Here is a 72,089-nt window from a genome sequence, read left to right on the forward strand (position 1 = left end):
ACTTAAAGGGACTTAGGTATACCCATCTTAGTGGTATTGGTGACAGCCAGACGATAGAAGTAGAAGAAGACACGACTAGGTTGGATGACATAATAGAAGAAGACAATAATGAAGGATATGTTAACCCAGGACCTAGGAGGAGCAATAGAATTAAGGGGTTTGCCAGAAATAAAGGGGGACCTGGTAATTTTCAACACGGATCAAACATTAACAACAAATCAAGTAACCAGAACATAGGTAACAATAATAATTTTTTAGGCCAACGCAGCAGCAAGCCTCATGTGAACAGGAGAAGGAATTAGATGTAATTTTTGATTCTAATAGGCCAAACAGAGTTGGTCTACCCTCTCCTTTACTGTTGCACACTGACCCACCCCACTTAACCTTAGAAACAGGCCATCCCGCCATTCTTACTAATAAGAATGGCGATTTTAAGATTTATAATTTTTCCGACATTATCCTAGATGACCAGCTGGTTGAATTACTAGCTTTTGGTAACACCTTTGTTCCGAGTAGGAATGGGAGTATTGCTAAGGAAATCATAGAACTTAAGTGTTTTGTGAGGAAACTGAATCTTAAATTGATGTTTAATCAATCAACCGACACTGTGAACTTAAATGAAGAAGGAAGAGTTGCTAGTACATGTACCTTGAAATTAGCTAGTGTGTTTAACCCTCCATTACACTCAACTTTACAATTGTTTGAGAATATTTGTGAAATGGACTTTAGATTTCTAGCTACTAACAGTAATGATAGAACTAGTGTTAAACACTCCAATATTACTAAAGAACAGATACTATTACTAGATGAGATAAGTCGGTTGCCTGTAATGGGTATTAAAACCTGATAAGGGTGGTGGGTTAGTGATATTTCATAATACAACATATAATGAGAAGATGACCTTGTTACTTGAGAGTGATGCTTACATAAAATCTTCAAAGAATGAAGTCAATGGTAGCACCCAGAGAATTAGGGGATATTTTAGGGACCTGTTCCTGACGGGAAAAATTGATATGAACTTGTACAACTATATTGATATCAATTGTTCAAAAATACCCGTCATGTTCGGAATCCCCAAAATTCATAAGAGTATTAATAATCCCCCTATGAGGGCGTTGATTGACGGTAGGTCGTCCATCACCTATCCTTGCTCGAAGCTTATTACAAATATACTGGATAAATATATCAAAGGGATTCCTAGCATATGTAAGGATTCGTGGTCGTTCCTTGATAGTATAAATTGTATCCCTTATAATAGTGGTAATAACTTTTTAACCATAGATGTCATAGACCTATACACTTCTATACCGCATCAAGAAGCGGTGGAGTGGATTGGGTCTATGCTTCAGGGCTTTGGGGCTTCTAAATTGGAAGTTGATCTGGCCACAGAATTACTGGAAATTGTTTTGACCAGTAATTATTTTACCTTCAACGGTGATTTTTTCCTACAGAAACGGGGTGTGGCAATGGGCTCCCCTTGTGGGGCTGGAGTAGCAAACTATGTTATGGGATATTGGGAGGCTAACATCTTAAAGAGGGTCCCTGGCCTTATGGAACCTGTTACATTTTACACCCGGTTCCTGGACGATATGTTTTTGTTGTTCAGGGGCTCGGAAGTAGAAGCTGCAGCTTTTGTGGAAACTATCAATTCAACAACTGAATTCTTGAAATTTACATTTAAATTTTCAACTAGTGAGATAGACTACCTCGACGTTAAACTAGTGAAGGACACTATGGATCAGGCATTGACGTCAACTGTATTTAGGAAATCCACATACTGCAACTCATTCCTGCACTTCACCAGCTTCCATCCGTATAAACAGAAAAGGTCCATTGTGAAAGGACAGCTGGTGAGGGCAGGAAGAATGTGCAGTACGTTGGTGGACTTTGCTAAGGAATGTTCTTTACTAAGAGAGATGTTCATTAATCGAGGTTACCCAGACAAAATGCTACAAGAACTTATAGGGGAAGTTGCTTTTAAAAGGAATAATGGTTTTTATAAACCTTTGTTATTTCAGCAAAATGTTGTACATACTGACCCTAGTATCAACACAGGTTCGGAAGTGTTTCCTCTTGGGAATGTAGTGAGTGTCACAAGAACACCAAGAGGTGTAGAATGTGATTTTTCCTTGAGTTTTATTACTACTTTCAGTAATAACTCTAAGGGTATTTTGGACATTATACGAAAGAATTGGCACCTTATTTCTTCCAATGCACTGCTGGTTGAAAAACTAGGTAGTGAGCCCAGATTTATATTTAAAAGATCAAATAACCCCAAGGAACTATTACAAAGGGATGTACCTCAAGGTACATTTCATAAAAGGAGAGGTATGTTTAGATGTGGGTTCTGCAAGTTTTGTAACAATGTCCGTATTGGTGAGACATTTCAGGTCAGGGACAAAAAGTATGACATTAGGTTCACCCTTAATTGTGAGAGTAAATCTATCATTTACATTGCTATGTGTAACTGTTGCCAAGGGTTCTACATTGGGAAAACGGACAGGCGTGTCCGGGACCGAATGTATGAACATTTGTATGCAATCAGGAACAGTAAAGATGACAACGCACTAGCAAAGCATATAGCCTTGAACCCAGGTCATAGTTTCCAATGCATGGCCATTGACCACGTACCATTAAAGGTTAGGGGTGGCCCTATTTCATTAATTTTGGAAAACCGGGAGCTGGAATGGCAGTTACGTTTAGACGCATTCAGTTACCCTGGGCTGAACAGCAACTGCAACATAGCCCCTGTCCTAAAATTAAAAAGTTATCTTAGATAGATTTTGTCCCATTTTGTTGGTAATTTTAGGTTTGTTATCCTTCAGCATAGATCAGTGATTAGTTGGTTTCCCACTGATTAGACATAGGGGTCAGTGGTCGTTCTATAATTGGGACATACACACACACTATAGGCTTTATATTCTTTTAGGTAATGTCCTAAATATACTTATTAGAGTTCATGTAATGAATTTTGCCTTACAGTCACCTGTATGTTTTGTGGCTATATATAATTTAATTATTTAGGCATAAGTTACAGTTGGTAGCAATTTGTTTTGTAGTTCTGCATATCTGTGTACACCTTGTAGGGGATGTCTTTCTCCTTGTTTGGTTTTTTAGTTTTAAGTTAACGTACATTGACCATCTGTACGGTAATTGTATTAGGCTTTATAAGCTGTAATAGACTTGAGTATGGTTAATTTTGAGTGCCTATCAGGCATTCTTTAAAACCTTTTAAAATGTTTACAAATTTTAAAAAATTTGCTGCCGTCTTCAGGAAATAGGAAGATGTCACTTCCTGGTATACCTGATTTAAATGGAGTGTTTTAATGTGTGTTTTTTATTACCTCTGAAGAAGCCACGGTGTTCTGTGGCGAAAACGCTCTGTTGGATATCTTAAATAAATGCGTTAAGGTTTTATCTGCGTGGTCTCTGCCAACAAGGATCCTCATATTTGTTTTGTTTGGTTTAGTTATTTTTTTCTTTCGCTCGTGGTTGGTGTTTGTGAGGATTCCTGTTTGTTTCGGCAGTTTCCTAGCAAGGTGCTTTATGGCGAGTGGCAGTGATAATGCTGATATGGATCTAGCTGGTCTAATAGCCGGGCTGTCCGCCAGGCTTGACCAGATGAATTCAAGGATGGATGATATGCAGGCTACGTTTCGGGCTTCGAGAGAAGGACTTTCTGGTGATGCTAGGAGGACGGGGCTGAGCCAAGGAAGCCTTGAAGACTGGATTCCAGCTGCACAGCCGGAACGGCGGAACATTATGGCTAACAATGTGGCTGGTTCAGGAAATAGCCGGGGAGGTATTTTTTCACTCTCCGGTGTTGGTTCTGTGAACGAAGAGGAGGCGGGACGCCCAGCCTCTTATGCAGTAGCGGTTTTAAATGATCGCCTAACCCTGATCAACGGACTGTTACAACAGGGTGGGATAACGCTGAAAACGGCCCCGCCGGAACCAGCTCTGGGTTACCCGACCTAGGGGCTGGCTGTTGGACACCACTAACCTCATGTTTGGCCAACAAGGTATGCTAACTGGTACTGTTGCATCTAATAATAACACATGTTTAGCGGATAAGCTTAAAATGTTTGACTCCAAACTGCTTAAGTTGAAAAAGTTGCAGTTGGAGTCGGCTTATTTTAAACAGTGTATTATTGAAAACTTGGTACCGAAAGGGTTACGAAACAACTTTACGCCATCAGGCTTAATAACTGACCAGGACTTCTCGGTGGACTTAGAAGTACTTTTTCAAAAACAAGGTGTTGAATTGTTAGAACTGATTATCAAGCATTATGCATTGCACATGGACTCTTTAATGAACGAAATTAACAACTTGGACAAAGACATTAAAATTGACCTGGACTTCAATAGATATAGATTCGATTATGGACGGATCTTATCTAGCATTGATACCTTGTTGATAAAGTTGAAGGGAAATAAAAATAAAAAACTGGTTAGAGATAGGGAAGCCTATTTGAAAAAATGTGCCTATCCTAACTTAAAGGGACTTAGGGATACCCGTCTTAGTGGTATTGGTGACAGCCAGACGATAGAAGTAGAAGAAGACACGACTAGGTTGGATGACATAATAGAAGAAGACAATAATGAAGGATATGTTAACCCAGGACCTAGGAGGAGCAATAGAATTAAGGGGTTTGCCAGAAATAAAGGGGGACCTGGTAATTTTCAACACGGATCAAACATTAACAACAAATCAAGTAACCAGAACATAGGTAACAATAATAATTTTTTAGGCCAACGCAGCAGCAAGCCTCATGTGAACAGGAGAAGGAATTAGATGTAATTTTTGATTCTAATAGGCCAAACAGAGTTGGTCCACCCTCTCCTTTACTGTTGCACACTGACCCACCCCACTTAACCTTAGAAACAGGCCATCCCGCCATTCTTACTAATAAGAATGGCGATTTTAAGATTTATAATTTTTCCGACATTATCCTAGATGACCAGCTGGTTGAATTACTAGCTTTTGGTAACACCTTTGTTCCGAGTAGGAATGGGAGTATTGCTAAGGAAATCATAGAACTTAAGTGTTTTGTGAGGAAACTGAATCTTAAATTGATGTTTAATCAATCAACCGACACTGTGAACTTAAATGAAGAAGGAAGAGTTGCTAGTACATGTACCTTGAAATTAGCTAGTGTGTTTAACCCTCCATTACACTCAACTTTACAATTGTTTGAGAATATTTGTGAAATGGACTTTAGATTTCTAGCTACTAACAGTAATGATAGAACTAGTGTTAAACACTCCAATATTACTAAAGAACAGATACTATTACTAGATGAGATAAGTCGGTTGCCTGTACGGGTATTAAAACCTGATAAGGGTGGTGGGTTAGTGATATTTCATAATACAACATATAATGAGAAGATGACCTTGTTACTTGAGAGTGATGCTTACATAAAATCTTCAAAGAATGAAGTCAATGGTAGCACCCAGAGAATTAGGGGATATTTTAGGGACCTGTTCCTGACGGGAAAAATTGATATGAACTTGTACAACTATATTGATATCAATTGTTCAAAAATACCCGTCATGTTCGGAATCCCCAAAATTCATAAGAGTATTAATAATCCCCCTATGAGGGCGTTGATTGACGGTAGGTCGTCCATCACCTATCCTTGCTCGAAGCTTATTACAAATATACTGGATAAATATATCAAAGGGATTCCTAGCATATGTAAGGATTCGTGGTCGTTCCTTGATAGTATAAATTGTATCCCTTATAATAGTGGTAATAACTTTTTAACCATAGATGTCATAGACCTATACACTTCTATACCGCATCAAGAAGCGGTGGAGTGGATTGGGTCTATGCTTCAGGGCTTTGGGGCTTCTAAATTGGAAGTTGATCTGGCCACAGAATTACTGGAAATTGTTTTGACCAGTAATTATTTTACCTTCAACGGTGATTTTTTCCTACAGAAACGGGGTGTGGCAATGGGCTCCCCTTGTGGGGCTGGAGTAGCAAACTATGTTATGGGATATTGGGAGGCTAACATCTTAAAGAGGGTCCCTGGCCTTATGGAACCTGTTACATTTTACACCCGGTTCCTGGACGATATGTTTTTGTTGTTCAGGGGCTCGGAAGTAGAAGCTGCAGCTTTTGTGGAAACTATCAATTCAACAACTGAATTCTTGAAATTTACATTTAAATTTTCAACTAGTGAGATAGACTACCTCGACGTTAAACTAGTGAAGGACACTATGGATCAGGCATTGACGTCAACTGTATTTAGGAAATCCACATACTGCAACTCATTCCTGCACTTCACCAGCTTCCATCCGTATAAACAGAAAAGGTCCATTGTGAAAGGACAGCTGGTGAGGGCAGGAAGAATGTGCAGTACGTTGGTGGACTTTGCTAAGGAATGTTCTTTACTAAGAGAGATGTTCATTAATCGAGGTTACCCAGACAAAATGCTACAAGAACTTATAGGGGAAGTTGCTTTTAAAAGGAATAATGGTTTTTATAAACCTTTGTTATTTCAGCAAAATGTTGTACATACTGACCCTAGTATCAACACACGTTCGTAAGTGTTTCCTCATGGGAATGTAGTGAGTGTCACAAGAACACCAAGAGGTGTAGAATGTGATTTTTCCTTGAGTTTTATTACTACTTTCAGTAATAACTCTAAGGGTATTTTGGACATTATACGAAAGAATTGGCACCTTATTTCTTCCAATGCACTGCTGGTTGAAAAACTAGGTAGTGAGCCCAGATTTATATTTAAAAGATCAAATAACCTCAAGGAACTATTACAAAGGGACGTACCTCAAGGTACATTTCATAAAAGGAGAGGTATGTTTAGATGTGGGTTCTGCAAGTTTTGTAACAATGTCCGTATTGGTGAGACATTTCAGGTCAGGGACAAAAAGTATGACATTAGGTTCACCCTTAATTGTGAGAGTAAATCTATCATTTACATTGCTATGTGTAACTGTTGCCAAGGGTTCTACATTGGGAAAACGGACAGGCGTGTCCGGGACCGAATGTATGAACATTTGTATGCAATCAGGAACAGTAAAGATGACAACGCACTAGCAAAGCATATAGCCTTGAACCCAGGTCATAGTTTCCAATTCATGGCCATTGACCACGTACCATTAAAGGTTAGGGGTGGCCCTATTTCATTAATTTTGGAAAACCGGGAGCTGGAATGGCAGTTACGTTTAGACACATTCAGTTACCCTGGGCTGAACAGCAACTGCAACATAGCCCCTGTCCTAAAATTAAAAAGTTATCTTAGATAGATTTTGTCCCATTTTGTTGGTAATTTTAGGTTTGTTATCCTTCAGCATAGATCAGTGATTAGTTGGTTTCCCACTGATTAGACATAGGGGTCAGTGGTCGTTCTATAATTGGGACATACACACACACTATAGGCTTTATATTCTTTTAGATAATGTCCTAAATATACTTATTAGAGTTCATGTAATGAATTTTGCCTTACAGTCACCTGTATGTTTTGTGGCTATATATAATTTAATTATTTAGGCATAAGTTACAGTTGGTAGCAATTTGTTTTGTAGTTCTGCATATCTGTGTACACATTGTAGGGGATGTCTTTCTCCTTGTTTGTTTTTTTAGTTTTAAGTTAACGTACATTGACCATCTGTACGGTAATTGTATTAGGCTTTATAAGCTGTAATAGTCTTGAGTATGGTTAATTTTGAGTGCCTATCAGGCATTCTTTAAAACTTTTTAAAATGTTTACAAATTTTAAAAAATTTGCTGCCGTTTTCAGGAAATAGGAAGATGTCACTTCCTGGTATACCTGATTTAAACGGAGTGTTTTAATGTGTGTTTTTTATTACCTCTGAAGAAGCCACGGTGTTCTGTGGCGAAAACGCTCTGTTGGATATCTTAAATAAATGCGTTAAGGTTTTATCTGCGTGGTCTCTGCCAACAAGGATCCTCATATTTGTTTTGTTTGGTTTAGTTATTTTTTTCTTTCGCTCGTGGTTGGTGTTCGTGAGGATTCCTGTTTGTTTCGGCAGTTTCCTAGCAAGGTGCTTTATGGCGAGTGGCAGTGATAATGCTGATATGGATCTAGCTGGTCTAATAGCCGGGCTGTCCGCCAGGCTTGACCAGATGAATTCAAGGATGGATGATATGCAGGCTACGTTTCGGGCTTCGAGAGAAGGACTTTCTGGTGATGCTAGGAGGACGGGGCTGAGCCAAGGAAGCCTTGACGACTGGATTCCAGCTGCACAGCCGGAACGGCGGAACATTATGGCTAACAATGTGGCTGGTTCAGGAAATAGCCGGGGAGGTATTTTTTCACTCTCCGGTGTTGGTTCTGTGAACGAAGAGGAGGCGGGACGCCCAGCCTCTTATGCAGTAGCGGTTTTAAATGATCGCTCTAACCCTGACCAACGGACTGTTACAACAGGATGGGATAACGCTGAAAACGGACCCGCCGGAACCAGCTCTGGGTTACCGGACCTAGGGGGCTGGCTGTTGGACACCACTAACCTCATGTTTGGCCAACAAGGTACGCTAACTGGTACTGTTGCATATAATAATAACACATGTTTAGCGGATAAGCTTAAAATGTTTGACTCCAAACTGCTTAAGTTGAAAAAGTTGCAGTTGGAGTCGGCTTATTTTAAACAGTGTATTATTGAAAACTTGGTACCGAAAGGGTTACGAAACAACTTTACGCCATCAGGCTTAATAACTGACCAGGACTTCTCGGTGGACTTAGAAGTACTTTTTCAAAAACAAGGTGTTGAATTGTTAGAACTGATTATCAAGCATTATGCATTGCACATGGACTCTTTAATGAACGAAATTAACAACTTGGACAAAGACATTAAAATTGACCTGGACTTCAATAGATATAGATTCGATTATGGACGGATCTTATCTAGCATTGATACCTTGTTGATAAAGTTGAAGGGAAATAAAAATAAAAAACTGGTTAGAGATAGGGAAGCCTATTTGAAAAAATGTGCCTATCCTAACTTAAAGGGACTTAGGGATACCCGTCTTAGTGGTATTGGTGACAGCCAGACGATAGAAGTAGAAGAAGACACGACTAGGTTGGATGACATAATAGAAGAAGACAATAATGAAGGATATGTTAACCCAGGACCTAGGAGGAGCAATAGAATTAAGGGGTTTGCCAGAAATAAAGGGGGACCTGGTAATTTTCAACACGGATCAAACATTAACAACAAATCAAGTAACCAGAACATAGGTAACAATAATAATTTTTTAGGCCAACGCAGCAGCAAGCCTCATGTGAACAGGAGAAGGAATTAGATGTAATTTTTGATTCTAATAGGCCAAACAGAGTTGGTCCACCTCTCCTTTACTGTTGCACACTGACCCACCCCACTTAACCTTAGAAACAGGCCATCCCGCCATTCTTACTAATAAGAATGGCGATTTTAAGATTTATAATTTTTCCGACATTATCCTAGATGACCAGCTGGTTGAATTACTAGCTTTTGGTAACACCTTTGTTCCAGTAGGAATGGGAGTATTGCTAAGGAAATCATAGAACTTAAGTGTTTTGTGAGGAAACTGAATCTTAAATTGATGTTTAATCAATCAACCGACACTGTGAACTTAAATGAAGAAGGAAGAGTTGCTAGTACATGTACCTTGAAATTAGCTAGTGTGTTTAACCCTCCATTACACTCAACTTTACAATTGTTTGAGAATATTTGTGAAATGGACTTTAGATTTCTAGCTACTAACAGTAATGATAGAACTAGTGTTAAACACTCCAATATTACTAAAGAACAGATACTATTACTAGATGAGATAAGTCGGTTGCCTGTACGGGTATTAAAACCTGATAAGGGTGGTGGGTTAGTGATATTTCATAATACAACATATAATGAGAAGATGACCTTGTTACTTGAAAGTGATGCTTACATAAAATCTTCAAAGAATGAAGTCAATGGTAGCACCCAGAGAATTAGGGGATATTTTAGGGACCTGTTCCTGACGGGAAAAATTGATATGAACTTGTACAACTATATTGATATCAATTGTTCAAAAATACCCGTCATGTTCGGAATCCCCAAAATTCATAAGAGTATTAATAATCCCCCTATGAGGGCGTTGATTGACGGTAGGTCGTCCATCACCTATCCTTGCTCGAAGCTTATTACAAATATACTGGATAAATATATCAAAGGGATTCCTAGCATATGTAAGGATTCGTGATCGTTCCTTGATTGTATAAATTGTATCCCTTATAATAGTGGTAATAACTTTTTAACCATAGATGTCATAGACCTATACACTTCTATACCGCATCAAGAAGCGGTGGAGTGGATTGGGTCTATGCTTCAGGGCTTTGGGGCTTCTAAATTGGAAGTTGATCTGGCCACAGAATTACTGGAAATTGTTTTGACCAGTAATTATTTTACCTTCAACGGTGATTTTTTCCTACAGAAACGGGGTGTGGCAATGGGCTCCCCTTGTGGGGCTGGAGTAGCAAACTATGTTATGGGATATTGGGAGGCTAACATCTTAAAGAGGGTCCCTGGCCTTATGGAACCTGTTACATTTTACACCCGGTTCCTGGACGATATGTTTTTGTTGTTCAGGGGCTCGGAAGTAGAAGCTGCAGCTTTTGTGGAAACTATCAATTCAACAACTGAATTCTTGAAATTTACATTTAAATTTTCAACTAGTGAGATAGACTACCTCGACGTTAAACTAGTGAAGGACACTATGGATCAGGCATTGACGTCAACTGTATTTAGGAAATCCACATACTGCAACTCATTCCTGCACTTCACCAGCTTCCATCCGTATAAACAGAAAAGGTCCATTGTGAAAGGACAGCTGGTGAGGGCAGGAAGAATGTGCAGTACGTTGGTGGACTTTGCTAAGGAATGTTCTTTACTAAGAGAGATGTTCATTAATCGAGGTTACCCAGACAAAATGCTACAAGAACTTATAGGGAAGTTGCTTTTAAAAGGAATAATGGTTTTTATAAACCTTTGTTATTTCAGCAAAATGTTGTACATACTGACCCTAGTATCAACACAGGTTCGGAAGTGTTTCCTCTTGGGAATGTAGTGAGTGTCACAAGAACACCAAGAGGTGTAGAATGTGATTTTTCCTTGAGTTTTATTACTACTTCCAGTAATAACTCTAAGGGTATTTTGGACATTATACGAAAGAATTGGCACCTTATTTCTTCCAATGCACTGCTGGTTGAAAAACTAGGTAGTGAGCCCAGATTTATATTTAAAAGATCAAATAACCTCAAGGAACTATTACAAAGGGACGTACCTCAAGGTACATTTCATAAAAGGAGAGGTATGTTTAGATGTGGGTTCTGCAAGTTTTGTAACAATGTCCGTATTGGTGAGACATTTCAGGTCAGGGACAAAAAGTATGACATTAGGTTCACCCTTAATTGTGAGAGTAAATCTATCATTTACATTGCTATGTGTAACTGTTGCCAAGGGTTCTACATTGGGAAAACGGACAGGCGTGTCCGGGACCGAATGTATGAACATTTGTATGCAATCAGGAACAGTAAAGATGACAACGCACTAGCAAAGCATATAGCCTTGAACCCAGGTCATAGTTTCCAATTCATGGCCATTGACCACGTACCATTAAAGGTTAGGTGGCCCTATTTCATTAATTTTGGAAAACCGGGAGCTGGAATGGCAGTTACGTTTAGACGCATTCAGTTACCCTGGGCTGAACAGCAACTGCAACATAGCCCCTGTCCTAAAATTAAAAAGTTATCTTAGATAGATTTTGTCCCATTTTGTTGGTAATTTTAGGTTTGTTATCCTTCAGCATAGATCAGTGATTAGTTGGTTTCCCACTGATTAGACATAGGGGTCAGTGGTCGTTCTATAATTGGGACATACACACACACTATAGGCTTTATATTCTTTTAGGTAATGTCCTAAATATACTTATTAGAGTTCATGTAATGAATTTTGCCTTACAGTCACCTGTATGTTTTGTGGCTATATATAATTTAATTATTTAGGCATAAGTTACAGTTGGTAGCAATTTGTTTTGTAGTTCTGCATATCTGTGTACACCTTGTAGGGGATGTCTTTCTCCTTGTTTGACTTTTTAGTTTTAAGTTAACGTACATTGACCATCTGTACGGTAATTGTATTAGGCTTTATAAGCTGTAATAGTCTTGAGTATGGTTAATTTTGAGTGCCTATTAGGCATTCTTTAAAACTTTTTAAAATGTTTATAAATTTTAAAACTTGCTGCCGTTGTCAGGAAATAGGAAGATGTCACTTCCTGGTATACCTGATTTAAACGGAGTGTTTTAATGTGTGTTTTTTATTACCTCTGAAGAAGCCACGGTGTTCTGTGGCGAAAACGCTCTGTTGGATATCTTAAATAAATGCGTTAAGGTTTTATCTGCGTGGTCTCTGCCAACAAGGATCCTCATATTTGTTTTGTTTTGTTTGCCACACACTACAACCTACATAGAAATATGCACATAACAACCTTCAACAACATATATATGTCCACCTTTCACAAACAGTTGCAGTATGTCCCTTGCTCTATGCACATGTACAGATGCTAATATATCTGACACAGACAGATCTCGCCGTATATGTGTGCCATACACATACAAGGACCACACTGTTGTAAGTCTGTGTACCTCACGGCTGACCCGTTGGGCCTTGCTGCAACATGAACAGGTGTCACATGTGAGCACACAGTAATATTAGAGGGTGTATATATAGCTGCAAATGCTAGATTAGCATACTAGCCTAGTACAGCTGTTGCCAGTGCTAAGCTACACGTTAATATGACTATCATGCATTTGTTACTCTGTCACATCCATGTTTATATAACATTATGCGCTACTCCCCAAAACAGATATTGTACACACTACTGTACAGAACACAGATAACATGGATCAGATGTTTGACATTTAATGCTGAACTACATATGTCACAGTCATATCCCACTGCACACAGCTACACACTGATTTCTCCATGGCAGTAGTTATGCAGGGCATCTGTGCATAGATACGTACTGCTGCCACATATGGATGATTCAAACTATGTAGAGTACTCTTCAAAAACATCTACTACATGCCAGTAAATACATATCTGTTACATACCTTTCCTTTGTATGTGTTTGTATTAGTCAGTTCCGTGTGTTTTGTCATTTTTTTTTATATCTTATTTTTTTTTCAATATATTTTTTATTTTTCAATATATTTTTTATCTTTTTTTTTCAATATATTATTTTTTTCAATATATTTTCTTTTATATCTTTTGTTTTTTTTTTCTGTTGCTGTGGTCTGTGGCTCTCTCTCTCCATACCTGCAATGAAATGATTGCATGTGTGGACAGCAAGTACAGCCTGCTTTTATAGGTATCTGCACATGTGCATGTGATGGCCTCTGCACCAATTGTTGGCCACCATTTGGCAATTGCATGCAGCCTGTTGTTTGGTACTTGCAGTACTCACTGACATAGCAACCCAATGCTATAAATTGCTAAGTCAGGTAGGTGTAGCCCTTTCAGCTTTCCAAAGTGGGGACCATGCCTGTTTGCTGTGGACACCGTTGTGTAAGTTAGAAGGTTGGTATACTTCTTGTATCAGATGCTAAGGGTGTAGCCAGTGATTTGAATGTTGCCACTTCCAGTATACAGTTGTCAGTGTAGAAATGGACTCACCCCTACAAATGCTAACACAAGATACATGGGAGTATGTAGTTTATTTTATACTTGTACAATTAGCTGCCACACATACGTAGTTATTGAGATGTTTTCATTTGGCACATGAACAGTTTGTGAACTGCTATACTGTGAATATTAATGTACTCACTTCTGCACAGTTTGTGGATGTTTTTTTGTTGACGTTAGCACAGGATGCTCATGAAAACTGGACAATTCCAGTACTGAGTACGCCTTGCTGGACCTTGAACACACAAGTATTTTGTACATTTGGGTGGGGATTGTCCTGCTATGATACTGTGTGGGGGTTGTAAAGTGCTGCTGTAACATTATTTACTGCTAAAATGGCTGGTTCTGTTATCACAGTCATGTAATGCAATTCCACAGCAACTGCTGGTAAAGTTCCACAGAACAGATTTTGTGTTATGGCATTCCTATCTTTCCTTTACATTCACTCATTCTGATGCATGATATATATAATTCAGCAGCAACCTGCAGTATATCTACTGTGGCTTAGTGGTACTTCATGCAGTCTAGTATGTACAAGGTCCGGGGTTTGAGACTGACAGTGGTGTTTTATTTTGCTGCTGAGCAGAACAAGGGCCCTCACATGCAGGGTGACTAAGGCACTTTTAAGCAGTTGTAAGTGGGTTTGCATGGGTTTGCGTGACGCTTAGCAATACTTAGCTAAGCGCACACAAGTGCACACTCGCGCAAACCTGCTAACTACTGCTTAAAAGTGCTTACTCCCGCTAACCCCCGTGTTCATTTCTTTGAAAGAAAAAAAATGGGGAGATAGGACAGTGGTGAAAAATGGACACAAAGAGGGAAAGACAGTAGAGAAAACAGCTAGGGATGTGCAGGACGGGTGTAGGGAAGGTCCATAGCTGCCCATTTCTTTAACAGCAACAGCTGTGCATATACTAGTAATTTGGAGGGAAATTTGAAACCTTCCACCCCTGAGAGAGGGGTGAGGACAATGAAGTATGTTATACTGCCAATTAAATTTCAGTTTATGTGTCCAGCGGACATGTGTGCAAAATGGGCACCCCAAAAGTACCTCACCAAGAGGATCATGGGCTACAAACAGATGTCCTATGTAGCTCGACTAAAGAAACTCCAGCTCTACTCAGTTGCTTACTGCCTACTCAGAGGCGATCTATGCCTGACATACAAAGCCATGTCAAACCCAGAATTAATGGACATGCTCCACCTCAAAAAATCCAAGTCCCTTAGAGCTACACGCTCCAGGGACCTAAACCTCAGCACAAAAATAAATAGGACATGCTGGAGGGACAGATTCATTTCCCAGAGGCTCCCCTCACTCTGGAGTAGAATCCCAATTCATGTTAGACATAGCCCCTCGCTGACCCTCTTCAAGCGAAATCTGGATGCGTGGATGGGAAATCGCAAATTCACCCCTGGGATCTCTTCTGTGTCCCTGCTAGACAGAGGCACAGTAAACTAATCTTAAAAGGGTACCTTCTGTGACCTACTTTACAAAGGCACAATAGGCTAATCTAATAGGGAGATGGAAGCCAAATACACTCTGGCTAGGCTTATAAATGCCCTAGGGCAGATAGCCTAGTATCTACCTATGAACCTATGTATGGGGTGTAATTTTTTTATGGGAGCAGATTGCCCATTTGTTTTTCAGGTGAGAGTGGAATGTGGGGTAGGGGAAGTAGGTATATTTGGGGAGGTAGGTTGGGGAGGTAAATAGACAAGACAAGCAAGACACACACAGAGGCAGAATATGACACATGGGGTGGGTGAACACCATTGACGGGGAAGGATGTTTGGAATTCGCAAGCCCATGAGCCCACAGATGGCAACAGTGGAACTGAGATCCCCACCCATGGGCAGTCACCACTGCATCTTCACAGCCCAGAGGGTGGCTGTGCTGGAGGCTGCATAGGAGGGGCAGGCTCACCCGTGAGTCACGCCACTCTTGCCTCGAGCTGGCATAGAGGATCAACGACTGAACACTCGATCTCCCTACGCACCACAGCCTGGACCATTTGGAGGGTGATAGGTGGCCCTCCTCTGGCCACGCTTGCACAGGGGGGATGAGCCCCATCCCCTGCAGAATTTCCACTCGAAGGTGGCACAGATCCAATGGAAGAGGAGGTCCCAGGCTGGGCACCGGACCTGCTGGTGCCAGGTGCCATTGCCAGATGAGGTGGGGCAGGGGGGTCCGCTGGGACCGGCCTTCCCATACGTTCTATGTTTAGGAGGATTTAATGACAATATGGGTTAGTAATAGTCAACAGCATTCCAAATTAGTTGTAACAGCATGCAGTAGTATTCCCATTAACCCAACACACCAGAGTTCCTACAGTTGAACAGCAAGCATAACACATGCATATGTAGAACAACAGTGGACATTCCAACAGCATGCAGGATTGATTGGTGGCAACAGGCCACCAAGATTGTGGTATGTGAACAGGGCACATGCATCAAAGTAAATGCAGATATTTATAAACCAATAAGACATATGTCCCAACAAATATTATGAGATTAGACATACCCATTGAGGTGTGGAATTGCACTGTTTATGCACATACAGCAGGGTGTAAAAAGATAACTCCATTAACAACTTATATATACTTATAGTTTACACTACATTCCTATTGACTGCAGTTATATATCCCCTACATGTATTATTACACTAGGCAATGTCCGTTAAATTGTGAAATGGGTTTTGCTAGTTCTTTATATACCTGACCTGTATCTGACATACAAACTGTCCAGGATGCAGATGTTACTGCTACGCATTTATATATTTCATTTATATTTATATATCTACATATCTGGATGTGTTCAGGTGACATTATCAGGTATATTTTAACAGCCCCAAACATTTCTAGCAGCACACTGACATTTCTAGGGAACACAATAACAAGCTACTCATGTGCCAGATTAACCTGTACATGCCGGCCATGAACCAACAGTTGAGGACTGTATATATGCTTAACAGCTACTGGCACTCCCTTCATCCACTTTATATGGGCCTACCCATGTGTGGGTTGACTGCGCTTAATACAACAGTACTATTTCTATAATGCAAGGATACAACAACATATCGAAGAAAGTGACACGGACACACTCCAGAAAGTATACCTTTATTAATTACATTACACACTTTTCTAGTGGCTCTCTCATTTATTTGATATATCAGTGCATGCAGAGGACTTTTATTCAAGACGTATTATACCTTTATTAATGGGTTACAACACCTTTTCACGCTGTCTCACTTATTTTATATAACAGTACATGCAGAGAAGTTATTCAAGATTATTATACCTTTATTAATGGGTTACAACACTCTTTTTCAGACTCTCTTACTTCTTTTATATAACAAAACATGCAGAATAATTACTAACCTGCCTGGTGGCGCAGCCTTAGCAGCCTATCTGCATAGGCTTGCTGATTCGCAGCACGGACACCTGCAGCTTGTGAAGTAAATGCAGGGATATTGAGACATACCTATCCATAATATAGACTACAATAGCAATTCTTGCATACTTCATTCCATGGCTACATACACAGCAGTGGGGCATTTTCCATTTCACAGGCCTCCTGTATCCATTGGTTCAGTCGGTCCTCCTTGCGTCTCTTCAGGTCTGAGTAGTGGTGTCTGACCTGCTCACCAGTCCGAGGGATGCCAGTGGCACTGATGAGATCATGTGCTAGACGGTTCCAGGCTTCCGCTTTGTACTCAGTGCCTTCAAACTGGCCCTGCAGGAGTCTTGCATCATGATGATGGACGAGGAGCCAAACCATTACTTTTGACTCCTCAATGCCCCACTGTTGCGCTCGAAAATGAGAGCCCTCTCCAACACCGGCCATGCTGACAGCAGATGGGATCTACAACCAGTTATGGCAATTATTCCTGCCTATGGAGCTCAAATATGCCTCATTTCCCGCACTTATTTGTGATTGGCCGGTTTTGAAAAATCTCAGCTAAAAGCAAACCTGCTTAGCAATGGGTAAACTTCCATTGATATATATGAGTGTGTTGGAAGTGCATCCATACGAAAAGCTGTCATGGCTTAGTGGTTTAGTACTGTGATTACAGTGCATAGTATCCCGGGTTTGAGGCCTGTCATTGCTTTTTATTTTACCACTGGCCAGACCGGCTAGGAGGTGTGGCTGTGTTTAGCCAACTTTGCTCAACTTTGCCCAATGTTTCTCGACATTGCTCTATGTTGATCTATGTTTCCCGACATTGCCTGACGTTGCCTGACATTGCCCGACATTGCACTAGTTAGCGCAGTGCGCAGCTCCGCACAAACATGTTTTGTTTGCGCTAGTTGGCACGTTGCACAGCTCCGCGCAAAGCCATTGTGCTAGTTAAAGCAGTGCTAAACTATGAGCAATTATACTTAACTGTACTTAATACTAGTAAACTTTGCATAGCAGTGCTTCACATTGCTTAAGATACGTTACTTATGCATTTATCAGTATGCATGACCATTTCACCTTCTTATATATATATAAAATATCGTTCACTACTACATAGGCCATTTCAATGCATTTTACTAAAATTTAAAAGGTAAATGTCAGGAATTATTTTTATGCACAGATTTCCTACAGAAAATGGGAAGGGGAGTGGTGGGACTCAAACCAGGAATGCCTCCTTTTTGTGCGAAGGCTCTACTACTACACTATTGCTATTTGGCTTAATTTGCATATAAGTAATTTATTATCCTCTTCAATGTCTAAACTGCTAACTGTAGCTAAGCAATGGGCTAACCCGCGCACACACGTGCAAATACAGGCAGTTATATTGGGAATAATAAAACAAAAAAAGTTTTACATTTTATTATATTTGTACAGGGGTTTAGAATGTGGGGGAGTGTAGTGTTGGGGATATACACATTTGAGTGGACGCGCTCATGTCTGGTGACATTTGCAGTTTAGGCACTTGCAGGGGCATGGATATTTGGACTGCTCGGCAGTCTGACATGCCCCCTGCACTCATCCACGCTCCGTGTTAGCCTTAGAGTTGTGTCAGTGCACCATCATGAATTTGCATGATGCGCTGACGTTATACTCTTTAGGCTGCAGTTTCCGTATAAGACTTATTTAGTCTTACACGGAGGATTTCTGAATCCCGGCCATAGTCTTTGTATTTATCCCATACTGTATCTTCTGTCCTTGTTGTTACCTTGATTCATCATTTTATTATTTATTTATTTATTTATTTTACATTTGTTAACCGGGAAAGTCCAACTGGATACAAGTCCATTTTCAGTGGAGGACCGGGGAGAAAAGCTTCATGAACAATATTACAGTAAAAGATAAAACAATACAAGTTGCATTAACGACATACATGTAATTCATTTAGACATATCTGACAATCCAGGCATTTGATTTATACATAGACATAGTTAATTATTCATAATACAGTTTTTATAGATAGTAAATGGCTATAACCATACATTTAGTAACAAAATGTCCAGCTATCCTGGGGTATTACAGGAGCATAGTCTGTTATTGGAGAAATATGTTTTGAGCAGTTTCTTAAATTGGGTTAGTGAGTTTGTAGCTGTAATTTGGGCAGGGAGAGAGTTCCAGGATTTGGAGATGTAATGACTATAGATGGATTTTCCTGCCTCATTGTTAATCCTGGTTACCTTAAGGAGGTGTTGGGTACTTGGCCTTAAGGATCTGGTGGGGTTATAGGACTGAATAAGTTGTTGAAGGGATGGTTTTTTTTCTGAGTGGTAAAGCAATTTATGGGTGAGTGTTAGCTGATTTTACTGGAGTAGTAGTGGGAATTCTAGCCGTTGTAGTTTAATAAGGCTGTCACAATGGTGTGTTCTTGGGGAGGATTCTGTTGCAAATCTAGTTATCTTGTTATAACAGTTGACAAGTTTGTTTAGGTCTGTTTTGCAGAGGTTGGTCAGCATGGGGGATGCATAAAGTAATGTGGATAATAGATGTGTCCTGGCTATAGTGATTTTGGAGTGGTTAAAGAGGAATTGTTTGTTCCAATAGAGTAGCCCTATTTTTTTATGTACTTTTTTATGGTTTGGGAGATGTGTATGTCCAATATTAGGTGATTGCCCATTTCCACACCTAATAGTTTGGCTTGATTGGTGGTGGAGATGGCAGTGTTGTTTTGTGAAGATCTTGTGAGGTTATACGAGGGCGGTGCATTTCTGTGGGGGCTAAAGATTAGTAGTTCAGTTTTAGCGGTATTGAGAATGAGGTTGTGGTTAGCGATCCAGGCTTCAGCTAAAGAGGAACATTCTTGTGTTTGGAAGTGGAGAAGGTTAAGGTCGTTGGCTGCACATATTATGGTGATATCGTCTGCGTATTGGACTACTGATGCGGTGGAAATATTGGCTGGGAGTTGGTTAGTAAATAGGGTAAAGAGCAAAGGCCCAAGGATGGAGCCTTGGGGGACCCCTAAGGTTACAGGTAGTGGGGGAGAGAGTTGGTTTTGCCATTTTACTGCTTGCTGTCTGCCATCTAGATAGCTCTTGAACCATGAGATAGCTGGGGGGGGGGGGTTGAGGTTTAGGGTGGTCAGAGAATTAATCAATTTTTGGTGATTAACCATGTCAAAGGCTTTAGAAAGATCTAACAGTGTAGCAGACATGAGTAATCCATTGTTTATATGGTTATTAACGGTGTTAGTGAATGAAGTAAGGGCGGTGGATGTGCTGTGGAAGGGTCTAAAACCATGTTGCTGTGGGCCTTTGTAGGATTTTTGCTAAGGGTGGTAGTATGGCTATTGGTCGGTAGTTATTGAGTTCGAGTGAGCTACCCCCTTTGTGTAATGGTGTTACATGTGATATTTTCCAAAGCTGGGGTACTTTTCTCTCAGAGATAGATCTCTTTATTAAGATGTACACTGGGTAGGCTATAGCTTCAGCAGCTAGTTGAAGATATTCAGACAGTAAGTAGTCAGCTGCTGTGGATATTGGTTTCAGTTTTGAGAGTAGTTTTTCTATTACTTTGGTTGGGACTGGGTTAAAGCTAAAGTTGTGGGTTTTGCTATTTGTTTTAATTGGAAAAGGTAATGTTGTTCGAGTGGGGATACTGTGGTTTGGTTGGTTGCTAGCTAAGGTTTGTATAGTTTCTGTGAAAAATTTGTTGAACGGTGTGGGTATATTGTCTTGGCTATTACCTGTTTTGGGAGTGGGGGTGGTTGTCTTCCCTGGTTTTAAGACAGAGTTGATTGCAGCACAGAATTTCTTTGGGTTGTTTATATGTTTATTCTGGATCTTTTGGTAGTAGGAGATTTTGTCAGTTTTAATACGCTGCTTGGCTTTGTTCTGTAGGTTTAGGTACTTTTGTTTGTCTAATTGGCTTCTGGTTTTGTGATAGTTTGTCCAAGCTTTGTGTCTATTTTTGAGTAGTGTTTTAGTTTCTATGGTTAGTCATGGGGCATGTTTGGTCTTGATTCTAGTGGTTCTGGAGGGGCGGTGTTGGTTTAGTATATTTATAAAGGTGGTATTAAAGTGATGAACTGCTTCGTCGAGGGGTAATGTTTTTAGGGGGAACCAGTTGCATTTCTTTAGATCAGTGTTAAATTTAGTTGAGTTAAACTGTTTTTTGTTCCTAATGTCTTGGACAGTTACTTGGGACAGCTGGGCAGTTTTGCTTCTAAGTAAGAATGTTGCTTGGTGGTTACTGAGGGCATCTGGCAGACATCCTGATTATTAACGTGTTTATCATATTTTAACTTCCCTTTGTATACTGCAGCTTTATAACCCTATCACATCTGTGTTAACATGTCTGTTTTTATGTGTATAAAACCAGTATTGTCACTGACATTTTAATTATTAGTACATCAGTAAAAATGTTAAATAAACAAATGTTAAATATATAAATTATTAAATGAATAAATCAGTATGGCAGGATTTATGTTAGGAAAATTTCTTTGACATTTTATCACATATGACTGCACTTATATAGTGCAGGCAAATGTGTTTCTTTAACATTTCAGCACATTTGCCTGTGCTATTTAAGTACACTTTACCTATTTCTCCTTCTCTATTAATTATTGTGCAGTACAATCCATTTATTCTTTGTCTACAGTTCCTGTATTTCACCTCCCCTCCTTCAGAATTCTTTTGTTGTACTTGCCCTTAACATTTCAGGGCTCCATCACGTGCTCATACATTAGCTTTGCCTGTGAGCAAGACGTTTTGTTTACATTCTGTGATTGTGCACACAAGCACTTTCCATGACCATGAACACTATTGCTGGCTCTAAAAAGGTGCTTGCAACATGTAGGCATGACAAGCAGCATGCATTTTCAATTAGCCCTGCTGCTCATCGCACTAACACGCTTGCATTGCGTAAGCTTAGTGTGATGCTTACATAATTGTTAATGATTCCCAGGGTTAGTTTAGCTAAAATGTATAAATGCTCAAATAACAGAGAATGAAGACTGCCCAATATCAGAGAAAATTACTTGACCTGACTATTTGCAAAGTGTATTACTCACACTAACTTTATAGACTTTTACCTCTCTGGTGTACATGGCAAATACAGTCGTAGAATTTAGGTGTACTTACTTAAACTAACACTACACATTTCCGAGGGTACAAAGCAAATACAGCAAAATAATCTAAATCTGGATTAATTACCATAATCTATACATAGTCCGCATGGGTACACTGTAAGTAAAGTAATAGCATTTAAATGCAGATTACTTACACTAACTCTGTAAACATTTACTCTACAGGGGATCACATAAGTAAATTAAGGAAATTTAAAGGTTGGTTACTTACACTAATTCAACATAGTTAGTCTTCTTGGGCACACTGTAAATAAAGTAATAGTATTTTAATGTGCACTGCTTATGCTAACTATGTAGACTCTTACTTCATAGGGATTCATTGTAATTAAATTAAAAGTAGATTAATTCCACTAACCCTACTCATTTTTTCTGGTGTGCATAGTAAATACAATAATAGAATTTAAATGTGTATTGCTTATACTAACTCTACACACTTATTCTCATTTGTACACAGAAAATTCAGGAATGGATTGTAATGATGGATCACGTACACATAATTCTATAAACACTTGCATCTCATGTACACTCAGTAAACACTGTATTGGAATTTGCCATGTGTGAAACCATCTGTGGCCAAAAGAGCTGCTTCCCACACACATGCAAATGCACACAGACATTGCAATACCTCTTACTTCCCTCTGAATTTACAGAACATCCCAGATAGTGCTTTGTTTTCCCATTTCTCATAAATGATGGATGGCTGCAGTCAGTAATGCCAGACATTAGAGCTTTAGTGTTATTTTTCAGAAGATGGATTGTGATACAAGATCTGCTGCTATATTAACATTTGAAGTGGCTAAGGTGACCAGGTCAGTTTGCGCTCTGATTAAGTTTTTGATTTACCTTGGGTTTACTGATTGTTGCTGTGATAAACTAAGAGGGTGCCAGACCAGCTAGATAGAATTTTGTAAATAATTCTATGTCATTGTATATATTAATATGCTCCACAGGCTGGTTTCACAAATGTAAGAAAACTGTGTTATGTGCTGAGCTTCAAAAATGTTACCACAGTGCACCCTGCTGGAAGAAAGCTGATAAGTAAAGAATTTTATGAATGTGTGTGATCTCAAACTAGGAGACAGGATATCTGCAGCTGGAAATTCTTTTTATTGTCTTAAGACAGAGAGAATTACTAGGTTTCACATGTAAAGTGTCTTTTATTGCTGTGACTTCCTGGCAGCTGCAGATCACAAAAAAATGTTAAATTTTGAGTTCTGTTAGCCTGGAAACTAAATCAGAAGTGACAAAAATAATGTAATCTGAAATGACTCAGCAGTAATGTGTATTATCAATTTAAGGACTATCTCAGAAAGAAAGAAGTGCATTTTGCATTTTGTTCTGAAGCTGACAACTCACCAGCACTTGCGTTGGTCTGTAAGTAGGATTTAGATCTTAGTATTTCTCTTAGGGATGGATAGGAATATAGCAAGATTAGTATTTCTCTTAGGGATGGATAGGAATATAGCAAGATTAGTCTAACTGGTTTCTATATTTATGTCAGACTGTCCTACAATGTTGTTTTAAAGTATTTCCTGTGATTTCTGAACTCTCTATTGTCACTGTGTTGAATTGAGTATTGTCTTGTGTTTTTATTATTTATTATTAAATATATTTAGACCTTTTAACTGTGGCTGTTTTATGTAGAAATAATTTAAGCTCTTAGCATACTTGCATGTATTTGGTGATACTGTACAAGCCACTCCAATAGCCATAGTCCTGGGTCACACTTACTATTTGGATAACAGTAACATTGCACAGTAGAATTGGACACCCTTTGGTAAGGGCCTTTAGAGTAGCTGGTAAGAGTAGTTGGTGGTAGTGATTACTACCTTATAGCCTGGGCATAAGGGGGCATAGCTAGTGAACCTGTGCCAGCCTTCCCCAGGAGTGTCTGTGTGTTTGTATATAAATCAAATCTCAAAGTGTGTGTGTGTGTGTGTGTGTGTGTGTGTGTGTGTGTGTGTGTGTGTGTGTGTGTGTGTGTGTGTGTGTGTGTGTGTGTGTGTGTTAGCTACGAGGGCAGGGACACGAAGCACTGGTTGGACAGAGAGGGGACTGGAGGTTTTGGCTTGACTGCTCAGCTGAGATCTGAACACTATAGCTGTGCCAGTGGGGAGTCTTATTGGGGATCTGGAAAGAAAGGGAGAAACCAGCCCCAGAGTGACTGTGATCTCTGTGTGCTCTTAAGGGAAATTGTACTTTACTGTGTGTGTACCTGTTATCCTCCTAATGTGGACGCCCCTAACTGGTGTTATTGGTGAGGACTGAGGCTCCTTGATTACTGGGCCAGTGCACGTGCATTACATATTAATTGTTTGGTAGTGGTGGGATATCCACATCAGATATTAATTGGTTGATAGTGGTGAGTTAGCCACATCACATATCAATTGTCTTGTAGTGGTGTGAATAGTGAATTCCTGTAGATTGTGTACAGTGATCACTGAAGGTGTTTTTGTACTCTAAATCAGCCATTCAGTGAACATTCAGAGTTCAGATCACAATTGTTTTATTTCTTTTGTTAGCTTAGTTAGTCAGGGAGAGCAGGCAAGCATGTTGGCAGAGGAGTATGGCAAGCTGACATGGAGCCATTTGGCTGAGATGTGCCAGGCTAAAGGACTGATGCATAGAAACCTGACTAAGGCAGACAAGATTGCAGCTTTGGTCACAGAATAGCAACCAGGAAGATGATCAGAGTGGCCATGTAGATGTACAACACTCAGAGAATGGACAGCTCAACCTTTCTACAGAGGACTTAAAAATTTATCTGGAGCTAAAAATACTTGAGTTGGAGGCCAAGCGTTTGGAAATAGAAGCAGCAGAGAGACTGAGGCATCTAGAGACTGAGGAAAATGAAAAACTGCTATGCCTGAAAGCTGAGGAGGAGAGGCAGCGATAACATGAAAAGGAGATGCTGACTCTTTGCCAGAGTCATCGAGGTAATGGGGAAGGGAGAAACTGAACCCCAGAAGCAAAAAAAGGTCAGTAAATTTCTTCCGCAGTTTACAGAGGGAGATAATTTTAATAGTTTAATTCATATGTTTGAGAGGGCATGTATAAAGTATAATGTTGACCAAGGGCTCTGGGTATGATTCCTGACCCCCTTATTCCTTGGTAAAGCTTTAACTGTTTTGTCCAAACTGTCTGACAATGACTTTTTAAATTATAATGCTGTAAAGAATTGTTTGCTAGAATTTTTTAAGCTAACACCTGAAGCTTATAGGAAAAAGCTTTGTGAACATAGACGCAAGACAGATGAAAGTGTGTGTGAATACGTTGCTGAACTAAGCACTTATTTTCATAGGTGGGTGAGTGGATGTCAGGTCACCACTTTTGAATGGCTGGCAGACTTTTTGGTGGGGGAACAAGCCCTTAGCACATTGCCTGAGGACATGAGGATCTGGTTAGCTGATAGACAATGCTGTACAGCAGATGAGTTGAGGAAGAAGGGAGACCTATACCTAGCAAACAGTGCATCCCTGCACAGGAAAGGGTCCCCCAGTGCTGCTCATGGGTCTAAGGAAATCCATGGTGGGCATCCCAGAATGCTCCAACAGGATCTGCCAGTAGCAGGTGAAGCCACTAGTCCAGGTACATGTCCAGGACCTAGGGTTAAATGTTTGGAATACAACCAGTGGGCCGTATAGCATATAGATGTCCATGGAGACAAGGTGGGGAACAAAATATGAGGGAGCCAGTAAGTGGGAATGACAAAATGCCAACAGTAGGTTGTCTTGAGACAACAATGGTACCAAACTACCACAAGAGGTTATATTCTCTCTTAATGAATTGCAAAGAGACCAGTGCTAAGAGAGACACATCCTCTGACATAACAATTGTGAAGCCTGCAATGGTTACAGAGGAGCACTACTTGCCTCTCCAGTCTACTCCAGTCAGAGCTTTAGGAGAGACCCCATTCCAAATACCTTTGGCTAGGTTTCAACTTGCCTGGGAGGGTGGACAAGGAAACCAGCAAGTAGATGTGTTTGAGGATATCCCTGCAGATGTCCTGATAGGGAATGATTTTGATAATGCAGTACCATGTGTTCATGCAGTTACATGCAGTCAGGCTTGGAGACAAGCATGTGGGACTGGTAGCCTGAAAGGAGACCCAAACAGACTGCACACTTGTAGACAGGACTGGTGAGGTTACTTCAAGGAGGAAGCTACCCTGTAGCAGTGAGAGTGGAGTTGAATCAACAGCTGCTTGTTGGTACTGATGTTCCCTTGGACAGAGTGACTGAAAGGGCAGAGGTGAGTAGTAATACCTAGGCTGACAGTGAGGCACCACTGTCAGAGGATACCAGACTTCCTGTGGAAGGGGAGCTGGAAAGGCTTACAAAGAGAGAGTTGAGACAGGCTCAGCTCTCAGACCCTACATTGCAAGACCTGAGAGAGCTAACTAGTGAGGCACCTGATTTTCAAGGGAAAGGGGGATCTGTATACTGGGACAAAGGGTTACTGTATAGAGAGTGGACCCCTGTGGAATGGCATGAGGATGGGAGAATACAGCAGTTGGTAGTGCCTAGAGCCTACCATCTGCACTTCTAGCCACAGCCCATGATATTCCCTTTGCAGGTCATATGGACATAAAACATACAAAGAGACGTATTATGCAGAACTTTTATTGGCCTTGGATTTCCAGAGATGTAACAGAGTACTGCAGGACCTGTGAGCAGTGCCAAAAGGTACGAAAGGCAGGAGACAAGGTGAAAGCTCCTTTGATGCCTTTGCCTGTGATTGAGGAGCCATTTCAGAGGGTAGCTATGTATATTGTGGGGCCTCTGAGAACGCCATGTTCCACAGGGAAAAAGTATATCCTAGTGGTAGTAGATTATGTTACAAAATACACTGAGGCAGTGGCTTTGCCCTCCATTGAGGCAGAAAAGGTGGCAAATGCTTTGTTAGAGATTTTCAGCAGGGTAGGTTTTCCAAAAGAAATACTGACTGACAGAGGTGCCAATTTCATGTCAGACTTGCTGACTTGTCTGTGGAAGTACTGTGGGGTGAAGCACCTAAAGACCACCATCTACCATCCCCAGACTAATGGTCTTATTAAGAGGTTAAACTCTACACTCATGTCCAAGCTACGGGCATTTGCAGACCAGTTTAGGAGGGAGTGGGATGAATATTTGCCCCATTTGTTATTTACTTACAGAGAGGTTCCCCAGGAATCCACAGGTTTTTCAACCTTTGAGTTGTTGTATGGGCATAGGATGAGAGGGCCTCTAGACTTAATTCAAGATGAGTGGGAGGGTGAGTGTGAATCTCATGAGTCTGTTGTGGCATATGTCCTAAACCTCAGGATAAGGCTCAGCGAACACATGGGCTTGGCCCTGGAGAACCTGACAGAAGCCTAACAACAGAAAAGGGTCTGGTATGACAGGAATGTTCGAGCTAGAGAGTATGCTGTAGGGCAGCAGGTAATGGTTATCATTCCTGTCAGACACAACAAGCTGCAGGCAGTTTCTGAGGGACCCTACAAGGTAGTAAGGAAAGTCAGTGATGTTAACTACATGTTGGAACTGCTAGGCAGAAGGCAGGGGCAGAAATTGCACCATGTTAACATGTTAACATTTGTAGTTATTAGGAAAATACTGCACCACACTGACCTGGAATTAACTTAGCTTGGTTTTTCTGTTTTCTTTTTAGCAGCTGTCTTAGTCCAGTTTTTTTGACTCACAACCTTGCATTACTTTGTGTCTACCCCCTCCCTCACCTTGATCCAGTGCACCTCCCCTCCCACTCCTGCTTAATTACAGAGGTATCAAAAAACCTGATGTAGAAAGGCACCATCTTTTGAGTGAGCTTTTCTGCCTTTCTTCCTAGGAATCCCAAGTAGTGTGCTTGCATTTAAGTAGCCCACTGCCCTCTAGGTGGCTCCATACTATTAGCTTTAGGGTCTCCAAATCCCTTTAGTTACTCTTCATCGAATCCCCCTAACACAGTTCTTAGTCATCTCTTTATTATTGTTCTCTCTCACACTGTGGTCCCAGTATAACCATATAAATATTTCCTTATATCACTCTGCTATAATCCCACTTCTATCTTTTTAAGCCTCTTACCTTCTTATATATCTCACCACACTTACCTTTAGACTTCAGCACTCCACTGATTGATTGTGCTCCTCGAGCTTCTTCTCTTTTGGCTCTACCTGCTCCGTTCGCCCTGTGAGCTCAGTCCGCTCCCCTACCCTGCCCCCAATTCTCACCCACCCTCAGTTGTCCTACACTTATTATCACCTTGCCACTCCCCCTCATCTGACACCACTCCTACTCATCAGAATCAATCAGCATTAACCAATCATTCACAGGACCCAGCCCTATTACTCAAACTCTATCCACTCTCTCACTATATGCTAATTATAAACACCCCAACTCTATTTTAAACAAGCATTACTCAAATACCCCTACAATGCCTCCACATACTTTTAACAAATCTTCAAACTCTAATCCTATTTACTGCCTAATACCCCCCTTATAATTCTCTATCTTCTCACAGCCTATGAATACCAACACCTCCCTGGCACCCACTACCCTAGAACCAAAATCAGTACTACTAATCAGCCACATAATTCTAACCAACCACTACCCCACCTCTCATCAAACTCTTCTAAAGCAAAAACTCAACATCCCATTTGTGCTTCATGTAGCAATCCTAGAACTAAATACTACCACAGACTCTTATTAAAACTCCAGAAACTTGCTACTAGATTACTACCTAACCTGATAGTGGATGATGACATCCACCCTAACCCAGGCCCAACCCAACCTGTTACTATCAGCGCCACAAATAACACCCATAGTAGCCTATGAAACTCAAATATTGCCCCCAACTCACTCCTAGTGTGTCACCTAAACATTAGAAGTATAAACAAGAAAATTCCCTACTTACATGCCCTCCTGGATGTCCAGTCCACTGATATACTATGCCTTACCGAGACCTGGCTCAAGCCTACTACCATTGATAATGAGATTATACCCCCAGGGTACAATATATTAAGACTTGATCACATCTCTAAGAAAGGAGGGGGGTAGCCATCTTGTATAAATCCACCTGGAAGTATCCAAAACTAGTACCCCAAATGCCTTGTTTACTAACAGTGCAGAAATACTCATCACAAAGGTCCAACTCAACAAACGCAAATCTATAAACATTGCATGTATCTATATTCCCCCAGGTGACAACACAAATACCTTGGAGTATCCTCCAATGGCTCTCAACTAACTGTCCCCAGGAAACTATTATTCTCGGGGATGTTAATATCGAATGGAATACTTGCTCTTCAGACTTCTCCTCCACCCATATAAATTTGATTTGCATGGTTTCTCCCAAATGATATCTTCTCCAACCAGAATCAATAAGCCTAACAAAAAGGAAAGTATCCTAGACTGGATATTAATAAACAACCTACCCCAGATATATAAAACAGGCACCCAGGACTTTAGTGATCACTTCCTAACCTATATAATCAGAAAAAGAAATTACATCCCTCAACTATCTTCCTTTAAAACCATTAGAAGTTGTAAGAACTTTATTCAGACTAAATTTCAGAATGAACTTAACACATGTGACTGGTCCAACCTATGGATACTTCCACTAGATGAAGCGGTCTCATACTTTAACTCTACATTTCTTGCTGTCCTGGATAACCATGCTCCCCACGCACTATCAGAACCAATAACAAAGTAACACCATGGCTGTCCAATGATACAAGACAAAAAATTATTAACAGAATCAAAGTGGGAACCTCCTGGAGAACCACTAAATCCCCAAAAGACCACCTTATATATAAACAGCTGAGAAATTATGCAAAGAAGTATATTATGCTAGACAAAAATAATTATTACTGTAATCTGCAACAAAAGCACCAAAATCAATCACAAAAATTCTGGTCAGGCATAAACAAACTTCTCCACCCAGGTCAATCAACTACCCCTACCCCCTTAACTACCCTCCAACAACCTCCTAAATTTGTTGCTAACACCTTTAACACTTTCTTCACAGAAACCGTGTAATCCTTAGCTAGTAAGCTATCTCTCTATACCCCAAGTACCACCAACCCCACACCTGATAATAAGATCCCCTTTAAGCTTGATCCAGTACCAACATTTTTTAAGTCCCTACTTAAAAAACTGAAACCCACCACCCTTTCAGCAGACCTACTACCTGCAGAATATCTCCAAAAAGCCAGTAATGAAATAGCATACACCATATCAATTTTAATCAATAGAACTATCCACGAACCCTATATCCCCCACATCTGGAAAATCTCCCACATTGTTCCTCTTCATAAAGGGGGAAGATTCCACTGAACTTTTAAATTATAGGCCTATAGCCATTCTGTCTCCCTTGGCTAAAATAATGGAAAAATGTATCCACAAGCAATTTCTTGCCTATCTGAATCAAAACACTCTCCTAGATCCCTCCCAGCATGGATTTAGACCTTGCCATATCTCTCCTTCTCCCATACAATAAATCAAAACCGTAATGACAACAAGCTCTCCTCAGCTCTCTTCCTTGATCTATCCAAGGCATTTGATATGGTAAATCACCAGCTACTCCTAAACACATTAAAATCACTCTCCATAGATAATCTAGCAATTACCTGGTTTCATTCTTACCTAAGTGACAGACAACAAGCTGTACTATGGAAGAATAACCTATCGTCCCTTTTACCAGTCACCCTTGGAGTCCCACAGGGATCTATATTAGGTCCCTTCCTATTCTCCATATTCATTAATGACCTGTGCAAAGTCATTCCTGATGCAACTTGTACTCAGTATGCAGATGACTCAACCCTAATCTGCTCTGCCACCTCTCCCACAGATTTACAATCCTTGTCCCAAATCACTTTTAACAAAGTAGAGAACTGTCTCACTGGTCGCCAACTACTATTAAACCCAAATAAAACCAAACTATTACTCTTCTCCCCCACTTGCAAGGTCCCATCACCACCTCTCACCATAATATCTAACAATGGTACCATAATTTCTCCAGAATCTAGTCCTAAACTACTGGGAGTGATCATCGACAACAACCTCAAATTTGATGCTCACACAGACAAAACTATTAAAACAGTTAATAAAAAATTAGGCTATTTATACAGGATTAAACCATTCCTAACCCCATCTGCTTGAACTGTTATTGCCCGTACACATCTGCTCTCAACCCTTCTTTATGCCTCACTCATGTTCGTAAACCTAAGCAAATCAAACCTCAATAAATTTACTAGGTGCTACAATAACATTGCCATATTTGCCACAGAATCAGCTTATAGAACTCATCACTGCCTTAACCTTCAATCGTTAGACTGGCTTGAACTACCCTATCAACTACAATATAACCAACTAATAGTTGTTCACAAAATCCTCTACCAACCAGACAGTACACCCATACTGAAAAATGTTATTACCCCCTACAGTAACCTAAAATCCCTTCGCTCTTCCAAAAAATTGCTAGTGCAAACTGTTAAAACCAACAATTCAGCTGGTGAATCAATATTCTCCAACTATGCCGGTAAAAACTGGAACCTACTTCCTGCTGAATTCACCACTGACCCCTTCTTATCCCAATTCAAAAAATCCTTTAGGAAATGCCTAAAAATACAGTGGCTTTGTCCCTGTACAAACCCTGACTAACCCCCACTCAAACATAATTCATAAATGAGAACCTCAATACAAGAACAAAACTCTGACTTTTTAACTGTTTAAAATTCAATGCATCATCCACTTACTGGAAAGATTTAAAGTTAACACTACACCATGTATGATAGCCACCTTAATATATGTGTTTTCCTTTTTCAAATGAAATCTTTAACTATTTCTTTCTCAGCTACTTGCTTCCAACCTTTGCTGTGTGAATGTGAGACAAAATGTACCTGTGTGTACATATCATTAAACAAATCTCAGTTTTGTGATAACTCACTGTAATAGTTTCACTGTATTTACACTTGTTTTTGTACATTTGGAGCTTTTCTCCCCGGGCCTCTGCTGAAAATTGGCCTGCATCCAGTCGGACTTTCCCAGTTAACAAATATAAAATAAATAAATAAATAAAATGATGAAACCTTATCATGACATTGAGGCCCTTGTGCTGAGTATTTACAGTGGATTGCAGGAAGAGTCTGAGGGAGATCTGGTGACTGATCTCCTCAGTGCGGCCCATGCTACAACCTCAGTGGAAGGGGTAGCAATGTCCCAGCAGCTATCTCCTATGCAGGTTCGAGAAATCTGAGCCATGTTACAGGAGTTTAGGGACATGTTTACTGGGAAACCAGGGTGCACCCACCTGGTGCAGCACCAGGTGGATACAGGACCCCAAAGGCCTATTAGGCAGGCCCATTATAGGGTGCCTGAAAGAGTCAAACAGACTCTGAGGGAGGAAATACAGGAAATTTTGGAATTAGGGTAATTCAGAAGTCCAACAATCCGTGGGCCTTCCCAGTGGTGCTGGTGCCAAAGAAATATGGCAGCACCAGGATCTGTGTGGACTGCAGGAAATTAAATAGTCACACAGAGTCAGATGCTTACCCCATGCCTAGGACAGATGAGGCCCTAGAGAAGCTGGGTGGGGCTAAGTATCTTACCACCATTGATCTTACCAAGGGTTACTGGCAGGTGCCCTTGACTCCCAGTGCTAGAGACCAGCCAGCCTTTGTGATGCCTTTTGGCTTATATGAGTTGACAAAGATCCACTTTGGGATGAAAAATGCCCCAGCGACTTTCCAGATGCTGGTAGATCATATCCTAGCAGGAGCAGGAGATTTTGAACCTTGCTTATCTAGAAGATATTGCCATCTACAGTCATTCCTGGCAAGAGTACCTTCAGCATGTCAGGGAGGTGCTGGGCAGACTACAGAGGGCACGGCTTAAGCCCAGGAAATGTCGGATTGGTATGGCAGAGGTCTCCTACCTGGGACATAGAGTGGGGAGTGGTAAGATCAGGCCAGAACCTGCCAAAGTGGAAGCCATTCAGGCATGGCCTGCACCTGTTACAAAAAAGCAGGTGAGGGCATTTTTAGGGACAGCAGGGTACTACAGAAAGTTTGTCTCCAGTTATAGTACAATAGCTGCTCCCCTCACAGACCTGACAAGGAAAAACAGGCCAGATAAGGTAATTGGGACCACAGCATGTGAGTAGGCATTCCATAAGCTTAAAGAAGCCTTGGGAGGACCTTCTGTGTTAGCCAGTATAGATTACAGCAAATATGTTGTGTAGGTGGATGCTTTGAACCATGGGGTGGGGGCTGTACTTAGCCAGATTTCTTTAGAGGGAGAAGAGCGCCTAGTGGTTTATCTCAGTTGTAGGCTCCAACCCAGGGAGGAATGCTATGCAGTGGTAGAAAAGGAATGTCTAGCCATAGTGTGGGCACTGCAGAAACTTCAGCCTTATCTGTATGGAAGGAAATTCACTGTAGTTACAGATCACAATCCCCTAACATGGTTATATCGAGCCAGCCAGCAAAATGACAAGTTACTAAGGTGGAGCCTAGAGTTGCAAGCATATATGTCAGTTCAGCACCACAGTGGGATTAGCAATGCCAATGCAGATGGGGTCTCAAGACAGGGAATTGGGTAAGGTATACCCAGACAGACTAAACCATCTCAAGCAACATTTCTCAAGGGACACTTGAAAAACTAGCTTGAGTTCTCAGGGGGGAAGAAATGTGATAAATTGAGAGGCTGCCAGCCCAGCTAGATAGAATTTTGTAAATAATTCTATGTCATTGTAAATATTAATATGATCCACAGGCTAGTTTCACAAATGTAAGAAAACTATGTTATGTGCTGAGCTTCAAAAATGTAACCACAGTGCACCCTGCTGGAAGAAAGTGGATGAGTAAAGAATTTTATGACTGTGTGTTATCTCAAGCTATGAGACAGGATATCTGCAGCTGGAAATTCTATTGTCTTAAGACAGAGATAATTAGTAGGTTTCACATGTAAAGTGTCTTTTATTACTGTGACTTTCTGGCAGCTACAGCTCACAAAGAAATGTTAAATTTTGAGTTATGTTAGCCTGGGAACTAACTCAGAAGTGACAAGAATGATGTAATCTGAAATGACTCAGCAGTAATGTGTATTATCAATTTAAGGACTATCTCAGAAAGAAAGAAGTGCATTTTGTATTTTGTTCTGAAGCTGACAACAACTCATCAGTACTGCTTTGGTCTGTAAGTAGGATTTAGATCTTAGTATTTCTCTTAGAGATAGATAGGAATATAGCAAGATTAGTCTAGCTGGTTTCTATATTTATGTCAGACTGTCCCACAATGTTGTTTTAAAGTATTTATTGTGATTTCTGAACTCTCTATTTTCACTGTGTTGAATTAATGAGTATTGTCTTGTGTTTTTATTATTTATTATTAAATATATTTAAACCTTTTAACTGTGGCTGTTTTATGTAGAGATAATTTAAGCTCTTAGAGTACTTGCATGTATTTGGTGATACTGTACAAGCCACTCCAGTAGCCTTATCCCTGAGTCACACTTAACAGTTGGATAATAGTAACATTGCGCAGTAGAATTGGACACCCTTTGGTAAGGGCCTTTAGAGTAACTGATAACAGTAGTTGGTGGTGGTGATTACTACCTTATAGCCTGGGCAGAAGGGGGCATAGCTAGTGAACTTGTGCTAGCCTTCCCCAGGACTGTCTGTGTGTTTGTATATGAATAAAATCTCAAAGTGTGTGTGTGTCAGCTACTTGGGCAGGGACACGAAGCACTGGTTGGACAGAGAAGGTACTGGAGGTTTTGACTTGACTGCTTGGCTGAGATCTGAACCCTATAGCTGTGCCAGTGGGGAGTCTTATTGGGGAATCCTGGATAGAAAGGGAGAAACCAGCCCCAGACTGACTGTGATCTCTGTGTGCTCTTAAAGGAAATTGTACTTTACTGTGTATGTACCTGTTATCCTTCCAATGTGGATGCCCCTCACTGGTGCTAGTGATGAGGATTGAGGATCCTTGATTACTGGGCCAGTGCTCGAGTGTCACAGTTGTGTCTTGGTGTAATGGTTTGGTTTCTTGATTATTTTGTCAATATCTTAAAGAGAATGTGAAGTCAGGTTGTTGATTGTCTCTGTGGTTTGGTTGTAAAGTTTAGTTTACCTGGTTTGGCTGTCTTTGTTCTCAGTTAGCATTTGAGCAGATCTGAAATATGTGTGCAAATAATCTTATCATGGAACTGTTTTTACTGTGAGGTTATATCTAAAGTTTTCTAGAATAATGCATGATCATATTCTCGCTCTTCCATTATTGCAGTTATTTATCCATTCATCTGATGTTTTGTGAAATTAGTCAAGTCCAAAAATTTAGGTTGCTTCAAGTCCCAATGTTGGGTTGCTTCAAATTAAGATAGCCCATGTCTCCAACTGGCTGGAATGGATAGGTACTTTGGATCGTTCATTATGAATTGTTTTCAGTCCTGGTGGTTGGTCCATTGTTGAAGCACTTGTCAGCTTTGGGGTTGGTTGTTCTGTTACTGATAGGTTAATTTACATTATTTTAACTAGAGCTTAGCTGCTGGTTCTAATTTATGTTTAACATCTATTTCAATTGCATATATACCGTGGTGGTGCAGTGGTAGCATTGTTGCCTTACAGTAAGAGGTTCTCCTGTTCAATTCTCGGCTGGAGTGCGGGGAGTGCCTTCTGTGTGGAGTCTGCATGTCCTCTCTGTGGTTGGGTGGGTGTTCGAAAGACATGTGTAAATGGGCGTGCCTTCGTTGAAGGTTGGAAATCGAGCTGGCACCTCGGCGTTCGTGAAAATCTACTGCCAATCATTAGCGGACCGGAGTTCCGCTGTGGCGACCCCTAACTGGGAAAAGCCGAAAGACAAACAACAACAAACAACAACATCTATTTCAAATGCATGAGGTGAAGTATAGTTGCTCATCTTTGGGTGTTTTCTTCACTCACAAATTGCAACAGTATTGGATTTCTCTTATTGCCAGGAACTTTGCATTGAAAATCTGTCAGGATTTTAAGCTTTAGATTGGGACACTGTAGTTGCTCTCACCTTGATTAATGGAGTAATTTCTTCATATTATGCATAGTGGGTTAATTAGTGGGGCATTAAGTTGGGTTTACTTTTGATGATGAGGCAGCCAGGTATTTCATATTATTCTTTTATTAAATTTTATGTAAAACTAAAAAAATAAATATTTATTTTAATAAAAATATGTTTATCAGTAGATTTAATTAGTCCTTTTTGGAGAGAGTAAGGGGCATTGATTTGAAGTCTCTTAAATTTTGTTTATCATTGTAGATATTTTTAAGCAACTAATATAAGTAAAATGGTATAGATCTGGTTGATGAAGTGGATAGAATTCTCATATGAGTTTGATAGGTTGCAAGGTTGGGTTCTTAATTATGATACCTTTATTACAGACTGGGAGAATCATTAAGTAGTCAATAAATGTATTTTAAGTACATTTTGAATGTTTTGTTTAGAGTTTAAAAACTAATCAGATATTACAAAAGTTTATTCAGTTTAACATGCTAGGTTATAAAAAACTAATAAGATGTTACAAAAGATTATTCAGTTTTACATGCTGGGTTATAACCTAAATGTTCTGCATCCATAATCAGGGCTGCTTTTTACCTTTATCTGCCCTTGCTCACCTTATCTTCACCATTTTAATCTCTTACCTCTGGAATCAAGGATAAATCTCAGCAATAATCAGGGTTTGTTGGGGATACTATGAAAGTATTTGGTATATTCAAGGTCTTTCAGAGTAAGTGAACGTGTATTTACTGAATGAAAATTTAGAATTATAATTTAAGTGTTATCCGTCACCATTTTCTCCCTAATCAACAGTTTAGGAGGTATTAATAATGACAAAGCAAAATGGCTAGTGCCTCTTGTTTTCAACATTTTTGGAATATTGATTAATGAACAAAAATTGTATGACTTCTCTTGGTTTACTCTTCTATTGACATTATTTGTTGGCAACCAGAGATAGTAGCTGGATAACCATTACACAAATCATAGTAGTACAGTTTGACACTGGTGAATAATGTGCTGACTTCAGTCCCCTCACAGACATTCTTTTGATTATATTTTTCCTTTCATTATCTTTCTGTTTATAATTGTGTATTATTTAGGAGAATGGCATCAGTTCCAGAGACTGTTTAAAGATGGCGACATATTACTGAAGAATCATGAGCATTGTTTGAAGATTTGCTATCTGAATGTAGAGAACAACCTGCATATCTGTCATATGGTAGTTTGAAGAGAAACAATCAGCAGACATCTGATGCAGCTATTCAAGAAGCGGTGCCGCCAACAAAAAGAGCAAGGCACAAGGTAAGGAAGGATCCTATGGCCCCAGTTGAAAGAGAAATATCTGGTGCATCCCACCCAGGTAAAAAGTCTTACGGGATGGAGAGTGTCAGCAAGTAGATGAATAGTTAGAAAACTTTTTCAATGCTCAAGCAGGAAGGGAGAGAAAGTTGTTCTAACTGGTTTTAGTCATGAGCCTGCCTTCTGATATAGAGGTAAGTCTGGATTCAAATGAGGAGAATGCAGGGGGGTTCAGATCCTAATAGAGAGTTATTTATCCAATTACAAATGCAAACTTAAATGTTAAATGTAATAGATTCATGTCCAATGGGCATTGTAGAGAATAAGAAAGGTTCATTGGAGGATGTTTCTGTTGCTGCCCAACAAGGTTCATCAATCACTATGAATATTCCAAAGTCATTTAAAAACAAAATATGGTGCGAGGATTATGTTGAGATGTTTGATTTACTAGATCCATTTGGGATACAGCTTACAGTACAATCTGATATAGTATAAGCAAAGGATCTGGTATCTGCTCTGGTAGCATTAAGCAGACTTCAACCCAATAATTTTAAGGCAAAATCTTTGAACAATTTGGGTTGTTAGACTTTATACATATTATACCTGTTGCCACTGAAAATAAATTTTCATAAGCTTGAATTAGTTTTTAATTATTACAGAGGCTCATTATTTTATTGGAGGTTTACCTTGGGTTTTGTTATTACAAAATCTTTTGGAAGCTGAAGATGGTGAGGAAAGAAATCATATGGGCTGAACGGCATGCTGGCACTTGTTTGGGGTTTATGATCAACAGGCCAAACGTACTGCCCCATAATAGTGAAGATTATGTCAATTCTAAATTCAAAGCTTATTGAGTTTTAACATAAGCAAATTGCACATGACCATCACATAGATATTGGTTTAACTCACTCAAACCTAAAATTCCTTTTTTTTGTATACTTCCATTTCACACCCATGCTGCCTTATGGCATTCAGAACTTTTTGGGGTCTGGTTTCTTTAACTAACTAATTTACCAGCTAATAATAGACAGTATTAGAAAGAGCAAGGAGTTATTAATAAAATGACACTAAGATTGTTAGTCTGAGGTGTCCTGCAGTGGAGAAATGAATCTTTATTTGCTACTTCTCATTTATATTTTCACAGTTATGTTCATATTTTCATAAGTGAGGTACCTACATGTTATTGACGCATATGATATGGAACACCAATGTGGAAGATGGGACAATTCACTAAAAATATTGGTTCATATTACACTATACTGGAAATATTGCTAGCTGTTTGCTAGTAATTATGAGAACAAACAATGTTTCCGTATGTATTTAATAATTCAGAAAAACAAGTGACTTAAATTGTTGCATGACATTAAGTGAAACATGTTGTTGAATAAAACTGTCTGTGATATTTGCTCTGTAAATTGCACATCCTGAGATATATTCGTTATTCTTTGTTTTGCTAATTATACCATTAAGTATATGTTATACCATTAAGTGTATGTTTTCATATTTCTGTAAATATCTCAATAATCATTCACTTATAGAGGAATTTCTTGTGGTCATGTGAAAGCTTATGTCTGGTTAACAAAAATTTTCCAGCAATATATGTCTAGGCTGTACAGTTTTCAAGATATAAAAGTTTATTAAAGTTTGCAAAAAATATAATTTGGAGTTTGTGTGCATTATAATATATTCTATTACAAGTATTTATGGAAAAGGCTATCAGGGGGATTCAATAAAACTTACACGATAATTTTTACCATGTGCACATCGCAGCACAATGCGTACATGGGTGCAGACATTTTTAGATTCAGTAAATTCCATGTAATGGCACACTGCAGCATGCATGCACACGCAAATATGGAAACTTTCGTGGCATGCAAAGTACATCATAAGTAGCTGAATTTCATGCTAATGAAGCAAATCAACACAGTGGAGCAATTCAACAACCTCTGAAGCAACCATGTAGACTCCATGTTCGTGTTGGCCGTGTGTTCCAAAACTTTCTGAATACAGTCACGGAAAGGAGTCTACACAGAAACAAGAGCAAGTAAAAGGTCTTGCATTTGTACAGAACTGCACTTAACATGTAACATCACACATATTCTGACCTAATTACACAGGGTGGATGCTAGAAAGTTAGTGCAACAGTCATAATAATTCCTTCTTAAATGCCATGACATAAATGCAGCTTCTCTCCCCAACCCTCAAATGAAGAATATACTTGTAAGTAATGCAGGCTACTAAAATGTTAAACCTTCATGAACAGAGTATTATACTGTAATGTATGCCTATGCAGGATGCAACTGATGGATCAGAGTATTCCTCTGTTGTTACAGCATTGGACTCCCGTGAAGTTTCCCCGCCTACACCATTACTAATCATGTAGCTTCTGGGCTGTCAGCATGGTGAAGATGCAAATGAGGTCAATACTCATTAGAATTGTTGAATCTCAAAAAAGACTAAACATGTAGGGATGCTCACTTCCTGTAGGCACTTCCACAGTGTTTGTTTGAGTGCATGGCAACAGTGAATGCTGACATTGGGGGGTATCAAGTTACACTTGTAGAGGTAAACATTTAAGGTTGTGAAGGGTGAAAGTGCATGTAAGCACTGCACAGTTCCCAAGTTATCTGTCATCCTCTTTATTGTTCATTAAAATATATTGGATCTGTTTACATTAATTTAAAATGTTATTTTTTAATTTTCATCCTTTGTGTGATGCAGTGCTTAGTGCAACCACAAGAAACAGAGGAATGAATGGCAGGTTTCTCTGTGTTGTTATGTAACTATTCCTGTGGCATCACATGTATGTGTTAGGGTTGGAATATACATGGTCCTGGGTTCCACTCTATGGTGTGCAACCTTTCCTTCACTTTTTCTGGTCCATGTTTGTGAGATATCCTGAGAACAGAGGACATGTCAATTTTGCCTATGCTTATCTTATTTATGTGAAGGTGCACTGAGGTGTGTGAAGGTGCTCATAGCTGCACGTAGTGCACTAATGAGCAAGTAACAGGTCTGTTTAATAACTGCTATTTACAGCATAAACAGTTGAATTACATGTTAGTCAACCAATCCAACACGGTGGAGCTATTCAACAATATATAAAGTATCCATATAGCCTACATCCTGGTTTTAACTTTATCCTTCAACACCACTGGAGTAGAGAAAAATATATTTTAACTGACACAGTGCTAGGGGCTGCAGTAGCTATTCTACATCTGCATGTGCTAGAGGCTGAAGCCAGTGCTGCTGATGTTTCTGACAATAGGCCTAGCCCTAGAAGGAGAAGAATGTTCAGGCCCAGGGTAACGTTCCAGCTGTTACATGAGATGAAGATTGTAGAGTGCTACAGGGTGGACAGGGACACATTACAAGAACTCTGTGAGCTCTGCTGCCCTCAACTCAGAGCGGACAGGGACACATTACAAGAACTCTGTGAGCTCTGCTGCCCTCAACTCAGAGCCAGAGCCAACTGAGGGAAGCCTAACCCAGTGAAAACTAAGGTATGTGTAACCCTTAGAATATTAGCCACTGGTACTTTTCAAAGACCAACTGGGGACATGATGGGTGTCTCACAGGCATCAACCTCCAGGATCCTCGACCAGTTTCTGGATGCTATGCTCATAAATGCCAGTGAGCACATATTTTGCCCCATAGATCTGAAGAGAGGGCCAGTAATATGTCGCTGTTTCACCATGTAGCACATTACCCTGAAGTACTAGATGCTATAGATTGCACTCATGTACATATTAAGGCACCTCCTGGTGAGCAGGATAGAATCTACATTAACCACAAGGGATACCACTCCAACTGCCAAGTTGTGTGTAATGCCCAGGGAATTATCTGGAATGTATGTGCTGGCAACCCTGGCAGTTATCATGACTTCCATATCTGGCACATATCACAGCTGTACCAGATGTTTGCTAGGGAGGATGTCCCACAGGGCCATTTAATGGGAGATGCTGGCTATGCCCTGGAACCGTGGCTGATGACACCCATCAGAAGTGCACACACACTCATGGAAGAATGCCATAATTAGGCACATTCTCAAACTAGAAACATCACAGAGCATGTGTTTGGGCTTCTGAAGTCACAGTTCCTGTGCCTAGATATAGTCGATGGAGCCCTGCAGTATAATCCAAGCACATGTACACAAAGTATGTGGCTATGCTCCACAATCTGATCCTGCAGAAACAGCTGCAGCAGGATCAGCAAGGGGGAGGGCCACACATTCCCCCACCAATGCCTAGATCACTACAGCCACAGTCAGAGGAGGACTCGGAGGAGGAGCCCCCAGCTACTGTCCCTGAAGACAGACATAAACATGCTCAGTATGCCCTTGCTTTGGCTAAGAGACAATGCATAGCACATTCACTGACCACCTAGGGACCTAATACCTTTCTCCTACTCACGTACATATAGTAAAAGTGATGACAGGCAACTCACACAGCCTTTATCTTCCCATGTAATGGCTGTGTACTGCTTGCATCAGACAGAGTCAGCCCTGAGCTAAAGGTGTGTCAACTGCTAAATTTGCAAGGTAAGTCCTGAACCTAGCATGTGTTCTTTAATAATATTATGGCATATCCTTGTATTTCCTATCTTGGTACAGTAAGCAAGTAAATAGTGTTGGATTTGTATAGAAAGCACCTTGACGTGTGACACCAAACACTTATATTTTCCCATTAGTAATTAGTAGATCTCAGGCATGAAAGAATCACACAGTCATACCGCTGAAGAATTCTGATGTTCCATGCATGGCCTTAGTAAAGCACCATACCCTAGTACTAGTAAATCATTGAAGACAGAAGTTAGAAAATGATGATACACATTGCAGTTTCAGACTTCAGACTTTGTGTCATAAGTAACTAAGCCTTGTTTTCCCCCTCAAAGCAGGAGTGTACCCTTGCTCCTGCCCTAAGAGTAACTCAGCTATGCCACCCCCAAAAGAAGAGTATATGAGTATTTGTGCTATCCAACCTGGACTTCATTTTTGGCAAATGCATATTATATTATTTCCATTTAATATCCTTTCACATGTTAAGGCCAATGATATAGAATGGCTTACACACTGCATGTGTTAGATAAATGATAATTGTTTAAGAAACACAGAAAGGTAACACAGAGCTGTATATTTATAAGAATGATTATGACAGGTTGTATGATCAATAACTGCCCTGTGTCCAAATATAGTAAAGAGAACTAAGTGTACAAATAGCTGATGGTTTGAAAGCAGTGGACATGCTGATGCAGCTGGCTACGTGAAGAATGACTTTCCATTTCATTGATGCAAAGCTGTTTGTGTATCCAAGAGGACTAAGGTATCCCTCCTGTTTTCTAAAGCTGTATTGGTATGAGGGTTCAAATCCTGACATGTAGAAATTTGTGATGTGTACTATCAAGTTTTACTGTGCTTGTAGTGATTTTGTGTATGGGTTCCTTAGTTTTAGTATCTTTCCTATTTGTCTTCTTTTAATTCCAGTTTTGTGCAATGTGCCACATCCCAAAAAAACATTTGGCTAAGCTTATCTTGCTTGTGCAATGCGCAACATTGCAGAAACAGGGAAAAAACAGATTTCCTAGAAAACAGACACCCAAAAATAGAAAATGGATACATTCAATTAGTGCTCTTAGCCATCACAAAAATCTGACCTGGAGTAGAGACCAGGATATGGTAGCAAGCATTAGCAATGCACCTTACATTTGCGCACTGCTTCCCTGTGTGCAAAAAGGCCTAGCTCACATACATGTACACTTTGTTAATCATCGCACAAATCCAATGCTTGCTGCACTATGGAATTATTGGAATTATATATATATGATATTGTATTATTGCTGTTTATTGTACATTTCCTTTGTATGACATAAAACTACATGTGGAAACATTGCAAACTAAAGGCACAATATAATATAATATAATATAATAATAATATATGTTATGACAATAATAATATACATTATATACAACACATTCATTTGTCTCCCCACCCCAAACCATCCCAAACAAGCACAATAACCCTGAGGTCTCATTACCTTTTCCACACATATTATCAACCACAACACAGTGTTATACATAATGTTGTGTGCACACTCATGGATAGGGCCACTTAGTGGTGCTCACAGTCTTGCTCTGCAAAACTCAAACAGACAAGTATGCTCAATCAGGATAGTTGTGTTGTTACACAGCTAGACTTCCAAACAACCTACTGCTATTATGCTACTAGCCTCAGATGATACTATGAAGCAATATACCTATGCAGGCCTCCCAAACTCTTGTCTTCCACATGGCTTGTCAATGTTGTCTACTATAAGTTCACCTGCAGTCCTGTTAAAATCAGACTTGTGCTATGGTGTGTGCAATAAGTATGTGTTCTGTAGTCTGTGTCCTTATATAGGTAGGGGTTCTATTCTCATTTCAGTCAACTGAGTATGTGTGTGTGTCTCTACACAGAAGTGTGCATCCCACAGTTACCTGTCTTGTGATATGGCTTGTCAATTTTTTGAGACTTATACACACCTACACATCCATGTTTCATGCAGGCATCCCAACCTCTTGTCTCCCACATTGGTCTGCCAATGTCATCTAGTATAAGTTCACTGCAGTCTTGTTAAAGTCAAACTTGCGCCTTGGATTTGCGAAAAGTACTGTGTTCTGTAGTCTGTGTACTTAGGTAGGGGTTCTATTCTCACTGCAGTCAAATGGGGAGGGGTTGTGTGTGTGAGCTGTTGCTGGACTTTACAGTGAGCCTTTTACAGCAGCCTGTGGGGCACTGTTATCATGTCCTCAACAAACACTGCTGATGTCATCATTTATAAAGTGTTGTCTGGCACACTCCAAATCGGACTTGAGTCATGGCACTTGTGTTAAGAAGTGCTTTTCTAGTGTGTGTACTTAGGTTGGGGTTCTATTCTCACTGCAGTAAGCTGGGTGTGTGTGTGTGTCTACACAGAAGATCAAAAGTATGTATCCCACAGTTACTTCTATAATGGCATGGCTTGCCAGTTTTTTTGAGACTTGCACAAGCCTACACATCCATTTCATGAAGCCCTCCTAACCTCGGCCTGCTGATGTCATCCACTATAAGTTGATCTACAGACATGTAAAAGTCAAGCATGAGCCGTGGCACTTGTGTATAGTACTGTGTTCTGTATTCTGTATACTTAGGTAGGGGTTCTGTTCTCACTGCAGTCAAGTGTATGTATGTGTGTGACAGATGTTACTTGACATCACAGAGATCTTTTTATGCCAGCATGAGAGACATTGTTATCACCATATGTTCAGCAGACAATGCTGATGTAATCAGCTATATCAAATTATTGCATATCCAACCATCTCACCAGGCCATGATCAGACATTGGCTTGGAGCCCAGGCAGATGTCACCTTAAGTTCATAGGAAGTTACTAGGTAGAGGAATGGTAACAGGTATGCTTTGGGTATGTCTGGTGGGGACAAGGGGTGAAGTTTGCTCCAAACTGTCTGGTAGCAGGTTGGCAATGTCCTCAGGGTCAGTATATGTGGTACCTTCCACTACTAGTTGTTCACAAAGCTGGGCCTTCACTTTTAGATGCCTGACATAGCTAAAGAATGTTTCCTGATTATCTTTAGGTCTGTACATAGGTTTAGAGGACCTTTAAGATATCTAGGACCTTTAAGATATCTAATTTTCCTGTTCAAGCTGTGGAAGATGGCCTTCCTCTGCTGAGTCAGTTCCCTCTTGTTCTTAGACATTACTTTCTTCCACTTGTTGCATAACCTATGTATTCTTGATACCCACTAGGGTGGCTTGTTTTCTGTGAGGAACGTGTTTTGATCTATTCAAGTTCAGCCAACTCTGTACATTTGTATAGCTGTTTATACAGGCCATGTGTGTACATCTCTGTATAGCAGTCATTGTTGTCAGTTGTAGCAGGGGGTTTGCAACTCTTTATGGCATTGGTTAGGAGCCTATAGTTTGCATTGGAAAAATGTTTCATCTTTTCTGCTCTTCATGGGCTGTCAGGCATAACTGTGAATGTGAACGAGACTGAATTGTGATCTGACCTGACCATGGGGAACAACACACACAGGGGTTAGTGCAGAGAACCACTATGTTGGTCAATACTAAGTGTAGGACATTCAAGCCCCTTGTGGGGTTGCAGACTATCTGTTACACAGTATGTGTATTAACAAAGTCCAGGAACCTTAAAGTGAGTGTGGTTGTCCACATATATGACTCCAAATCAATGGAAGGAGAGTTGAAATCACACATGACCAAGGGTTTTGCATGTCTACTGAGTGACTCTTTTAGGCTGAAGTAAGTAGAGTGGTCCTCATGGTTCATGGTGGGGACCTGTAGCTATTCATGATGAGGAAGGGGGTTTTACATATTGTTAGTTGGACGTGGAGTAGTGCTACAGAGTCGTACTCTTTGACCAGTCATACGGTGTATTTGTCTTTAATGATGATGTACACACCTCCCCCTTTGGTTCTTTCATGCTCATTTTGATGTGTGAACATGTGGAAGGCATTGTACCTCTGCATGGCCAGGGTGCTCTCTGTGACCTTGAACTGCGCAGACATAGGCATCTTCCAAGGTAAGGAATTCTTCCAATGAGTGCACTTTCTGATTTACACTCCTTGCATTAAGCAGCATAACGTTAGTTTTATCTATGTTGGACTCTATCTCTTTTGGACTTTAGTTGTTCTGAAATTGCCTAAAACGGCCACTGTGGGGAGGCAAGCACCTTCATATAGCACAATGAGGTAAGTCTTCAGTCATTCGCTGCAACATGGACTATGACAGAGTCATAACAGTACTTGATGAGAGACTTGACTGAGTGCGTGATCTGACAGACCCTGGCACCTGCCAGGCAGCTAACTGCGACATTCTCCTTGTCCAGCCTGGTGAGGGGGACATCTGTGCGTCTCACTATGGAGCCCCTGAGGGGCTTATTGGCTGAGACACTGGTGTGTGTATTATTATGTGAAGTGGATTCTGTTGGGTCTGCACTATAAGCAGCAGGTTTGCACCTGGGAGCAGACCTCTCAACTGTACCAAATTCATTGGTATTTACCAGCTTTTAGGGAAAATTATTGATGTGCCACAAATTCCTGAGTGGCCCCCTTAATTTCCAAATTTCCTGGTCTTTTTTTTATTTTTTATTGCCACTTTAAATTTTTGGCTGATGTCAACATGCATCACCAGCCTATAAGGGCATGCGTGATAACATCAGTTACTGCTACAGCCTAATGAACTCAGAGGGAAATGGGAAATATGCGCTGGAAGGAAGTATAATTTAAATTTTGTAGAGTCCTCCAGGTAAGAGGAAAAATAACTGTACCCATATTGTTAAGCATTATTTTATTTATCTGCTGGCCAGTTGTATATGTATGCCTTTTTTTAACTCCACCAGCCAGCCAGCCTTCAGTCTTCAAGCATTTATTTGGTGTGTATGTATGTTCAACCATTGCCACGGCATTCAATTTATCAGCCCTTGGCCAAGATACTGTGTGTAAGTTCATTGGCTCTTTGCTGCCATTCAGTTTATCATTGCTGCAGTTCATTATACTGTGTGTGTGTAAGTTGCATTGGCTCTTTGCTGCAGTTCATTATTCAATTTATTTTCACTGTCTGTGTTATTTTAAGGGGCTCATTGCTGCAGTTTGTTATTTTAATTGGCTCTGGCTCTGTGTTATTTTAATGTAATGGGCTCTTTGCTACACAGTGTGTGTATATGTGTAAAATGCCCCAGTTAGTTATACCAGGTGGTTATGGTTACTCAGGCTCAAACCCTGTACCTTAGGTATAGGAAGCAAGAGCCTGAGTTCTCTACCTATACCACCACTTCTGATTGAAGGAGTTATAGCTCTCAACTGTACAAATTTTCACAGAATTTCTGGAATATTTGGTTCATACTTTTGGTCTGTTCCTTTTAAAATTTGGATGGTGCACTGGTAGTGTTGCTGCCTCGCAGCAAGAGGTTCTCTGGCTTGATTCTCAGCTGAAGTGCCTTCTGTGCAAAGTCTGTATGTCTTCTCTGCATTTGTGTGGGTTTCCTCCTGGTGCTCTGCTTTCCTCCCATGATACAAAGACATGTATCTGGAGCATTTCTGCCTGGGCCTGTGCTGAAAATTGGCTGCGTTCCAAGTTGGACTTTTCCAGTAAACAAGTGTTAAATTAAATTTATGGTTTTCTGGCAAATCAGTGAGAACTGAATTCACTAAATAATGATAGCCATTTACGTTTCAGTATTCCTATCTTTCAGGAAACACACGGTAACACATTTTATTCTGGCAACTATCTAAGATTATACAAGCAATGTTTAAAATGCATCCCTGGTTTTGGGCCTTTGCCCCCCCCCCCCAAAAAAAAATCATTTTGGCTTTTTCCTGATTTCTTATGCTGCACAGTTCTTCAGAGAAAGAGAAGTTTAGTGCTGCTTATCTAAAATCTGCTTGCATTGTTAGTAGCACAACATGTAATATGCTTGCTTTTACTGCAGAAGGCTGTGGGTTCTACTCCCACAGTATGTAGATGGATTACTGGTACTGTACTGTGTTGTACTTTTAAAAGGGGTGGATGCTGCAGTCCTAAGAATCTCCTCCTTTGGCAGAGATACCTAGTAACTATGAACTTGTTATCAGTTTGCCATCTACTTCCTATTGAAATTTTACTAGCTTATCATTCTTTTAATGTAACATAGGCAATTTATTCTTCAATGGAAACAGGCACTTTACTTGTAGATGAAACAATTAAATATAAAGTTGTTTGCTAGCAGCAACATCTTCATTCGTTACAGATCTCTTTAATGTGGAATTATTTAGATGACTTTTACTTCTGCAGAGATTGTGCATATTTACTGATACTGGTGGATTGTAGAAGTTTGAGCAGACTTTTATGATGGAAATGTTCTGAAATGGGCAGTTTTGTCATTATTGGTCCATGCATTTTGTTTCATTGCTTACTGGAAAATGTTTAAAACAATAAATTTAAAACGTGCTCTAACAAATGTGCTATATTATACAAGGAATATAATTGAATACTGTCAGGAAGGTGTATCAAAGAACACATGTATGTTTTGTCTGCAAGGGGCCTATGATTTGAAAACAGCCCAAAGATAATCTTTATCCGCCACTGGCCAGATGCATTTTCTTTGGCTGTGGGTTTCAATGCTGTTTCAATGAATGTAAGTTTCAAGGGCAGAGAAGTTTTAATGCTAAGTCTATATTCATTGTGAGACTGTATTGCTTTGTTTAGCAGATGTCTATTAGTGTTTGTGCTATAAAATCGAAAATAATATCTAAAGCATTGTAGAAGTAAAACAGTATGCACATTACAGTATTTATGGTAAATGGGGTGAAATAGTCAATGTTTCATAATGCACACCTGAGTTGCTCGCAGGGCAGCAGTGCAAAGCTCTGAGCAGGTATGGTAAACTGAGTGCAAACACCCCAAAACACAACACTGGAATACAAGTGAAATTAAACTATTTTAAACAAGTAAAACAAGGGAAAGGCCAGCAGGGAGCCTTATTCTAGTAAACATCAAGTCAGGTTGGGTTTTGGCTGCACAGTTCTGCACAAGGGTGCAGGGGGGCCTTCTGAATGTAAGAAGGCTGGTTTTAGTTCTCCAGTGATACCAAACAATCTAGATTCAGCAAGCCTCTATCAAGCCTATATTATAAAAAGCAGAAGTCCTAGAAATCCAAACAGCAAAAAATCGCAATCACAATAGAAGAGCAAACATTTTAAATAAAGCAGCAATCTACTAGAATACTCCAACAAGAGTGTAGACAACAAACCTTCCTAGTGTGAAATAAGTGGTCTGGAACATGAATGCTTAAACCAGAACTAAGACACTTTCAGAATAACAGACAAAATAAGCAATTCCCAGCTTAGAAGGGTGTAGGCTATCCCCCACTGCCACGGGAGTCTACACCATAAACCTTCCAAATGTAAAATAACTGGTTTGGAGGCCAAGTGCTAAATCCATAACAAAGAGACTTAGAATAACAACCACAATAAGCATTCAACCAACAATTTTCTGCTCAGATGGGCAGTGGCTACTCTCTTCTCTAACCAGAGTGTAGACTACAAATCTTCATAATGTACCTGAAGCCCTAGTGCTTAAACCAAAAGTAATAGGCTTAGAATCACAGTTACAATGAAATGCTATATCAGACAGATGACAGTGACATGTCTGTTAATCTTCCTACATACATCATGTTGTGGCTATTAGGCCCTGTGATATCTTGATAAGAAAGCCCTCTGGTCTCTCCAGCTGCTGCATGTGTCTTGTGAGGTTCCTGCAAAAAACAGCATTATACTGTATTACTGTTCTAATGAGTCTGACTACAGTGCTGTCATACAATCCTAAGATTGCATGTGGAGTGTCTTATGATGTACACCATATGTATGTACTAGAAAACAATAAAGAGAAAGGTTATAAAGTAATAAATGAAACACATTGCAGTTCCTGACTTCACAACCCTTACAAGAGAATGCACTAGTAAGTACTGTCATGATGATGCTATCCACTGTATCATTTGGCAAGGCACATATAACTGACAGGTACAATTATCAATTCAACAACACAAATGCAGATATACTAGGCACTAATGTAGCCATGCACTCTGTGCATCAGACACAAAGCTTTTAATCCCTGAATCCAAAAGAGAGAAAACAGCAATATGGCACAGTTATCACTTGCAAAGGGTCCTGAGTGGGCAGGAGGCAAAAGGTCTGTGAGTGTGTGTGAGGGAGAAAGTGAAGCAGGCAGGCTGTGTGTGTGCAACTGTAGGGGTCCTCCATGTGAAAGTGGTGTGTGAGAGTTTGCATGAACACAGCCAAGCTCAGAGCTAGCTCTATGTCTTGCTATGTTGGACAGGTTATAGCAGTCATGGTAGAGGTTGCAGTTCATTGTTGTCACCTCTGACCACAGGAACTGGCTCTTCCAGGAGTTACACTGGCACCAAAATGCCCAAGATGAGATGGAGTGCTGCTACCTGAGCATGACTGATGTCTGCTGGATGTGCTCCCTTCACAGGAATGCCCAAGACCATGATCCCATGACTTGCCATGTCTGGGTGTGGACAGCACACTCCCTGATGGACCAGCGGAAGTACCACCGCTATGGGAATGTGATCAGGAATGGCCACATTGGTTCTCACCAGATGTTGCTGACCTATGCCCATGAGGACACCATTACCCTCCAAGCAGATGTTCTATCACAGACACTGCTCATTCCATGACAGACACCCCTCGGTCCATAATAGATCCTTGTTCTAATATGTCATTCATCTGATCCAGGGAATCGAAGACAGGGTGGAGGCAGTCACACATGTCAGATTGTGCCAATCCACAACCCTGAGCATCTGTCTGGAGCACCTTTCTGAACATTCCTGAACCTCCATGATGCCCCTAAGCATAAGTTGAGTGACACTGGACGAGACACCTGCAGCAGGTGGAGGAGGGACAGCAGCACCCTCTGAGCACCCCTATCAACCCTCCTGCATGGCACCTTGCCAACACTTTGGCTATGGCCAGACACAACAGACAATGAAGCCATAGTAGCCACAATTCCCTGCTCAATGTCATCACCTTCCACATGTCCTTCATCTGTGGACTCAGTGGACTGGGTGGGAGTTGGCCTACTGGCTATGTCCTAGGAAAAAGAAGGGAGTGGCTAGATGTCAACCTTTGTGTCATATTCAACCTGTGTACCCCCCCCCATCTGTGCTTCAGTTTTGCCACCATCGTCGTCAGTGTCTGATAACACACTGACATCAGATGGCACAGGGCCCACAGTTCCACTGTCATGAACACCTGTGATAAAAAGGAAGAAACACAAGTGCATATTAATACCTGCACTACTATGGTGCAATATATGATAAACTACTAGCAATGCTACCACTATTAGAGACAGTGCAGCAATACAAACAACAGGCCTAAAATGACACATTAGATTACTAGAAATGGATATGCAGTACTGAAGTAACTTTATTTGGTTTACCACCTGCAAGAGGCCTAAGAGGCCTACAGTGCTGGATTTCTGATGGTCTTGAAAGAAGTTAAGCAAGAGGTAAGGTCAACATAATCACATTTAACAGTAAGACAGGAGGTACTACATATACTCCTCTCAATCAGCATGACATTTTACTTTAACAGGTACGTGGCTAACTACTCCAAACTGAGCTTATTATCACTATACTAATATTCAGTCTCCCCCCCCAAAAAAAAACATAAGTAACACAGAAATAACTTTTATTTCAGTTGTTTTACTATACAACAGTATTGAACTGGTTATATAACAAGCTTACCTGGAAGCTCTTCCTGGAACTGAGAAGGAGCTGCACCCACATCAAGGACATATTGTGGGCCACTCTGCTGTGAGTTTCCGTGTCAGAAGATTCAACAGGAATTTTTCACTGGGGATGAGAGATAGTTCTGCAGCAGGTCCACCCCTGGTTACCCTCTGATTTTGGGCAACAGCAGCTTCATGCCTCCTTGCAGATGTGAGCAGGTCAGTGGCCCTGTGGCGCACCTACTCATAAGTACAGCAGTGGCCGTCCATGGCACTTATGTTTGCGATGATCTGTTGCCATAGTCTCAGCCTCTCTGGCATATTGGGACGACCCCTTCTGAGAAGAGAAGAGTAGTGCCATGTTGATGGAGCACATTCACAATTATTGTATTCTGTGCCTCACTGAAGGAGGGTCTGTGCCTCAATGACATTTTTTAGTCCTAAAACACAACAGAATGACAATACACATCACTATCCAGGTGGTCCATGCCTGCCGGTAAGCAAATGTTATTTTTCTACCTCCAGGGATCTGCAAAATCAGTGATTCCTTGATGTATTTCTTAAACTGTTTATAATTCCTTGTCAAACTGCTATAAATATTGCTTTATATACCTTGTAAAAACCTCAAGCATCTTTGTAACTTGTAAACTAAATTAAGCAGTCGCACATATAGACGCTAAACCGAAGTACATCAGACCAGGTTTTTAAGCTGACTAGCCATATAAAGTGTATGAATGTGTGCTTTTACACCCATGTATCTGCAACCTGCGAACTACATTAACCAGTCACACATACAGACACTAAATTGAGGTATCTCAGACCAGGTTTAGGCTGACTAGCCATATAAAGTGAATGAATGTGTGCCTTTCCACCCAAGTATCAGTAAAACACCATATCTTGGTGTAGCACAGATCTAACTTGAGCTGCCTCAGAACAACATTTGCTAATAGTGCTGCTTCATTTATTCTGTAAAAAATACTAAAGATAGTATTTTCATTTGTAATATAATTATCTGCTTCTCTTACTGTGTTAAAAACACTGCTGCCACTATATTCAGTTGTGTAAGGTTCATCCTTTTTTCACTCTAGCATAGCATTTAAGCTAAATACCAAAAGGACTGATTGATTTCTTTGAATGACTAGACTAAGACCTAGAAAAGTGCAAGGCAGGGAATGTGATTGTGTTGTCAGGAATTTATCAGTAATATCCTACATTTACTACTATTTGACTGTTTGTTCCCATATTAAATGTAAAAAATGTATTGTTAAAGCATAGTCAGCACAGTAATTTCTGTTATATACCTGTTATGCTTGAATGCCCAACACTAGGAGTTAGTCTTTCCTGCTCAAACCCACAGTGCTCCAATTGACAGTACTGTAGCCCAGTTTTTAGAAAGGCTTACCTCACTCACTCAATACACTGTTCTAGTGGCATAGCTATCTCCTAATGTAATTTTCCTCTCTTACAGCTAGCAAAAGCCACTGTAAAGAAATGGGTGTCCTCCTGCTAAACTGAATCCAAATCCTGCACCCTCTCTTGATCTGAAAATACCACTAATTTTCTCTCCATTCTGCAAGGACACCTATGCTCTAAGAAACTGATAAGTGTAGGTTACATACTGGATAAAGTTACTTTTTTACTGTACTATGATATTTATGTAATTTTCACTACTGGCTAGCACAACCACATGGACCAGTCGTACTACCTGCACATAAAATCTCCCATCCAGCTTTTACTAATCCACCACTGGGGCACACACTTCCCCATTTTAGCCATTCGATGGCAGCAGAACCTAAGACATCCAACCTTCTAAATTGACTATTCCTAAAATTTAAAGTCTTATTCCTACAGAAATTCCTCAAGCACTACCCGTTCTTACCCTAGTCTTTACCTGTAACATCCCAGCACAAATTATAAGTCTGTTCCTAAAGTCTCTGTGTAAAAAAGTCAATTTGGCAACATTATCAGTTAAATGTTGAATGTCAACTGACCTGCCTGGTAGATAGAATGAGCTGATACTGATTTTTTTTTAGTAAGCACAGGACTCTTGTGGCTTGGCTGGTCCCTGCTCCATTTGCCCTTGCTGCACTCGGGTTCACTCCACTATCCTAACCTACCCCATTCCCACCCACCCCCAATTCAATTACTTTTATACCTATACACCACACCCATCCTCGACCACATCCACCTCCCTCACACCACTCCAACCTATCAAAACAACTATCCAATTAACCCTCAGTACATCTCTAGAAACCCCTCTTCAACACCCCCACCCTACCCTTTCCCTAAAACACCTGTTACTAACCTACCTAAATTAAATCATGATTCCACTGTCTAAACCCTCACATCCACAACTCTTACTATATACCATAAGTATCTCTATCCTACTATTGCTGACCTCCATTACCAGCTATCAAACTCAACTTAATTACACCCTAATCATCACAAAAAATATACATCCCTTAACAATCCAGACCCCAAGCCTTATACTCAACTAGCCCCATACCTCTATCAAACCTCTCTTGTCCACCTCCTCGCACACAAAATACACCCAACACACAGGCAATCCCACACTACTTTAAAGTACATGAAAACCTTTAATAAACTACTCAGACTTTATTTACACATAAAAATAAAACTCATATGCTGTGACAACATACATCCCAACCCAGGCCGACTAAATCCAGACACACCAAACCCCAACCTGAATAATACTCTACTCCACAGAGCCAAAAACTCACTCCTCATTATAAATCTAAATGTTAGAAGTATCCTGAACAAAGTCCATGACCTCCGTGCCTTACTCTCCTTTTATCATCCAGATATTGTCATACTGACTGTGACCTGGCTTAAACCAGAAATCCATGATAATGAAATTACAGCAACAGGCTACAATATAATTCGTAGTGACAGATTAGGAAAAAGGGGTGGGGGAGTAGCCATACTTTACAAAAATCACCTCATCCTAGAAAAACTAGACATCACAACCCCAGACCTAGAAAACATTGAACTCACCCTCACTAAACTAAAACTTAGCCCAAATAAATATATCAATATTATAGGATGCTATATCCCTCCAGGAAACAATATTTCCATTACAGAAAATCTCCTAGAATGGATATCTAACTCCCTCCCTCAAGAAAACATCCTATTAGAATATTGACTGGTACAACTGCTCCAATCAAAACCCACTCTCCTACATCAACCTACATGGTCAAACCCAATGTATAACTTCCCCCACTACAACAGACAAAAGAACCAAACATCAGTCCATACTGGACTGGATACTTGTATCCCATCCTTCCCAAATATCCCTAGCAGGGTGTCTACCATGCATCCTCAGAGACCACAAAGCTACATTTCTACTAGGAAGTAAAACACCCCAACTGAGCCAAGTAACTGTGTAAGAAATTAGGAACAAAAAAACATTTTAACCTATTCAACTTTAACAATGACCTACAAAGGTGTAACTGGACCCCCCCTAAAAACTTAGCTCTCGATGAAGCAGTACTATACTTCAATCTCTCTCTTATGTTTCTGTGTCTCCCAGTTAGGGTTCACCACAGCAGAACTCCGGTCCACTAATGATTAGCAGTGGATTTCTTTACGGTGCCGAGTTGCCAGCCCGACGCCCAACCTTCAGGGAAAGCACACCCATTCACGCACGCACTTACCTTCATGTCTTTAAATGTCACTCAACCGTGGGGAGGACATGCAGACTCCACAAAGAAGAGGCTCCAGCTGAGAATAGAACAGGAGAACCTCTTGCTGTGAGGCGACAACGCTAACCGCTGCACCACCGCGGCTAGTACTATACTTCAATACAACCTTCACAAATATACTTAACCATTACCCCCCCCCCCCCAGAACCACTAGAATTAAAACTAAACATACCCCTGGCTAACTTTAGATACTAAAACATTCCTCAAAAATAGAAACAAAGCCTGGACAAACTTTTGTAAAGGCAAATCCCAATTAGATAAACAAAAATACCTTGAACTACGCAACAAAGCCAAAAAACTTATCAAAACAGACAAAATCTCCTACTACCAAAATATACAGAATAAACATATAAACAACCCAAAAAAATTCTGGGCAGCCATCAACTCTGTATTACAACTAGGGAAAACATCCACTCTCGCTCCTAAAACAGTAAATAACCAAGACAATATCCCCACACAGTTCAACAAATTATATACAGAAACTATCCAAGCCCATGCAAACAACAAACCTAGCCCCAACAACCCCACCCCAACAAAAACACCCTCTCCACCAGAAACAATAATTAATTGCCTCAATTTCAGCTTCAACCCAGTACTTACCAAGACCATACAAAAACTACATCTAAAACTCAAACCGACCACCCTAGCCACCAATAAATTATCCACAGAATACCTTGAAGCTATAGACTATCCTGTCTCCACCCTAATAAACAGATCCATCTCTGAGTGTAAAGTACCCCAGCTTTGGAAAATATCTCATATAATTCCACTGCACAAATGGGTAGCTCTCTTGAACTCAATAACTATCGCCCTATAGCTATACTATCCCAATTATCAAAACTTCTTGAGAGAGTAGTACACATGCATTGATAAAGTACCTCCTAGAAAACAAACTACTATCCACACAGCAACATGGCTTTAGACCCTTCCACAGCACCACCACCGCACTTACATAATTTACTAACACCATCAATAATCACAGAAATAACAGTCTGCTTGTATCTGCTACATTCTTAGATTTATCCAAAGCTTTTGACATGGTCAACCATGCAAAACTCCTTCACTCACTATCCACTCTAAACTTTAGCATCTCTGCTATTTCTTGGTTTAAGAGTTATCTAGATGGTAGGCAGCAAGCAGTACAATGACAAAACCAACTCTCTCCCTTATTGCCTGTCTTCCTAGGGGTTCCCTAAGGCTCTATCCTGGGTCCATTGCTCTTCATCCTATTTACTAATCAACTCCCATCCAACATTCCCAAAGCCTCAATAGTGCAATATGCAGATGATACCACCATAATATGCACAGCCAACACACTAGACCTCTTCCTCTTCCAAACACAAGAATGCTTTTTCCTAGCCAAAACTTGGATCACCAATCAAAACCTCATTCTTAACCGAGCTAAAATAAAAATGACTCCTCTTTAGCTCCCACAGATCTATACCCCCTTTCAGATAGCTTTATAATCTCCTTGAATAACAATACCACCATCACCCCTACCAATAACACCACACTGCTAGGCTTGGAAATTGACACTCATCTTAGATTTGACCTACACATTTCCCTAACCACAAAAAAAGTTCAAAAAAACTTGGTCTACTCTATTGAAACAAACAATTTCTCTCCAACCACTCCAAAATAACAATAGCCAGGACACACCTATTATCCACCTTACTCTATGCCTCCCCTGTGCTTACCAATCTCTGCAAAACTGACCTAAACAAACTTGACAGCTGTTGTAATAAGATATCTAGATTTGCTACAGGTTCATCCTTTAGAACACATCACTGTGAATGCCTCAATAATTTCAGTTGGTTAGAGCTCCCACTAATACTTTCAATCAACTATCACTTGCACACAAATTATTACATCACTCAGACAACAACCTAGCTCTACAACAACTACTTCAACCCTGTACCACTACCAGAACCTTAAGATCTAGCACCCAAAACCTCGTTAAGGTTACCAAATTTGAGAACGAGGCAGAAAAATCCGTCTACAGCCACTGTATTTCTAAAATCTGGAACTCCCTTCCTGCCCATATAACAGGCAACAACTCCACAACCCAATTCAAGAAACTACTTAAAATTCACTTAATAACAGACTATGCTCCTGTATAACCCCTGGCTAGTACTTCAGTATTTGCTATTATCAACCAGATTCATAGTTTAACTACAGACCTATAATGTCGATAAATTCAGATGTATTGCCTTAACTTAAGATAGTACGACTAATTATACATCCAACTTCTCTAGAGGTGAAAGAAATGTATTTCATGAATGTTGTCCAATTTACTCTCTTCTATTTTGCTCTACTATGTCTCAAAGTAAGTACCATATGATTGTCATATACTAACATTTGTGTAGCCTGCATTTTACTAATATTTAATGCATAGTCTGTTAACTATAAAAATGTTATCTCTTGGAGCTTTTCTTCCCAGACCTCCGCTGAAAATTGACTTATATCCAGTCGGACTCTCCCAGTTAACAGATGCAAAATAAAAAATAAATAAATAAATATCACATAACTACAAAGTAACTGTTACCAGATAGAACAGTTAAGGCAGTCAGTGGTACCCACTGGAAAAACATAACACATACGATATATGAGAAATACTAACAAAAGGCAGGATGCAAAACAAGGAGAGTAGTAAGAGCAACATATCCTTGTATGTGCCATAGCAGTAACTCAACTGTGCCACCCACAAAAGAACAGTCCATTCTAGTTTGTGACATAACAGTAAATTCTCTTTGCTTCTTCCACCCACTTAAGAACAGGCACATGAACCATTTTGCTAATAAAACACAATGGAAATGCTAAACATGCATTCAAAGGACCTGTCCCTGAAGCATTTGTACATATGTATCACACAGCTTAGTACTGTCAATCATTTGTACCTCTGAAAGGGCTTGACAAACATGGCCATGCCATCAGTACACTTCTGACTGATGCATATGGATAACAGTGTAAAAGCCTTTGCTTCACATTATTCATTAATATATTCCAGCATATGCATTATGTAGGTAAAAAGATGACAACATAACTGCTGGAGTTTAACACTCCTGTGTAAAGATAGCTTGGAAAATAGTTTGCTTTGTTGATCATGTCTCTTCCTTGACCTTTCCAAAGCCTTTCATACAGTCTCCCATCCCCTACTGCTATCTAAACTTACAGATTCCAATCTATCTTCTTCCTCCCTTGCCTGGTTCTCCAGTTACTTATCCTGCAGGCAGCAATCTATTAAATGGCTCTCTTCCACTTCTCCATTCATACCTGTCCCAACTGGGGTGCCACAAGGTTCCATCCTGGGTCCCCTCCTACTTAATGTCTTTACCAATGATCTCTATACTTCTTGTAAACAATCCTCCCTCATCCAATATGCAGACAACTCAACTCTCATCTCCATCTCAGACAATATCTCCAATCTTCACACTCTTACTCAACAGGCCTTCCTATCCACTGAACAGTGGTTGTCCAGGAATCTACTCATTCTCAACCCTAAAAAGGCCAAACTCTTATGATTTTTTCCCCTGATATCTCTCTCTCTCTCTCGCTCTCTCACCTCAACTCTGCTTTTACTATTACTTCCTCTAATAATACTGTTATCCAACCTGAAGCTCACACTAAACTCCTTGGGGTCATCATAAATGATGAACTCAAATTCAACTTGCACATCCTCCAAAGCATAAAAAAGACTCACTAGAAACTTGGTTTACTGCATTGCAACAAAACAATTTCTAACTACAAATGCCAGACTCTCCCTTGCACAAGCTCTTCTCCCCTCCCTTCTATATGCTGCCCCAGTACTCACCAACATCCAAACTACTACTTTACACAAACTCCAACAAACTTACCACAAGATAGCTACATTTATCACAAACTCTCCATACAATACACATCACTGTCTTGCCCTAAATACTCTCCTCTGGTCAGAATTCCCCCATCTTCTACTGCAGTCACAACTTCAAATGTTACACTTCATTCTTTACAAACCTTCATCCTGCCCTGCTCTCTCTTCCTTCATCTCTATCTACACTCCTCTGCAGACTCTCTGTACCTCTAATCAGCAACTACTACAAATCTACCAACCCAAAAAAATAGCTGGCAAACTCCTATATAAACACTCCATCGCCTAAGCCTGGAACAAACTCCCAAGAAACATTTGTTCCATCATTCACCCAACCCACTTTAAAGCACAACTCAAACTCCATCTACTCAACTCCAAAATATGTCCTTGTCAAGCCCCTACGTAAGCTTCCCACAACCCTACTATAAACCTTTTCAGTCCCTCCACATACAGATAAATACTCCACTATTGTAGATACTTATTAAACTCTACAATCAATACTGTTGGACTTAACACTTTTTGTAAATATGTAAATATATTTTTTTAGTCTGTAAAAATATTGATATGTATATATCGTGTTTGCATTTCTGCTTTGTCTCTCTAACATTCTTGTATAACTGATTTTGACCATATTTTTGACTCAAATGTTTGATTCTCTGTAAACTGTTTATGTTTTTTTTTTTTTTTTGGAGCTTTTCTCTTCAGGTCTCCACTGAAAATGGGCCACAAACCCAGCTGGACCAAACTGGTTAGCAAATGTCAATAAATAAATAAAATAATAAATAACATGTAACAAGTATCCTCACCATCAATTTGGCTAGCTACACATTTGCCTTTTCATAATAGTGTAGATTATTAATGGACTGCATCTGCCTAGGCTGTGTTTCAGATATGGTAATTACAGCATAAGCAGTTGAATTGCATGCTAATCAGCCAGTCTGGTGGAGCTATTCACAAAGTTATAAAGCAACCATTTAGACTCCATGTTTTTTTTTCCTGTGGATTTCAAAAGTAGTGGAGTACAGACACAGAAAGTTTACATAGACAGAATGTTAGGTGCTGCTGCTGCTTAACTCTATTTGCATGTGCTACAGGCTGCAGACAATGCTTCTGCCAATAGGCCTAGGCCAAAACAGAGAAGAGTCTTCAGGTCACATTTAACTTATTACAACATACATGACATGGACATTGTAGAGTGCTATGGGGTGGATGGGACACAGTACAGGAACCCTGCAACTTCTGCCAGCCTCAAATCAGAGCCACAGCCTTTACTTTCCCATATATTGACTGTATACTGCTTGCATCACAGTCAGCCCTGAACTAACACTGTGTCAGCTGCTACGTTTACAAGGTAAGTCCTCAACATGTACTGTATTGTATAATAATTTTATGGCATGTTCTTGCATTTCATCACTAGGTACATTAAGCAACTACAGACTGGGAGATTTTTGCAGAAATTAATGTCACATGTGACGCAAAGACTTGTTTGACTTGTATGTGTCCATTATCAAGTAGTTGGCCTCATGCCTCAAAGTTTCACACATAGATACCTCCCCAAAGTAATGATGATCACTGCATGTTCTCAGTTTAGCAGTATATATTTGAAATTGGAAATCATAACAGAGAAGTTTGAAAGTAATGAGGCACATAGCAGTTTCTGGCTTCACCACCCTCACAAGATCAAACCAGCAGATGCAAAATGAGAAGAGTAACAAGTGCAACACAGCCTTGTTTGTGCCATAACAGTAGCTCAGCCTGAGTCCACCCCCCTTGAAAAAACATTATACCATTGCATATTCCATGACAGGAACCCACCTTTGCTCCACACCCACAAAACAGCAGTCTATGTTTGTTTTTGGCATTCAACCTTCCATTAACTTGATGGCAACTGCATATCATATTGTCCTTAGTGACTATCCTCACACATTTAAAGGTAAATTATATACACTGGCTTACATGGTACATGTCTCTGAGCACTGGTCAGATCACTAATGTATAACCAAGAAACAGAGAAAGGTAGGACACAGCTGTATATTTGCAAGGAATAATCATAGCAGGTTGTATGACCAGTGAGTGCACCACCTCCAAGTATATTATATGGAATACAATTACAAATATCAGGTCATGTCTTGATATCGGTGTAAAGTCAGTTGAACTTGGTTGTGTGAGGAATTATGTCATGTATTTGCTGCAAAGATTTTTGTGGGACAAAGATGGATAAGTCCCCCCTCCTGTTTTGTGACAGTCCATTCCAGTGAGAGTCAGGACCCAGACCTACATAGTCATATCTTATGTGTACTAATAGTTTCTACTGTGTATGTCATAGATTGATTTTCCACATTTCAACTAATTCTCCAATTTTGCTCCAGTTTTTATACTTTTTTTTTGTGGCAACTGCTTGCGCGATGTGCTGCTTAGCACAAATATCTTTGGCTACATGCATTTTGTTTGGCTTAGTGCAGCAGTACAAACACCACAGTAATGGGCCACCCATGTAGCAGACAGGACCCAGACAGCCACACACATACACCAGATGCATTCAAGTAATAGTGTTGGCCATCACACAAACACATTTTCTAGCAGAGTGCTCTCTCACACATGTTTGTGCAACGGTAAGCACTGAGCAACCTTTCAAATGTTGCAAATCCAGAAAGTGTGCACATCTAGTAAGTGCAATACCTGCATTTGTTGGGAAAACATAATTCTACATTGGTCTTGATCTACGATAGGCATGGCTAGCATTCCTAGAGAGTTTTTGAATTTCATGCCCAAAAATGGGGTGTCCAGGAGTTCATAATGTTTGTTGGACTTCTAGTCAATGAACATGGGCTCACACTGTTGCAGAGGGACTATTGTGGCTCAGAGTACAAGGCAGATGCATGGAATAGTCTGGCCCAGGCTCTGACAAGTGTTATCAGTATTCCCCACACTGGTGAACAATGTAGGAACCACTACAGAGACCTCAGGATGAGGAGGAGGGATACCCTAGACCACTGGATGAAGGAATGTAGGACTTGGAGCACCCCACAGATGTGTAAGTATCACTTACAGAGACCACTTGTCAAAGTTAAAAGCTGGATATAGTCAGGATTGGTATGCTTAATGGTAATCTGCTGTGTTCTGTTTTTTCCGCAGCCATCACAGACCAGGCACTAAATGCGTGAACCCATGCTTCTAGATTGGCACAGATGTGAGATGCATGTGTTATGTATGCATCCCAACAGTAGGGTTATTATAGCATTAAAAGTTAAGACACGTTTATTTGTTACTTATACTGTTGTATCAAATTGAGCGTTTATTTCTTAACTTTAATAGGGAAGTATGCATGCATTACTCTGGAGGGCAAAACAACAGATCATTATTATGAAGTAGTCATAAATTGTGCCTTCAAAATCCACACTTCCCAAATATATTAAATATATATAATAGATTCCTTGTGAAAAACCTCATATATCATCCTCCTCCACAAGGGTGGCCCCTCAACTGGCCTCTCCAACTACCATCACATTGCGATCCTATCACCCCTAGCTAAGATTCTAGAAAAGTGTATCAACCACCAACTCCTTACCCACCTAGTAACCAACAACCTAGTATCAAAAACCCAACATGGATTGAGACCATCACATAGCACCAGCACTGCTCTAATTAACTTCTCCAATACCATTAACTCACACAGGAACCAAGGGAAACTGGTCTTCACCACCTTTCTAGACTTATCCAAGGCATTTGACACAGTTTCCCACAGCAAACTCCTTACCTGCCTCTCTGAACTCAACCTTGACAACCCCACTCTCCACTGGTTCAATAGTTACCTAAGCGACCACTCACAATCTGTCAAATGGGTCAACTACCTATACCCCCACTCCCCATCACATATGGCATCCCCCAAGGCTCAATCATAGGTCCCCTTCTCTTTAACATATTTACAAACAATTTCCACTTAGCAACCACTAAAGCCAATATTGTCCCATATGTAGATGATACAACCCTAATCTACACCCAACATCCATCTTCTACAAAGTAAAGCCCAAGAATCTATCACTGAAATAGAAAACTGGCTAAAAAATTACCAACTGATACTAAACCCCAAAAAAACACAGTTAATGCTAGTCCTTCCAACCAACCACAATGACCCCTCCTTCACCATTCTCTCAGCCAATAACACCCTCATCACCCCAGTAGCTGAGGCCAAACTCCTAGGCATCACAATTGATCAACAACTTAAATACAACCAACACATATCCTAAACTATCTCTAATGTACACGAGAAGCTAGGATGTCTCTATCATAACAAACAGTTCCTAACCCCTAAGTCTAGAACTACCATAACCAGAGCACATCTCATGTCATCATTACTGTATGCCTCTCCAGTTCTAACCAACATTAATAAAACAGACTTGACCAAACTCTCCATATGCTACAATAAAATAGCTAGATTCGCAGCCAGTGCTAAATCGCACTCCCACCACTGCCAATCCTTACTTAAACTACACTGCTTAGAATTTCCAAATCTACCACACTACCACCAACTCATCATAGCTCAACAAATTCTTTACCACCCAGACAGAACCCCTGCCCAAGCTGGCATGTTAAATTTCCACAACTCCAACAGGACATTACGATCCAGTAACAAATCCCTGATTGAAGTCAATCCATGCAAGAACAGCTCTGGAGAAGCCATATTGTCCTGTGAGGTCACAAAAGCATGGAACACCCTCACTCCTAACCTCAGGTTACAAAATCATATAACCATATTTAAAGACTTCCTTAAATCACACAACTTTATGCTAACCCTGTTTGCAAGTGCAATGACCCCAACTGAATCCTCACCCCAATGAAGGCCGCCTACCCTCCAAAGCCACTGATGCTCACTTTACACTGTCACCTAACTGCATTGAATACTCTGTAAATATTATAAATATGTACCTGCTTCTGATACTCATTCTACACTGTCACCTATGTGCATTGTATAGTGCAGTAAGTATTGTAAATATGTACTTATGCACACATACTGAACTACTACTGTAAGGTATGTGATCTCCTGACTATACTATGACTTTGTTTTGTATTTAGCTGTTTTCTGCCTTATATGTTAGCATTCTGCCATTTGTTACTCAACTTCTATTATTGCAATCATCTGTCACTCTTTAATAACCTATGTATTCACATTGTAACTTCTTTGGAGCTTTTGTCCCCAGAACTCCACTGAAAATGGACACCTACTGTCCAGTCAGATTTATCCTGGTAAAATAAATGTTAAATAAAATAAATAAATAAATATTTAATATATTAATGTTTCATCAATACTGCAATATAACATCAGAGCTGTAAAGCAGTGTCACCACCGGCTTGCTGTAAACTGCACTCAGTATACTTGGACCATGCATATTGTCACACTGCCAGCACAGCTATCTGGAATCTTGTAAATAATTATATGTCATTTGTGAATATTTATATGATTTATCGAGAAGTGTGACAGAAGGCGATACCGCCATCATAGCTATCTGGAATTTTGCAAATAATTCTGTCATTTTTGAATATTGATATGATTTATACAGAACTGTATGTGATGTACTGAGCTAAAATGTAATGACAGCATGCCCTGCTGGCTTAGAACAAAAATGTATATAAACTATTGCAATTGTGTAAATGCATATATTTTAACAGTGGCAACTGGGACATAAAAGGTTAACTTGCAAAACTTCAAGAAAATAAGTTGAAATTGAATTGTGTTATGATTGTGGTATAAAAGTTATCTTTCAGTTTCAGTCAACAGGAGACAGGGTGTCTACACTAGGGGACTCTCTGTGTTGTTTTGTAAGTGTTTTATTGTTTTATGTCCTCTAGCAGGTGCAAACATCTGAAGGCTATGTATTTTCACAGATAGCTGCTACATTTTGTTAGTTTCTGATAAAAGGGGTTTAGCTCAGAAATTTAAGTCAGGAAACAAAAAGTGATGTCATCCAAGCTAACCCAGCAATAATATTTCATATTAATTTAAGAACTCTCTCAGAAAGAGACTGTGCATTTTGTATTTTGTCTTTGGCCTGGAAACATCTACTCATCATCACTACATCTGCACTTGCCTTGCTGTAAGTTTTTAGGGCATAGTAACTCTTTTTGATTCAGACAGGAATATAGCAAAGTTTAAATTAGATGTTTTCTTTACTTATTTAAGCAGTCATGTGATGTTGTTTTTAATATTTCCTGTGATTCTGGACTCTGAAGTTACTGTGTTGATTTACTGTGTATTGTCTTGTTCTTTTATTATTTATTATTAAATATATTTAAACCTACCTTTGTAGCTAATATTTGTGAGACATATTTAAGCTCTTAGAGTGCTTGCATATGTATTTGGTGACACTGTACAGGCCACTTCTAAATAGCCTTGCTCTTGGTCAGACTTCCATTTTGATAATAGTAACATTACACAGTAGGATTGGACACCCTTTGTTAAGGGCCTTAAGTAGCTGATAAAGAGTTGACTGGTGGCAGTTAGAACTACCTTATAGTCTGGGCAGAAGTGGGCATAGCTAATAAACCTGTGCCAACCTTCCCCAGGTTGTATGTGTGTTTGTATATCAATCAAATCTTAAAGTGTGTGTGTGTGTGTGTGTGTGTGTGTGTGTGTGTGTGTGTGTGTGTGTGTGTGTGTGTGTGTGTGTGTGTGTGTGTGTGTGTGTGTTTGTGAGCTACTTGGGCAAGGACATGAAGCACTGTTTGGACAGAGAGGGTGCTGGAGGTTTTGGCTTGGCCACTCAGCTGAGATCTCAACCCTATAGCTGTGCCAGTGGAGAGTCTTAGTGGGGCTCTGGAGAAAGAGGGAGAAACCAGCCCCAGACTGACTGTGATCTCTGTGTGCTTTTAAGGGAAATTGGTCTTTACTGTGTGTCATCCTCCCATTGTGTATGTCCCCTACTGTTGCCAGTGATGAGGATTGGGGCTCCTTGATTACTGGGCCAATGCAGGGGCATTATTATTTTATTTTTATTTTACATTTGTTGACCGGGCTAGTCTAGCTGGATACATGTCCTTTTTCAGTAGAGGCCTGGGGAGAAAAGCTCCCACAATTAACAGAAATAGCACACTACAATTAGATACAAGAAATTACATTATAATAAAAATGAAACAATACAATATCTAAATATACATGCTGATAGTTTGGGAAACATTTGTTGGGTTGGTCATATGACTTGGATACATGTGGAGATAGTAAGATACTAGAAGGAACTTGAGAGGAAGAAGAGATTTAGGAACTGAGAGACCTATAGGAATTAATCTGGGTTGGAACAAGGGCATAACCAGTGAGACTTAAGTGATTCTCTGAGATTAGTTTTGAATAAATTGAGTGAAGTCATAAGCCTGAGGTTGTTGGGAAGGGAATTCCATTGCTTTCCAATGGAATTAGCATAAAGGGCATCACCAGCTATGTTATTAGATTTGATGGTTAGTACCTGAATACTCTTTGCGGATCGAAGGCTACTTAAGTTGGTGTAGGGGGTCAGGATTTTGCTCAGTGAGGGGGTGTTCTCTGGATGATTAATTATTTTGAATGCTTCGGAGAGTTGGTTTAATTTAAGAAGATTGGGCAATTCCAACCAGTCAAGTTTCTTGAGGTTGAGGCAATGGTGTGTACGATAGGGTGTACCGGTTACGAATCTTGCAATATGATGGTAGGTAGTAGAGAGGTTATTGAGCTCGCGTTTGTTGAGGAATGAAAGTATCGGTCAGGCATATAGTAGGGTGGAAAGGAGGTGGGTACGAGCAATGGTTAATTTAGCATGAGGAGTAAGAAAGTTCTTGATTCTATACATAGAGCCTAGTTTCTTGTTAACTGACTTAATGGTTTGGGCAATGTGCATGTTGAATTTAAGCTTGTGGTCAATGGTGACGCCTAATAGTTTGGTGTAGGAGACAGGCTCAATGATGGTGCCATTTAAGGATTCCACAAAAAAGGTCCTGGAATTATCTAGTGGGTGTTCTTGTGCTAGGGGAATGGTAGATGTGGGGAAAAATAGAAGTAACTTGGTTTTAGTCGGGTTGAGTATAAGTTTCCGGTCAGAGAACCATTTTTCAACTTTGGCAAAACATTGTTGGGTGGCTGCTTGGAGATTCTGGAGAGATGGGTCGGAGCAGATCAGGGTAGAGTCATCTGCATATTGAATGCAGGTGGCTCTGGGGATGACTGTGTGAAGATCATTTATGAAAACAGAGAATAGGAGGGGACCAAGTATGGAGCCCTGTGGAACACCAATGTTGTTTGATAGCAGGTGAGATAGACTATTTTGCCATTGGACTGCTTGTTGCCTGTCAGTGAGGTAGTCCTTAAACCAGCTTAGGGCTAGGTTGTCAAGATATAGGGTTTGTAGTGTGTGTAGTAATAGCTGATGGTTAACCATATCGAAAGCTTTTGATAGGTCAAGAAAGAGAGCGGCAGATGTTTGTTTTTTGTTGCGGTTGCTATTGATTGTGTCAACAAAGGAGAGGAGGGCAGTGGTTGTACTGTGATGTGGGCGGAAGCCATGCTGGGTAATAGACAGCAGATTATTGATGGTAAGGTAGTGTAGGAGTTGTTTGTGAACACACCGTTCCATGATTTTAGCTATTGGAGACAATATTGCGATGGGTCTATAGTTAGATGTTTCTGTGGAGGAGCCACCTTTATGAAGTGGAATGATGTATGCAATTTTCCAAATGGGGGGATGGAGGCCTCAGTTATAGATCTATTAATTAGGATTGATATGGGATAGGCTATGACATCAGACGCTAATTGTTGGTATTCTGCTGGGAGGTGATCGGCCGCTAGGGTGGACGGTTTTAGTTTTTTTAATAGAGTACGAATATAGGAGGTAGATACTGGTTGTAAGTTAAAGGAAAGAGGAGGTGTGTCAGCAGGAGGAATTAAGGAGGGGGAGAAGTAGGTAGATGATTGGCTAGGGACTGGATGGTCTCAGTAAAAAAAGTGTTAAAAGTGTTGGCTACTACATCTGGTGCTTGACCAGTGAGTTTCTCCGGGGTTGGGGTAGTAGATTTCCCAGGATGGAGGAGGTTATTAAAACCATCCCAGAACTTTTTTGGGTTAGTCTGATGTTTGTCCTGGAGGTGACAGAAATATTGTTTCTTATCTCGAGTTATGTTGGATTTTGTGGAGTTTCTAAGCTGCTGAAATTTAATGCAGTCATGGGGAGATTTGGTTGCTCTCCATTTGTGCCAAGCCTGGTCACGAAGCTTAATTTTTGTTTTGGTTTCACGTGTTAGCCAGGGAGCTATGCGTACTTTGGTTCTAATTAGTCGATTTGGGGCATGAGAGTCGAGAATGTTTAGGAATGTGTCATTGAAGTGTGACACACTCTTGGCTAGGGGTAGAGTATTTAGGATAGACCAATTGCAGGATTTCAGTTCCTCAAGGAATAGTTCTGGATTGAACTTTTTCCGATTTCTAACAAGTTTGTATAAGGGTGGGTTGGTATAAGAAAATTTGTGTTTTAAAATGTATGTGATAAGGTGGTCGCTAAGGTCGTTGGGGAGGGTACCAGTGGTATAGTTATTTGGATCTTTATTGGTGAGAATCCAGTCAATCGTGCTCTCTTTTTGCAGAATATTACCAATTCTAGTTGGGGATGTAATATTTTGGGAGAAGCCATGTAGAATGATTGGATGTGGATTTGACTTATCTGAGCATTGGGACCAGTCAATATTGAAGTCCCCTAGAACTATAGTTTCTTGGGGGTAATTGGTGGCTAACCAACTTAAAGTTTGCTCTAGGTTATCAAGGTTCTTCCCTGGCGGAATATAGAGAACAACTAGATTGATACATTTTTGGGTATTAAGGCAAATCTTTAGTGCAATAAGTTCTATATTAGAGACCTGGGGGGGGATGTAATGGGTTCATACTGATGTTCAAGCTGTTCTTAAACATTACAGCTGTTCCCCCACCCCTTTTGGTTGTTCGATCCATCCTAAGGATATTATAGCCGGGTGGAAGAATTTCTTCATCCTTAGTGTCAGGTTTGAGCCATGTTTCTGATAGGCACATGATGTCTGGGGAATGTGTGGCTATCATGGCATGTAAGCTATGTATTTTGTTGTTAATGCTTCTTAGGTTGAGGTGAAAGATGAGGAGGGAGTTAGTAGGAGTTTGGGGTAATTTTGAAGTGACAGAGTCTCGACTGGTGTCAGGGCCTGGATTCGGGTGAATGTCACCGTGTTGGGTTATACATTGTTTAAGGTGCTCCAGGAATCTCTGGAGTTTGCATAGTAATTTGAGGTTAAGTTTATTTTTGGATGAGTTAGGGTAGTGAAGGGTCAGATGAATTTTATTGAGACCTAGTGTTTTTTCAGGGTGGAGAGAGGGTACTATTGTATTATGAGAAAAAAAGTGTGTGTGTGTGGTGGTGTGGGCCTTAGGAAAGGGAATTCCTGAGAGTGTTTGGTGTTCATATCTTGATAAAAGGTAAGGGAAGAGAAGGAGTAGAGTTAGTAAAGGGATGATGGAATACATGCTTTTAATCATAACAATGAGAGAGAGGTAGCTTGTGGGATGGGAAGATAAGGAGGGGTTACTAAGTTTAGAGAGTTGGCTAAGAGTGTGGGAGGAGGAGTTGTTAATTGTAGGACAGCCGTGATTGGGAGGGAGAAAGGGTGGGATGGGCTAGATATAGCTATAAATTTAGAGGTAGTGGGGGTGGGTGGGATATGGGGGCAGGGTGGGGCGCGGAGCGAGCCCGAGCGAAGCGAGGGCGAAGCGGAGCGGGGATTATACCTGCCAGGAGTTTACAAGGCCTTAGAGGCAGCCAGTTGTGGTTATGGAGGTCTGGTGTTGAATAGCACCTTTTAAGATGCAAGGACCTGGAAGTAATGGCAGCCTAGTGTTTGTTTGCCAGTAAGTTTTTAAGGTACTATTTGTTTTCCTGCCTGAAAACGCTATCCTAGTTAGGTATGCTTCAAATATGGGTATATCCTTTACCCTGGTGTCCTTTACAGTAAAAGTAGATGGGACATTTATGGTATGTGCATTCGCACCGTTGTAAGGTTATATCAGGGTCGCCGCAGGAACTTGGGAGCCACGCGGTGTTATTTAGTGGGGGGGTTCCTAGAATGAAAGAAAGGAGAGATAGCACTTTTAAATGATACAAGAGGTGTAATAGCTAGATAAATTCAAAACAACAGAGGTATACAGCAGGTTATAATGTCTCGTGTTGGATAGAAGCAAGCAGTAGGCGAGAGGTATAGTTAACAATATGCAGTACCCTTCTCAATTAAACTTCACTACAAGCTTGTAAAAACACAGTTGGTACATAGGTAGTTACACTGGTATTAGGATCCTGGCCTTGATAAAGAAAATGAATATCAAGCTAATACATCTGGTACCTTTGTATTATGCAAGGAACACCAGTTTCATTATCTGCCTGAGCAACCAATAAGTATACCTATCTAGCAAATGCTAGACATTCACTCAACTCAGTGATTTACTTATCATGAAACACCAGTAAAAGTATGCTATGCAACATAAATTAGTCTATGCATGTACTCCAGTAGCGACTTAAATACATTTCAATTCAAGTGAGTAATTAATAATGTCACACTCTTTCCAAGTGCACCACAAGTTATTGGTGGATAAAAAAGTTACCGAGTATGAACAAGGTTGCTGGCTGAGAGTGAGGGAGGGTGGCCTAATGGTTAAGGTGTTTGCCTTACAAACACAAGGTGCAGAGTTTGAGTCTCACAAGAGATAATTGGCTAGGCTTAAAATGGCTCGCAAGGGCAGTTAGCTTAGTACTAACCTATGAACCTATGAACCTATGAATGGATTTGTACCTCCCAAAGCTCTTTTGTTTACAGATGAGGCAATGGTCAGCTGTATGCTCATGCTAACTAATAGATCACTTGGTCATTTTTAGAACAGCACTGCCCCTAACTTCTGAAAAAGTGTGCGTATGTGCATACGTATTTGTGATGAGGGGGGGGATTCTGGTATGCCAGATAACTATAGAACAATTTTCCTTTCAAACTCCACTACAAAACTGCACAGTCCAGGTTGTAGGAAACCATATTTTGGTTGCCACTGATGTGAGGTCTCTGTATAAAGTACTTAGCTGTGACTACAGTATTAGACCTATCAACAGTTTATTACAGAGGGATAGCAAGTGATGGCAAATTTCTATTGAGACCATAAAATCATTAGAGAGTAGAGCTGGATTACAACTTCTTAAGTTTTAAACAAGGGTTTGAAAAACCAGATGAGCAGAGTGTTTATGGAGGCAGCAATGGTTCCCACTTTTGCCAGTACTGTGCTGTGATACTGTAATACCAGATGACTCAACAGCTCCAACTTGCCATCTTTTGGAAGATTTCCTGTAATTGTTCATGTTAATGATGACATTTCATTGGTTTAGAAAGGAGATTCCCCCATGAAATGGAACATTTTTATGGAGTTTATCAGTAAAATTACCAGCTTTCTGAAGTTCACAGCCCACAAGAGTTTAGAAAAGGTCTGTTTTCCAGTCATGGATATTCAAGACTGATGGGGACCCCTACCTCCACAAGGACCTGGAAATCAACGCACACTCTGTCTCAGTAGCTGCATGCTGTACATTATGACCAAGAATTCAACATCAAGTGGGGATTGTCTTCTGCATACGTTCTGGCTTAATTGTAATGTATGTTTGAGCGAAAATAAGCGTGTGGTTTGGATGCTAGTCCTTGAGGCGAATA

The sequence above is a fragment of the Protopterus annectens genome, chromosome 6.part0, assembly GCF_019279795.1.
Source record: "Protopterus annectens isolate FY-2018-M chromosome 6.part0, PAN1.0, whole genome shotgun sequence".
Classification (NCBI taxonomy): Eukaryota; Metazoa; Chordata; order Ceratodontiformes; family Protopteridae; genus Protopterus; species Protopterus annectens.